We start from the raw sequence: 56,695 nt of genomic DNA, 5'->3' as shown, positions 1-56,695 counted from the left end.
TATACATCCTACAATTTTCCTACGCTTTATTTTCTCCACTCTCTCTATTGCCGCGCTCTCTCTTCCTTTAATAAAATTGATTTCAACATGTTATCAATGCGTTTTTGACGCTACGCTAAAGAATCTGAAAGGTATTTTTTCGTTACAAACCAGTTCACATTTATATTCATGTTCATAATCCAAAACATAAGTACTAATTTTATGCTTAAGTATCCAAAAGAAATTCTAGATGTTTTACTTTTATCCATGCGCAAATGGATTTACTATAAAAGTCCTACAACAAGGATAAGTCTTCCTACATTTCCGGGAGTACGTCGGAGCTGCCTGTTATTCCTCGACGTCTACCGGTTCACCGCTATCAGGTTATGAAGGGGGCGATACATCAAAAACTATGGTAGATATTTTGCAAAACAATAAACATGTTACACGTATTAACAATAAAAAAACATGTTACACGTATCTTTTATTTTTTATTTTTTCCAATAAAAATGTTGCAGCTATCATTTAATAAAATATATCAGCCTATAAATTACTTTTTCTTCTTGTTGGAGGCATAAATTACTTGAATATGAAGAAAGAAAATATGATAATAAATTAGTCAACTCAGACTCCTTAGACTGTACTATATAAATAATGAGAAAGACATAAAACAAAGTTTGATTCAACAGCTCAGTTTAGAGCATCCTCAATGGGGGCTTTATCCTCCATAAGGCTACTACATTTTTAGCCTTAGTGAGAAATTTCATCCCCAATGAGCCGGAAAATGGGGCTACCACTGGTGCTAGTAACTTCCTTTTTGGGGTAGCATAAAATCGGGTTACATCTAGTCCCAAAAAACAGTGGGTCCCACAAAAAATAGCAACCCATGTGAGCAAAATTCTATCACTCTCCCTCCACTTGCGAATACACGTATACTCTCCTTTTATTATTTTTAATTCTTTTTTCTTACTTATTTTTCTTGCAATTTGGCTAATTAATGATTGTTTTAAATTCCATAAGAATTAAATTTTCAAATTGATTTAACGTTTATGGGCATTGATGGGTGAAATTTTCAAATAATTTGTTTCAAAATTATATGATACTAAATTACCAATTGGTGCTAGGTAAATTGTTGTGTTATACGTGAAAATCAAATTATTTCAGAGCATGAAGTGGGGGTTTGTTTCTTTCAATGTATGAGATTGAGATAAGGGAATCTAATCCAACAAACGATTTATAAGTAATGAAATCTAACTTTGCCACAATTTGAACTTTTTAGGTTGAAGGGTTCACAACAACAACGAAGCATTTTCCCACTAAGTGGGGTTGGCTATATAAATCTTAGAACGCGTACTCTAAGTCTTTTCATAGGGTCTCTTCCAAAGTTTTCTCAATTCTTCCTCTACCCCTTCGGCCCTGAACCTCTGTCCTGTAGTCACATCTTCGAACCGGAGTGTCAGCAACTTAAGAAAAACTAACACAAAATAAAAAATAAAAAATCATCACTTAATCAAATTACTACATAAATAAATACATATAGCCCCATATAGAGCCCAAAAGATATAACCCCTCATTGTGAGAGATTCTTTTATAAAGCCCCAAAGATTATTCGAAGCTCTAAATTGGGCTATATCCATCACTTTTCCAGCCCCATATAGAGCAATTCTATATAAAACAATTTCATCACCACATGATTTTTATTTAATTAATATACTATTACCTTTTGTTATTATGGACACTACAAATTTTTTACTACGGACTCTAAATCTTTTATTTAAAAAAGCAGACATATTCGTGGCATCACTTTTTTTACACAATTTTTACACGTTTTTGTGAGGTTCACTTAGTAATATATTTCAACAATTCTAACTGTTTAATTTTTTGGATATTTGCTCAAAGTTTATGTCTATCAAAAATCATCCAAATCTAAAACCATATGACTGTTGGATTAAGGGTTTTAGTTGTTTTGTAGAACCGTATCCGTCCATGTTATTCACTACAAATGCCCGTTTGGTGGGCTGGATGAGACTGGGTTTTAGGGACATGATTGGATTGATAGGGATTTGTAAGACAGTACTTGTAACTCATGTATAAGGATGAGTTGGTAAAATCCATTCCATATATAATTTGTTGGATTATTAAGCAGTCCCTGTGAAGGCTATAGCTACAGAAATCCGGGTCTCTGTCATTGTCTGTGTCCCTTGATTAGAATTTGGAAGACCTGAAACATTCAACAATTCCACTTGATTGAAAAGTTTGACCATCTTCTTTCTTCAGCTTTTCCTTGCAATTCCAGGCTACTTTTCTCAAACCCTTTCCCAAGTTACCTTCTTTATCACATTCTCACCAAATCCTCATCTGGGTTCTCTCTCCCTTGCCTGTCTGATCCAGAACTCTTTTGCTTCTCTCTCTCCTCTGCAATTCCAGCGTAAAAGGTATTACTTGAGCAAAAACAACAAATGGGCAAGTGTCTAAGCAAAAGCAAAGATTCAGAGCGACAACATAATGGCTACAGATCAGTAGGAGGCGGAGAAGGAGGAGGTGGGGTCCACCACCAGAAACCCCATAGCCATGAAGCTGCTGCTGTTCATCAACAACGACCCGAAAGACGCGGTCTGCCAGTCAACCAAGAACCCCAACCAGCATGGAAGCCGACAGTCCCGGCTAAAACCCCCAAACCAGTAGCTCCAAGGCCGGCAGACAACACAATCCTCGGAAAGCCGTTTGAGGATGTCAGGGTGCACTACACCATTGGGAAAGAACTGGGCAGAGGCCAATTCGGCGTGACCTATCTCTGCACCGAGATTTCGACCGGCAAGAAGTACGCCTGCAAGTCGATTTCGAAGCGGAAGCTTGTAACCAAGAACGACAAGGAGGACATCAAGAGGGAGATTCAGATTATGCAGGATTTGAGCGGGCAGCCCAACGTTGTGGAGTTCAAAGGTTGTTACGAGGACAAGCAGTCTGTCCATGTTTGTATGGAGCTGTGTGCAGGTGGAGAGCTGTTTGATAGGATCATTGCCAAGGGACATTACAGTGAGAGAGCGGCTTCTTCGATATGCCGGGCGATTGTTAATGTTGTCCACATATGTCATTTTATGGGAGTGATGCATCGGGACCTGAAACCGGAGAATTTCTTGCTGTCTAGCAAGGATGAGAATGCCCTTCTCAAGGCTACCGATTTCGGGTTGTCCGTCTTCATTGAAGAAGGTAAATTTAGATATCATTTTCCATAGTTACTTGCTTGGAAATTCAGTATCCTTCACAATTGATATGAGAGATATAAGGTATTAGGTGAATTGTGCGCATATGCTTCGATCGCGGAATTGTTTTTATCTGGAAATGATGTTTCTAGTGATAATGGTACTAAATTCATGCCAAAGTCAATGCAGAACCTAGCTGGATTTCATAATATATTGTAAGTTGATAGAAGACAAAGCCATTTTGTTTTAGAAAATAAGTAAGGGTAACCAGGACATGTTAGCTGGCAATTCAGATGGTAGATAAGCACTTTATCAAAACCGAATTATAAATGTTGAATTTATTACCTTTAGCACTGGTAGATAAACTGAGCCTCATGTTAGGGAACGAAGACGAATTGAATTTCATCAGTTTAGAAATCACTGCTTTGGTAATTTCATTTATTTTGCCATGTTTGATAGATGATGATACACGCTACACCAAACATGTTTCGCTGTCGTATTTCCATAATGGCCTCCATTCTTTTCATGGAAGTGAGATGGAAGGAAAAGAAAAGAGCTGTACTGTAAATTTCTGATGCAGTTGTATTAATGACAAGTTAACAACATCTTTAATTGCATGGGGGGTGGGGAGAGATGGTCTTCAATTATGCAGCTTCATTATTTTTTAAACTCTGGTAGTAAGGTCACATCTCTGTCAAGCAATGTCACACGAAGACCGAGAACAGCAACGGAACACTCTCTTACCCTCAGTGACCCACAGTAAAAAAAAGGCATATTATGTTTGCATCCTATTTTCGCATATCTCTGTGAGATGGAGTCCAGACCTGTAATTTGCCAGCATTAAAGTTTCCCACAACTATAAATTGTGTTTACTTTTAGCAACATAGTTAGAAACATGTATTTTAACACTTTTGTCAAACTTGGTTTATCTGGAACAGGCCAAATATATTGTTTGTTGTCTTTTGGACCTTCTTAATATGTTCTCTACTTTCATGGGTTTCACAGTTATCCTTAAGATGACATCATAACGTCACTAGATTGTTTGCTTAAGATTTTCTTTTGTCAAATTTGCTTATGATTTTGGTGTTTACCTTGTCTTTTAAAACTATAGATGAGTAGATTCTGTATTTTCTTTGTAATTTACTAATTTACTGCAGATATATGTACTATGTTTGACAACTGTTAGCATTTGATGAATATTTTTCTTTATTGCGTATGATATGCTTCCACTTGTAGCATAGCTATTCATTATCTTTCATGGTAAACTCTTGTCAGGAAAAGTGTATCGTGATATAGTTGGGAGTGCTTACTATGTTGCTCCAGAAGTACTGCGACGCAGATATGGGAAGGAAATAGACATTTGGAGTGCAGGAGTTATATTGTATATTTTACTAAGTGGAGTGCCTCCATTTTGGGCAGGTAAAGACACAGTATATTTGTTTTGCTTAACATAATATCTTTGTGTACTAGTTACAGGTTCTGTATTTTTCATGTTGGTTTAAACGATTAATAGTTTCCAATGACCGATTTAGAAACGGAGAAGGGGATATTTGATGCCATAATGGAGGGAGAGATTGACTTTTCAAGTTCACCGTGGCCATCTATATCAAACAGTGCCAAGGACCTAGTCCGTAGGATGCTAACACAGGACCCCAAAAAACGTATCACTTCGACTCAGGTTCTAGGTATAGATCTCTTCCTTTTACTTGATACTTGGCTTATTGTGTCTAGCAGATTTATCTTGCAACTAAAACTTTTGAATTTGGGTGGCCAACCAGAACATCCATGGATCAGAGATGGCGGAGAAGCTTCAGACAAACCCATAGACAGTGCAGTGCTTTCTAGGATGAAGCAGTTCAGAGCTATGAACAAACTGAAAAAACTTGCATTGAAGGTACGTTTGTCAAGAGGTTTTCGGACACAGACTACTTTGAATTTTGAATAGCGCTGTGATGGTACTATATACTCTGTAGATTGGATCTGATTGTGCTTCGATTCTAACGGTGTATAATTTATGAATATGGTTATAGGTTATTGCCGAAAATCTTTCTGAAGAAGAAATACATGGGCTGAAGGCAATGTTTACAAACTTGGACACTGACAATAGCGGAACCATCACTTATGATGAACTCAAGTCAGGATTGGCTCGACTTGGTTCTAAGCTCACAGAGGCTGAAGTCAAGCAGCTAATGGAAGCTGTACATTATCATTCAATTTAAAATATCCCAGTTTTCTTTTACCTTTCGCATCCCACCCAACTCATGGTCTGCATTTGCATTTCAGGCTGATGTGGATGGGAGTGGATCAATTGACTACATTGAATTCATCACTGCTACAATGCATAGACACAGGCTAGAGAGGGACGAACATCTTTACAAAGCCTTTCAATATTTTGACAAAGATAATAGCGGGTAAGCTTTTTCTTCCAATCTCTAAGAATTGCGCATGCTTTCTTGGACGTTCATTTTCAAAGAACTAGAAAGTTGTAGGATGCTGCAGTTAATTACAATTCTGTGAAAACTGACCTCAGCTCCTATTCGCTCTGGATCCAGTTCTCATATTCTCAACCGCTAAATTAGATAAGATTAGGCTTATGGGTAAGCATGAATGATTGATTACCTAATGTTTTTCTTTTTTTGTGTGTGTTTATTACAGGTTTATCACAAGAGACGAGCTAGAATCTGCAATGAAAGAGTATGGAATGGGTGACGAAGCTACAATTAGGGAAATAATATCGGAAGTTGATACAGATAATGTAAGTCGACATCCTCACAACTTTATTGAATTTCTCCATTATCATGCACATTAGCACTCAATTCCACTGGGATTACAGGATGGTCGGATCAACTATGAAGAATTCTCCACGATGATGAAAAGTGGAATGCAACCGCAGGCCAAGCTATTCTAAAGTTTCTTTTTGTTGCCATTCTCCGACTGTTGCAAGCCATAAGTTCCCCTCGTAGAATATACATGTGTAAACCGAGGGAGGACCGTGAGTCGCATGAGTGGTACTTCATGTTTGCTGCCGATTGCTTGCCGGAGAAATGAACGTTTTCGTTTGGATTGGTTCTGAGTTACAAGTGCAACAGTTTGTGCTGCACAAATTGCGCATAACAAGTCAGCATCTCTTTTTTATCTTGTATTTATCTTTGTTGTCTTGTTTTTATCATGTTTGGCTCCGTACATTCTTTTTCACATTAATAAATGAAGAGATAATTTTTGCACGTCTTTTTTCACCTCTACACACTCGTTATTTTGGATTAAACAAATCGATGGAGAATCAAGTGTTAGAATTGAGAAGGCTGTGAAAAAAGTGAAAATGACCATGTATAAATCACTTTCCTAAATGAAGGCTTCCTTGTAGAAGGATTTGTAGGAAGGGAGGTGGTTTTACGCAATTATTTTTAGCTTCTCGCACATCTATTTTATTTTCAACTTCTGAATAATTAACAAGATTAAACAAGGACGTGTAAATTTCTCTTGTAAGCAATGCTATAGTTTTAATGTTGGCAGCTCAACCGTCGAAATAATTTGCACCATCAGATCTATGTCTCTCGTCACGTAGTGAGTTTATTAGTTGGTTTAGCCAATCTATCTCTCTCGTCACGAGGTGGAGTCCTCGACTTATTATTAGCTAGTCTAACCAGTCTATCTCTCTCGTCGCAAGGTGGAGTCCACCTATTATTAGCTAGTCTAGCCAGTCTATCTCTCTCGTCGCAAGGTGGAATCATCCACCTAATGACAAATAACAGACGACATTTAGAAATCCCAAACAAACCATTAATATTTACAGAAAAAACATTAGAGTTGTTTAACAATGAAATCCCATAAAATTGAACTGAAATCCTCATCAACCAACAAAAACGGAAGCAAATTAACAAAGACCAGCATCATGCATCAGAAGTCCATAAATTCCACATTGTATAGACAATTCTGTTATTACAAACCCAGAACATCCAGACAAGCCAGGAGGTTCTGGGAGGTAGTAGCAAACTTAATACAACGGTAACAAACTCGACTACAACTCCAAGTCCTCAGAAGCCATGAATCTTGATCTGATCCTTCTTGACAATCTTGGCCTGAACGAGAAACTGCAGCACTTTCTTGCGCTGATCGCCTTGGAGCTGAATTATCTTGCCGAGCTCTTTGTCCTGAACAACATTCCCGTTGCAGCAGAACTCTTTCTTAAGGTCCTTGAGGATCTTGTCGTAGTTGAAGTCCTTCTTCAGCCCTTGAACTGTCGTCAAGCACTTCTTTCCATTTCTCTGCTGCACCCGGACATGCACATACTCCTTGGCTCCGGGGGCATCCGCGTCTTTGGCTTCGGCAAAGGGGTCAAAAGCAGTTGGGATCTGATCGTCGTCTTGTTCAACCATATATGTACTTTGCCTTGACTTGAGAAATCTACTGCAAATTCAGCTGCACACACACAACAAACAAAACATTGTTAGCCCTCCTGCCATGCCCTGCCCTCCACAAATATTGCTTCAATACCAAGTTACCAACAATCATCCAACTAACCCGGATTATGGACACACGAAATTCAATTTATAAACGATTAGCTCCATCTATGCCATGAATTACAATGACAGTTTTTGTTTATTTATCAATTCGTAAAATCGAAAAATTATTGGCCAGAAGAGGTGTATACACCACCCTTCTTCCAATATGCAATGAACTTCGTAGAAAAAAAGAAACTTGTTATTAGCACTTCAATCAATAAATGCATCAACCCACAACAAAGCTCATGGCTGCGTTTAAATCCTCCAAAAACCAAACGAGTGAGCGTAAAGAAAATGATTTTTGCACACCCACCGTGTAGACATATGATTCTGTCCTTGATTCTCCAATCATTCATTCAATCCAAACGCCAGAATAAAGAAAAAAGGTGTGCATAAATCACATCCCAAACATGAAGAGCATAACTTAATTTGTTCATGCATGAACTTACAACATTTGGTTCAATCAAAGATGTACCAAAAACCAGAAGGTAACAAAACCCCATATGATATGACAGATTCACAGAAGCATCAATATTTACAAAGACACAACATAGCATGATATGATATCCTAAAAAATCACACGACAAAGAATAAAAACACATAACTTTAAATTTCTTTGTATACAAATACAAAAAAATCAAAGAAAGAAAAACAAATAATTGGAATTGGATCGTACCAAAATAATAGAAAGATTCTCTATTTGTCGGGAAACCTTACTCGACGAACAAGCTTTGGAGGAGACGAGGATGAAGAAATTTGGAGTCTTGGGGTCCTGATATATAGGCCTCGAGAGCGGTTGGCTGTAGCACCTGCGCCACAAATTCAACAAACCATGGTTAAGCTGAGGTCGGATTCATTAGTTGTACAACTGGACGGACGAGATCGAGTGTCTGTTAACTTGAGCGGTGTGATCAAGCTGACGTGTGTGATTACTGATTAGTGGATTAAAATATATTTTTTAATTAGTTAACCTTTCCGGGGAACGCGTACAATGAACGCACCCAGGCTGGCAAAATCCATGCAACTATGCAAGTGCAAGGAAAGCAACTTTAGAGCATCTTCAAAGAAAATATCGAAAAGTTCATATCTGTAATAACGATAATAAAAGATATTCTTAATCTTTTTCAACTGAAATGTCAATTCCTATGTGCCATGATATGAAAAGGCAGCAGAGGAAGTTGCTGTCAAATTTGATAGCGGCTTCAAATCTATTTTTAGTAATTAATAAATATTTTTCATAATTTTTATACTTGTCTTTTGTTTCAAAATACTAATTATAACTATAAAAAGTAAATAATAGTTTAAATAATAGTTTAAATTTGACATATCGGTTGTAGAATAAAATTTATAAAAAAATCAATGTGCCATTTATAAAAAAAAAAAATCAATGTGCCACATAAGCTTTCAAATTTAAATTTTATGTTTAAACTTTGACATCTTCTTCGGAAAAGGTCTTATAGGCAACATGTTTCTATGTTATTATGGCATCCGGTCAACAACATACTGTTATTTGAAATTGGAATATCATGTGACTATTTCATATAAGTTGTTCTTAATAAAAAGAGAAATTTATTCACTATTGTCTTAGCGTTCTATTTAATAATATATTATTATTTAAAATTCAAATATCAGTAATCGTTTCACGTAAATTGTTCTCAAGAGAAAAAGGAGACATTCGGTGGGAAGAAAGAAAGGAGGGTAAAGCGAGTTGGGGGCCACGACGAAGAATCCAGAACATTTGAGTGGATATAATAAAATGGGAACAAGAGGGTTTATCCAATTGGCAGATCAAGATACGTGTGAATAATTGAACTTAATGGTTTGGTGGTACCTACACAATTGGATAAGAAGTAAAGACTGTTTAAATCCTTTTTTTTTGGTCAACTAAATGCCGGAACCTTTATTAAACACACAACATAAATTTACTACTGACTCACGTACTAAATATACAAATAAAAAAGGACCAAGAACAACCTAGATCTCTGCTACAGCCACTTCCACACCAGAAAATCCCATTCAGCAACCAGCTTCCACGCTTCAGACAAAGCATCCCCACTTCGATCGCTTTTATTAGTTGAGAACAGCTCTTCAATCACAACCACAACCTGGAAAAAAACCAGCCATGAAGCATGTGGAGATCGACATGCAACGCTGCCAAAGGCAGAGAGAGAAGGTGGTGGTGTAGATAACACTCGAACCAGTAAGAACACCGGAATTCGATACACCGACTCGATAAATCGCGACGAATCGCGATGAAAAGTGGCTACAAATTGAATTGGAAATGACCCAGAAAAAGGGATGACAAAGAATTGTGGAGAACAGACTAGGAAAGGGAAAACACAGTAGAAAATCACAAGGGGAAAAACAGAAGGTGTTTGGGATAAAATCTGAACTTTGGGCCAGAGAGAAAGCCGGCCCAAACCCAAGGCCCAGAGGAAAACTTAGGAGGCAGGAAAGAGGCTTTCGGCTGGGCACAAGTTACAAAGGCCACCTGCTTACCTGCTCAAAGACCACAGGGGGTGGGTCATTCAGTCACTGCACAGCCCAATAAAGTACTTTATTGGTGGCATTCATGTAAAAAAGCTAGTGAGTCATCACCAAACCGCATTCGGGCAACCGCTATTGCTACAGGAACCCAAGCTGAAGTCGTCTATAAAAGGAGGAAGAGAAGACAGAATTAAGGACACTCAAACAAACAAACAAAAGCCAAAACTCCGCTCAAGCCAGATTTGCCTTCAACGAAGCTGTAGTCAGCACAAGCCTTCATCCCATTCGGGATAAACCTTCCCAAACCCCTGTAATAGCTCTGCTACCTTGTTCATGGTGGTATCGATTCATTTTGTATCCTCTTCTCCCCCGTCAACCCCTCTAAAAGCTTTCAGACCTCTGACAGAGCCACAAAGATAGATTTTGTAAGAAGTTCAGCCTTGGCCGATAAGGTTCAAACTTACCCGACTATCTTTGCTCTGTCTTTGTCTTTTCTTTCTTTTAAAAGCACAATAACATGTTATATATTCCCAGTTATATACAAGTTATTTCTAGCAAAGTCATAATGAAAATGAGTCTTCAGCACTTGGATCCGATCTGAATCGTGTCAGAGTTCAAATCAGATCTAAGTCTTAAGCCCGGCGGGCGTGTAATTTAAAGATCAGTTTAAAAGTCCTTGACCTCAAGGCATAAAAAAGAACTCTATGTGGACTCAACCCATCCACGACAATCCTTGATAAGCGAGAAGTCCGAAGTTACTTGGGGCGCAAGTAATTAATCTATTTCTCCGTTTTGTTGCTATTATATCTTGATTCGTAGAAAAGGCTTAGGCAGGGAGTGAATTCTGATAGAAAGCCTCAAGGCCTACACCTAAGGCCCCACGAAGGCATCTATTTAGCTTCATTTCATGTTGTGGTCTAGTTGGTCCGAGTATAAGGATTAACTCTGATGGGAAGCCTCAAGGCCTATACCTAAGGCCCTACAAAGGCACTCATTTGGGTTCGTCCTACCTCTTGGATTCAGATAATCAAAAGTATAATAGTGATAAGACTCTGGCAACCATAAAAGACCAAATATGATACATCCAAGCGCTGGTTTAGTTTGACAGGAAGCCTCAAGGCCTATACCTAAGGCCTCACAAAGGCACCTGTTATATCTAACCTGGTTTCTCGGGCGTATACATATTCAATCAAAGCTTAACACCCATTCAACATCTGCCATACTGAAGATGGCAGTGGCACGCCTGAGCACGACAAAGTTAATCTTGATTGTGAGCCTTAAGGCCTACATCTAAGGCCCCACAAGGCACCCTTTCAAATTAACTCTGTCATTCTCTTTCAGAACTGTCCGACGAGCCTTGCCCGAAGTGTGTCTTGCCCGACCAAGATCTGCCCGACAAAGGCTTGCCCGAGCGAGCCCGAGAAGAAAGCAGAAGTACGACAGATACCCTCAACCGACGCCATTTTCCCAGGGGAGCTGTGTGCTCGTCCGCCAGGAGATTCCTGCGACGAACATAGTTTTGGCACGCCCGGTGGGATAAGAAACAGCTGCACTTCTAAGATCTTACATGTCCAAAAAGAGAAGCTATAAACTTGCCAAAAAAGAAGCCAAGAAGGATCTTTTCCAGATGACAGAACAATCAGAAAATCCTTTATCCCCATCCGGACAGGTGGTCTCAGGTAGTTCGACTACATCTGAGAAATCACAGGGGAAAGGGATTAATGAAGAACTGCAAGTTACAATGATCCAAGTGTTGAAAAGCATGGAAAGAATTTCCTTGGAGACTAAGGGAGAAGTAAGCAGACTCTGTATGCTTACAGGAAATCTACAAAGAAGGCTGGATTTGGAGTTATCTACTCCAAAGGGTGCTCAAGGAAGTGGAATGAGTCCAGTTGTTATAAGAAGTGAGCCAATCATTCCTTTGTTTCCACTACTAGAAGAAGAAAATGATAGGGGAAAGAAGAAGGTGATACCTGAAGGAAGTCAAGCAGTGATGGAGTCAGCTTCAGAAAAGGAGTTTCCCAGCTTCCCATTATTATCATTTAATAATAGGAGGCAGAGTGAACAAGAAAGAATGAAGTTTGGACTGCCAGCCACGGCTGGAGAAACTAGCGGGAAAGAAACAACCATTACTACGTCAGATAAACCTCTACCTTATAGGCCACCCCCGATGGTCAACAAAGGTGGAGGATCTAACTGGAGAAAATCTGAAACCATGAGGGAAGCAAACGCGGGCAATGACCGGAGTCCGAAGATTGAGTCAGCTATCCATGGCCAGAATGATAATTTAGCTACTTAGCAACTAAGAGAAGAATTGGCTGAGTTAAGAAGAACGGTGATTCAAAACGTCCAGCCTCGAGTTCGTCCAGTATTCAGGGTTACCTACCAGAAGCCATATCCTGAATATATCGACGAGTTAAATCCATTCCCTCTTAATTTCAAGATGCCCGCATTCCCGATTTTCACAGGGGAAGATAGCAGTGTGTCCTCCAGAGATCATATTTTCAAATTTTCTAATCACTGTGTGGCGTATGAGGACAATCCAAACTACAAATTGAGGTTGTTTGGAAATTCACTAGCAGGATTGGCATCTCAATGGTATTCTCTATTACCCCCCAATTCCATTGCTAACTGGGGGCAAATGGAGATGGCTTTCCATGAACAGTTCTACAGGATAGAGCCAGAGCTCACCATTAATGATCTGGTAGAAGTGAAACAATATGATCATGAGTCCACCGAAGATTTTATGATGAGGTTCAGAAGGACAAGGATGAGATGTCAGTTCCCTGTCAACCAAGCACAGCTCATATCCATTGCTCAAAGGGCTTTAAAATTACCTTTGAGAAAAAGGTTCTATGATGCACAGTTCAATGAGCTACAAGAGTTGGTGATTGCTGCTACTAAGTATGAGAGGCTGTTACAGGAGGAACAGCAGGTAAAACATACTTCCAAAACTCCTCCGTTCTACAAAAATAAAGCTACTATTCACCATGTAGAGGTAGGGGAAGCCGGACCCGAATGCAAAGATGATCATGAGGAGAAGAGTATAGATGTGTGTGCTGCTGAGATGACCACACCCTTTAAGCCATTGACGATCAAAGGGTTAGTCCAACCAGTCAAGGACCAGAAGATCGTGATGAATGATGGTGGGTTCGTACCCATGAAACCCCCAAAGTATCAAAGTTATTCTTTCGATCTAACCAAGGCACCAGAAATCTATGAAGAACTTGTGCGGGCAAGAGTCATTTTGCCCGACAACACCAAAAAGATGCCCAAGCCCGAGGAACTCAGGGGGAAGAAGTATTGTAAGTTGCATTATACCTTCAACCACTCTATAGTCAATTGTGTCCAGTTTAGGGACTGGGTACAGGATCTGATAGTAAAGGGGAAGTTACTACTCGATTCACCTCAGGCTAGTATGATGGTGGATACTGACCTTTTCCCCGAAGCTCCTATTAGCATGATCGACCTCGTTTTCAAGGAGTCGGGGTTATCAACAGAGTAAAATACCATTGAAAGGACCCGGGGGCAGGGGCTAAGATTGCCAACAATAAAGATGGAGGAGAAAAGCAGGCAGGCAAGAGGGCATAGATTTGCCTGAGGCCTATCCAAAGGGAGCAGAACAGGAGGAATGTTACATATCCATTCTAAAACAAAAAGAGATTACAAAGTAATTCTATTCCAAAAACTTTACATCTTCACATAAGGTGATTATTCTAGAATGGTATGTTCGCATGATGGTAAAAATCCTATTTGGTTCAGCCAAAACAGTATGGCTGTTTACAAGTTCAGACTTGGTTTGCTCTAACTCTAAAGTCGCTTTTTCCACCCCTTCGATCTGTTGCTCAAGGTTATCCAGAAGAGTTGTTTGCTCCGCCTTAAGGATCATCAGTTGTCTCTCCAACTTCTGAATTTCAGAAGAAACAACTTCAATCCGTTCTTTGGTCTGCATACTCTCTTCCATCAGCCGACTAACTTGGGTAGAGGAGCTCGATTCTCTCTCTATGAAGCATTTTGCCCGGTTAGCCAGCCGGTCTGCTCTCTGATGTTGCTCCCTGAAGGCCCTCAAGTTTTCAAAGAAAGAAAGGAAAGAATCATACTGAGGCTTGGATAAGCGATCGTTTTTTAAAAACTCAGTAATGACTCTCTCGAGGTCACAGAGAGCCTTGAGGCTAAATGATGCAGTGAATTCTTTCTTTGCCCATGTTTGAAAGATTTGTTGCTGCTCCGAAGACATAGATTTTGTTGAAGCCTGCTTTGAAGACTTCAACCGCGTCTCAAGTCGCCCGAGTGCTTCGAAGAGTTTGGGTAACTTGGCAGGATCAAAGAAGGAAGGAGAAGGGTCCGGCATAACAGTTTCTTCTGGTGAGATAATGCCTATGGAGGGGGCAATTTCTGTTTGTTCAATCGGTTCATCTCTAGACAGGGAGGTGTCAACATATCCAGAGGAAGAAGGAGGTTGAAAGCACCTTGGGTTACGGGCCATTGGAGGAGGGGAAGTTTCTTTTGGGGAAGCTCGCTACAAAACTTCAGGATCAGGACAAGATGAACTATGCACAAGTCGAAGCAAAAGAGGCTTTGGAGAGAAGAAAGTTACCTGACTTAACCCCGGGGTTTCACCAGAGAATGCACTAACTCCTTGTCGAGGTGAAGATTTTTCACCACCAGCGACAGATGGGAAAGTTGTGCCTGAACCTGTGCCTACATCCTGGTTGTATCCGAAGAAAGTAGTGATGATCAGCAAAAGGTCACCAGAGGAAGAAACAAGAAGAAAATATTCCAGCACCTGAGGTTGATTTTGAGGAGAAGAAGGAGGTTCATCGACCGTCTGGCGAGTAAGCATTTGCGAAATAGTTGTGTCTAAAGCTACAGGGATCTCAGGAACTATGGGTTCTTTATCCAAGACCACTGACGGGGGAAGGGGTTCATATCCCGAGGATGGCTGCAAAGAACATGGATAGGAGTTACTTGGGTAGCAATGTGCAAAGTTGAAATAAAAAAAAAAAAAAAAAAAGAGTAACTTACCAAAGTATCATCCTCATCCACAAAATGCAATATGATTCCTGTGGAAGGATCAAATTGAGAAGAAGGGGTTGCATCTAGGGTAGGTTGCGGAGAAAGACTTTCTTTCCTTGTAGCCTAAGCCAAATTATTCAAAATTCAGGAAGGTTTGAAAATAAGAAAGTATAAAGATAGAAGTCATACCTCTTTAGGCGTAGCAGCCCTTCGTGATTCCTTCTTAGAAGCAAGGGTTGACCTTTTAGAAGCTTGAGGTCCTGTTGAGTGATAAAGGGATAATCAGATAAGGGAAAAAGGTAGCCATTTGATCCAGAAGAGGAGAGACTCACTGGAAGATTGTTCTGTCTCTTTACCCGCTTCAGAAACAGGAGCAGATGAGGCTGCTGGTTTAGGAGGAACGGTGACTCTTGCCCGCTTACTCTTTCGGGTAAGAATTGGTCGTGTGGTTGCTGAAGGAAGTGCCGGATCAGAGATTATGGTTTTAGTTATGGCCACCCTCTTTCGTTTAGATGCTTTGATCGTATCCTTGGCTATTTCTTTAATTGTTTCTTCGGCTCCTGAATCCCCAAGAGATTCTGAGACGTCTGTCCCTTCCCCGGCTTCCCGCCTTTCAGCTTCTGCTGCAGCACCATGAAGAACTGCGGCATCAGCAGAATCATTCTCTGATTCGATGGCTTCGGATTCAGTATCAACTGAAGCTGCAGAAACAGGTAAGAGTGAGGAGAGTAAACAACAAGGAAAGCAAAATCGGATGGGAAGAAAGTCACCTATTAGGAGTAATCGGTTTTTCTCTTGGATCATATCTTTCCAATTTGCAAGCTCGCCCGAGCTAGGATATGATTTAAGAGAAAGCTGGCTAAAAATGCGATCGTGGTTCACTTTCAAATCTCCTCCGTATTTTCGAGTCCACATTTCCTCCCACCAAGAGGAAAACAGCGAGGTACATTCGAAATTAAGAACAACGGAATGTCGGGCTGCTTGTCTCATCACGTCCAAACTACGGCGGGCAGCTCGAAATATCGCTTCAGAATGAGTCTGTAACCGAAATGAAGTGCCACAATGGATGGAGTCGAAGAATGGGACAGGTATGGATTGCCTAAATCCTAATTGCCTGCTGCAGAAGTTAGGATGATACACCTCCAGGCCTCGATCATACCGATTTCCCCTGACCCCCCAGGCCAAGTCTCTTGGCTGAATACAGCTGATAAACTTTTCCCTGCAGAAGGGAGCAGCATCCTCACCAGGGGCATCTTGGAAGGCTTGGTCAGAAAACCAAGGATATCTCCTCAAGACCGATGCACCCCATTCCAAGTCTGATCGAGTCCTGCAGACTCGGAAAAAGTAGAAGCATGCAAAGGTGGAATGATCTACAGGAGGAGCTTCAGCCAGGATTCGGGCAGGAGCCACACCCTCTGGAAACTCTAGATTAATAGCCCGAAATTCTGGAAAATACCATTGTAGCCAAATCTGTATCATCCAGATGGGGCCGTTCAAATTGGTTTCAAAGGGCTCATCCCGGGTCATGTCAAAAAGAAGGTGATAGAGATGGGAGAGAAGGAATGGACCTGTGGCAACGTCATCAAAATTGTGAAGAACCTCTACCAAGGGGATCCATTCTACCCGTACCCCCTTGGATTTGTTGGGGAAGACGTGTTTGTTAAGCCAGTAAAGAAGAAAGTACATATGCTCTTGATCTTTGTCGGCTTGAGGAGAGCCTGCCCCGAAGTTCTTCTTGACAAAAGGGATGAATCCTTTAAAGGAGGTCCCATAACTTTTGAAAGTAACTGAGTTATAGCTGAGAGGAAGGAAGTAGGTGGAAGAACTTGAGCCCCCGGTGGTAGAAGATGGAATCCAATCTTGAGTAACATCTATCACCCTGCCCGATGGCCTCAACCTGAAGACTTGGGCCATATCAAGAATGGTGGGAGACATGGGACCCATACGGAAATCGAAGGTGTTTGTGCCCGTATTCCAAAAGAGGAGGGCAGAAGCAAGCAATTCGGGCTTAGGGGTAATTGAAATCTTCGAAAGCATAATCAGTTCGTAGATGCCGTTACTCATCCATTTCTGCTTGAAGGAAGGTTCCAATTCGTCAATCCACTGGGCCCAGGCAAGATCATTCATCAAGGGAAAGCCTCGACGATGAAGAGACCACTTAGAAGAAGAAATGCCCGAGTCGGCCAAATAAGGATTTGGGGTAAACCAGTTTCCCCTAGGCATATTACTTTCTACTACTGAAGGAACCCGAGAAATCCAGGCAGGACCCAAAGATTGAACCCCATGCATCTCAAAGAAGAGTTCAGAATGCAGACCTGCCCGCGGACGATGCAGCCCGTTGAGCAGACGGCGTAGAGTGGCAATTCCTTCACCAGACTCGTAGGATGGTAGGGTTTGGCCGGATCCTGAGGCCATTTAATGAAGGCCGTGGGGAAGAAAAACAAGGAGAACGGTAAAGATGCAACCTCGTCGGACAACGAGAAAGAAATGATGGAAGAATTGGGGAAGTTTTGTTGTATCAGAGAAGGTTTTCTTTTTACGAGACACAGAGAACGGAGAAGCTCACTCACAAGGGTTTTAAGAATTCTAAGGGTTTAGAACAGGGGTCTCTTTCAATTAATGTTGGCGCTTGGGATCCCAACCTTAACATCAATTGAAGGGGGCACTGTTTGGGATAAAATCTGAACTTTGGGCCAGAGAGAAAGCCGGCCCAAACCCAAGGCCCAGAGGAAAACTTAGGAGGCAGGAAAGAGGCTTTCGGCTGGGCACAAGTTACAAAGGCCACCTGCTTACCTGCTCAAAGACCACAGGGGGTGGGTCATTCAGTCACTGCACAGCCCAATAAAGTACTTTATTGGTGGCATTCATGTAAAAAAGCTAGTGAGTCATCACCAAACCGCATTCGGGCAACCGCTATTGCTACAGGAACCCAAGCTGAAGTCGTCTATAAAAGGAGGAAGAGAAGACAGAATTAAGGACACTCAAATAAACAAACAAAAGCCAAAACTCCGCTCAAGCCAGATTTGCCTTCAACGAAGCTGTAGTCAGCACAAGCCTTCATCCCATTCGGGATAAACCTTCCCAAACCCCTGTAATAGCTCTGCTACCTTGTTCATGGTGGTATCGATTCATTTTGTATCCTCTTCTCCCCCGTCAACCCCTCTAAAAGCTTTCAGACCTCTGACAGAGCCACAAAGATAGATTTTGTAAGAAGTTCAGCCTTGGCCGATAAGGTTCAAACTTACCCGACTATCTTTGCTCTGTCTTTGTCTTTTCTTTCTTTTAAAAGCACAATAACATGTTATATATTCCCAGTTATATACAAGTTATTTCTAGCAAAGTCATAATGAAAATGAGTCTTCAGCACTTGGATCCGATCTGAATCGTGTCAGAGTTCAAATCAGATCTAAGTCTTAAGCCCGGCGGGCGTGTAATTTAAAGATCAGTTTAAAAGTCCTTGACCTCAAGGCATAAAAAAGAACTCTATGTGGACTCAACCCATCCACGACAATCCTTGATAAGCGAGAAGTCCGAAGTTACTTGGGGCTCAAGTAATTAATCTATTTCTCCGTTTTGTTGCTATTATATCTTGATTCGTAGAAAAGGCTTAGGCAGGGAGTGAATTCTGATAGAAAGCCTCAAGGCCTACACCTAAGGCCCCACGAAGGCATCTATTTAGCTTCATTTCATGTTGTGGTCTAGTTGGTCCGAGTATAAGGATTAACTCTGATGGGAAGCCTCAAGGCCTATACCTAAGGCCCTACAAAGGCACTCATTTGGGTTCGTCCTACCTCTTGGATTTAGATAATCAAAAGTATAATAGTGATAAGACTCTGGCAACCATAAAAGACCAAATATGATACATCCAAGCGCTGGTTTAGTTTGACAGGAAGCCTCAAGGCCTATACCTAAGGCCTCACAAAGGCACCTGTTATATCTAACCTGGTTTCTCGGGCGTATACATATTCAATCAAAGCTTAACACCCATTCAACATCTGCCATACTGAAGATGGCAGTGGCACGCCTGAGCACGACAAAGTTAATCTTGATTGTGAGCCTTAAGGCCTACATCTAAGGCCCCACAAGGCACCCTTTCAAATTAACTCTGTCCTTCTCTTTCAGAACTGTCCGACGAGCCTTACCCGAAGTGTGTCTTGCCCGACCAAGATCTGCCCGACAAAGGCTTGCCCGAGCGAGCCCGAGAAGAAAGCAGAAGTACGACAGATACCCTCAACCGACGCCATTTTCCCAGGGGAGCTGTGTGCTCGTCCGCCAGGAGATTCCTGCGACGAACAGAAGGAACAGAAAAGAAACTGCCACCGACTACAGCCAGAGCTAGGATCGATGACAACGTAAAGTGATGAAATTTCAAACACTCACACGAGACAGTGAGAAAGGCTCTCAAGCATAGAGAAAGGAAAGCAGCGTGTAAATCTTTCTAGCCGGCTAGTTAGATAGCCATCAATTTCTATGATCTAAATCGGGCATATTTTGCCTAATGGGATTCATGTGACTAATCTTGGAATGTTGTTCTTTAAAACTCGAGAAATTTAGTATCATCGAAATAACATGAATCAAATTAGGAGGATCTTTCTGCACCACAATTGATAAAATTATTCTAACGCTATTATGAAAGGGGGTAATTTTGTGAGGATGTGAAACTTTTTTATCTTTACATCCTCATAAATTTGAGACAAAAAGTAATTTTTTTGGATAAATACTTGCTAAATGCATGGGTAAAATTGTACTTTGACGTGGCCTAGCGTGCCCATATTGTCACGCCCCGATCCCAACGTACGTCCAGAATAGACACGTGACGTCACCAAATACCTGTATCTAACATTCTCCGCCTTCGGAATATGGCAAATCACAACTCGAGAATCGAATCGCATAGTAATTTTGCGTATTCTTTGTGGCTGCATCTAATCTCCTTTTTAGACTGCCTACGTACCCTCATTAGGGATCAAGCCATTTGTAATTCGTTATTCTACTTCAATCGAACAATCAACACGTAGACCACTATGTCTCAACATAATACCACAATTCAATCATGTAGCACCTCAAGGAACATTTAACAAAGCCCAATAATAATTTTTTTAGTCATCTAGTCATTCATCCACCCATAAGCGTTCCAACACCATCCAATTATCACATAAATCAATAATCAATAGAACTTGACAAACATAAAATTCCTAGACTCAAGGTAACATAACAAACCCACATGAAAAAAAATCATGATTTCCTTTCCATCCTTCATATAAATCATTAGGACTCAACATAATATCTCAATTCACAACATACATCATATTTAAGAACCGACAACGCACAAAATCATTCTCTAGCCACATTAATTACCTAATATGGTCAACATAATAACAATCATTCCCATATTTTCTAAATTCATAAACTATGAAACCATAATTGAATCGTAGAAAATCTCGAAGGAATCCCATGGACGTACAATTGCTTTTATAATTCAATTCACAATATTCTCAAAACCATTATTCACAATATACTAAAACGAAGGCTAGAGTGACACGGTTAAGCCAAACCTACTCCTCCGAAGAATGGGATTTCGGACCACTCAATGATATCCAACCCAAGATACGATTCCGGACCATCACTCAATGGAATTGTGGAGTATAAGGGATTCCAGACCATCACTCAACGGAATCCGAGTGGATACGATTTTAGACCATTACTCAACGAAATCGTGGAGTAGAAGGGATTCCAGACCATCACTTAACGGAATCCGAGTGGATACGATTCCGGACCATCACTCAACGGAATCGCGGAAGGCCAACACCATAATGTACGACGGCTCAAAGAAATGAGACAAGCACATGCTACTTAATTTACCAAAGCTCAACAAAGGGAAATTAGGCACAATTACTAAATTTAGAACTAATAAACGAAGTGGAAATGAAACAATATCGAAGCAACAAAATCCCATCACAATGGTTAACGGTCCACTCCTAGCCTTACATTTCATCACAACATACCAATCATACAAACCAACCCATATTTCAATTATACACGTCAAATCTCACTTCTTGAACATAAATTGATGGCTAAGTATTAAAAATAACAATTCAATAAAAAGAAACATATTTATAAAACCAAGACATATCCTCACAGGATAATAATTATGAAAACATGGGTAATCACCAATATAACATATATTAAAGTCACTCACATTTCTTCACATCACACTAATCCCTATGAATTACAACGTAGTCTCCCACACCATCAACTTCTCATGGCCACCAACTAATATATCACACAAACATATAAGTTCTACAGAATATTTCAAATAGGATTCTAAGATCACATAGCCATAAATTTATCATACTTATCATTCACATTACTAGAAATAATTAAACATCCATATATCATCATTATCATCAATACACAAGCCAAATCATGTTTAATAAACATAAGTCTATGGCTAAATATATGAAAAATCACATTTCAATAGAAATCATATTTATAAGTCCAATGCACATTTACAAATGATATTAATATAAGAAATTAAGGTAATAACCGTATCACAATATTCAAGTCACTCTCCAACCAATGTAGGTCCACTAGACTTCACGTAAGTCTCCCGTAGTACTAAATTTTGTATTGGGAATGTTTCGAGACATGTTGACCAAAAGTCAACTCTCGGTTAAAGGTAGGGTCCACAATTCAGTCCGGAAGATCCACACATTGGATTTTGGATCCGTAATTTCCCAAAGTTCAAATTATGCTTCTAGAACAACATACTAAATTTCCATCGCGATCTGACGGTCAGATCTCCACCAATTACTAGAATTAAGTGGCGGTCAACAATTTATTTTGCCAACTTAGAAATCCAATTAGGGAAGATCCGTACGTTGGATTCTCGATCCGTAAGTTTTTATGATGCAAAAATATTATGTTCTATCACGCATTAAGGTTTGGTGACGATCCAACGGTCGGATCGTTGATTCATATTTTGACCAAGTAAGGTATCGTAATGAAATTAAGTCCAAACAATCAAATTACGTCATACGGATATCAATTATGAAACCAAGACATTTATTTGAACTTAAAAGAATATCGTCAGCCCACTGGCCAGGCCACCATCGCATGCGCCGCCGCGGGTGGCGGTCGACCATCCCGACTTACCGGAAAAATTCAACTATTTTTTAAAATTATCAAAAATTACAAAAATGAAGATCTCTAAGAGTAGAGCAAAATTTATACCTGTGGCCAAGTCCAATTTGGCTGGGAAAAGCTCCAATTTCACTCAAATCCGCCGGAAACCCTAGAAATGGGTGTGTCTTGATTCGTCCTCAAATCGACTTCGACGCTCTAACCAATGATTGGTCATTGTTCCTGAGCTCCATATAAGTACATTAGTGGTAGAAATCGAAATAAATCATTGCAAAAGTGACGGATTCACCGCTGTGGTGTCCCCGGAACCCACGGTTCCATTCTTCGTGATAAAAGCCCAAAACCCAGTCGATCTTTAGTGTAACTTGAAGAGGAAGGTCCGGGATGATGAATGGTGGTGATAAATGGACGCAATTCGCCAGAAAAAGGGCCAAAATCGCATCGAAAAATGAAAAGGGACGTGGACTGAAGTCAGGTAAGGAATCGGGTCGAAAATGGGATCCGGTTGGGTGCCTTTCTTTCCCCTCATTTCCCATCCTTTCCTCCCTCTCTGATTCGTCACTTCCTTCCTCTTTCCTCTTCTGATTCGTCCCCCTCTTCCCTCATTTCTCTCCCGCACCTCTTTTTGTTTTCTTCTTCCTCCTCCATCCAGCCACTCCCCGTGGCTTTTTCTTTAATTTTTTTTTCTTTCTCCTTAATTAATTTAAGGGAAACTTTTTAATTGTAGCTTTTTCACCTTGATATCTTTTGAATACACAATCTCAACACTCTACCATTAGTATAAATTCCAAAAAAAAATATATAATAATTCCTTAATACACATACGTAGTTTGCAATAGTGAAAACCAGGAATGAGATTTCGCACATATCACCTCACGTGATAGACTCACGTAAAACAATCTGATAAGCCACCCCACTTGGCAGAGTTGGGGGCCAAGTAAAGGGCCTAAATGGACTCATGTCTCTCGTATTTATCCATTGTTGGCTAAATGAGCAGAATAACGTGGCGTTAAAACCAACCATTTAGAAAGCTCCATATGTGCCCTAATGAGTCACCTTCAAATTCATGCCTGAATCTATTTAAAGGCATGCATACACAGAAGAAAATTAGTGCTTGAGAATCATTCTCCTACAATTAAATCTAACTTAAGTATCATATAGCATTTGGATATAGCATTTGGCTCACACACACGGGTATGGATGTTATAAGGCCTCACTTATCTTTTCTTTCTTGGTTGCAAAGACATTAAAGTAGTTTTATGCTTGTGTAGAATTTGTTCTCTACAATAGCGACCATGAAATAAATTTTAAACTTTGGATATCCAATGAGGTGATGGAGCTTTGTTTATGCGTATATGAGTGGGTTCAAAAAAATATAAACTAAACAGTTTATAAGGCCTTTTATAGTAGGTCGGAAAAGTGAGTCTGACACCAATATATTAGATTCATATAGGAATCACTCCTATAGTGGGTAGGAAAATTTGAGTGTGATATCAATATATTGAATTGATGAATTTAATACGAACTCAGTCTAGGGGGTAAATTGTAATTTTAGCCCCTAAACTATCACCCAATTGGATACTCTTTTGTTCTCTCTCCCAGTCTTCGTCACACCTATCCTTCACTCATTGGTTTTGGCCAGCAACTTGGAGCCGTTGCCGGCGAGTGGCGGTGGAGTGGTGGGCTGGGTAGACGGGTTGAGGAGATCGGTAGGCGTTTATGGCCAGTTAGGGGTGGGCACGGTTTGGTTTTGAGTGAAACCAAAATCGAAACCGAATTTTTTTGCGGTTCGGTTTGGTGCGGTTTCAAACGGTTTCGGTTTGGTTTTTAGGAAAAAAATGTACAATTTGCAATTTAACATATTAATAAGCATTTCCCAGTAGCAATAGGAAAAAGACATTTGTTATATAAACAATTAGCATGTTGCATGCAGTTGTGATGTTAAAACATGTTTGTGCAACAAAAGGGTGTCCCGTACAAGGTATAACATAATACAAGTTGAATAACTTTGAATTCATTGAACGTGAGCAAAACTTTCATACTAGAATATGTGATATCATGCTTCAAATGAGTGGACTTCATTAGATCATTGTTCGACTCTTGATAACAAGATCAGTCCACCCTTGTACATATATGTGTGTGATGGTATAAAATGACAAAGGTCCTTCAAGTTAATGAACGAAAGAAAGTGATGAATGATGATATTCCAGTGTGGTTGAGTCCAGACTAAGTGCATGGATTCTAACAAACAACCAATTAAAATATGAAATTTAATATGGACATTTAATTAAAAGTTTATTAATATTTGCGGTGAGGTTCGGTTTCGGTGCAGTTTTCAAAAGCCAAAACCAAAACCAAACCGTTTTCTATGTTGCGGTTCGGTTTCAAAACCGAAACCGTTCCAAAACTGCAAAACCAAATCGTTCGGTGCGGTTCGATTTGGTTCGTGTTTCGATTTCGATTTTCGGTTCTAAGTGCCCACCCCTACGGCCAATTTTTCTGTGGGTGAACTTAAAACTAAAGGGTAAATTTGGAAGTTTAGATGAATAAAAATTTAGCTGGGTGTATTGGGTGTACTCATTTAAAAGTTGGGTGCCAATAAAGGCAACCAAAGTTAAACGACAAAGTGTACTTCCCAACGCTTTGCGGGTTTACATTTGGAGTTGCAGAGTCGTCTTCATAACGGTGAGCGTGATTCAGTTGAGGTGGTTGTTTCTTCTCGTTTGCCAATATGCAGGTAACTACATATGAACTTTAATTTCTCATCTCAAATTGCGATATTATGGTCCAGTTCTTGCCTAAGTAGTTGGTTAAAACCCTAATTTTCTGTTAGTTTCCTGATAGAGAAGAGAAAGAAAATCAGCATAAAACCCTAATTTCATCACATAGAACTCTAATTTTCAGTATTAAGTATCTCCAAGAGCCTATTCATTTTTTTGTTAAATTGGCTGCTCTGTTGAAAAACTATTTTAGCTTTAACTTAACTCTCCAACTCTCCAATCTTAAACCCCTAGTTTTGCAAGTGGTGGGTTGTCATGTGGTTAGGTTAGGGCATTCCTCTTTTAACCCGCTGCGTCCTGGGCTCGAACACTCCCCCTCCTCCTTAGAGTAGTTTGTGCTTGTGCTAAAAAAAAACCAAGGGGTTGTTTGATACCCTTCTTGGACTTGTTTTTGAAACTGATGAATTTTAAGTAATTTAGCTACATTCGTCATTTTTTAAAACAAAAAATGGGATCCAAGAAGGATACCAAACAAGCCCTAATATTTTGTTACTTTTCAAGAGAGAGAGTTGAAAGGTTTGAGAGTTTTAAAAGTTTTTTGATGTTTAGCTAAAATTCTTTCTATTTCTCTTATGGAGTGAGAAGACGTGACACAGAACCCAGCACAATGGCGTTCTAGGATTCATATAGCCGACCCCACTTAGTGGGAAAAGGCTTTGTTATTGTTGTTCTGTTATGGAGTGACTATTCACTATGTTAGAGTGCCATTTAAAGAATCTCTTGAAGTAAGGTTTTGTTGGGTTTTTGCTATAGTTAGCTAATGTTGTTTTAAAAGAATCTCTTGGATATGCTCTAATACTTGAAAGTAGTAATGAGCATGCTAATTGTTTGTTTTTCTTGTATTGGGCTCAGGCCAGTGATAGGTTCAACATCAATTCCCAGCTTGAACATCTTCAAGCTAAATATGTTGGGACTGGGCATGCCGATATGAATAGATAGTGAGTATATCTTTCCTCTTTTAAAAAAATTGCAATAATCTTTTGTATTTCTGATTGGGTTATGTGTTAATTTTGAAATTCTTTTTCCTTTGGAATGTCTAGTGAATGGGCCGTGAATATCCAACGTGATAGCTACGCATCCTATGTTGGCCATTATCCAATGCTTGCTTACTTTGCTCTTGCCGAGAATGAGTCCATTGGAAGAGAACGCTACAACTTTATGCAGGTTCTCTCTTGCTTTGCCGCTTTTATGACTTTGAGGACATACATTGGGTGTTTCTCTGTACTTATTTTTACCCTGTTAGTCTGGTTATGTTTTATTGGATTGTTACTTCTTCCTTGTATTAATATCCCATGTCTGCTTTGCCTCTGTAATCTGTATGCATGTGACATTGTCATTGTTGAATACTTTCTTGTATGTGCTTATCGAGTGAGGATTTTTATTCGAGGGTTGTCCTTCACTGATTTCATGGCAGAAGTGATTGCAACCTATTATTGAATCATGTGTTATCTGCTAGATCATGATATAGAACTCTTGAAGGAGTGGAGTGCTATTAGTTCTTTGGAATGAACATATAAAATTAAATTATGTCAAAAATTGGTGCCTGATATGCCTTCTAAGGTTTGAGGACCCGTCAGCAACCAAATGCTTGCCAAGAAAATCATGAGGCAAGGCCCTCAAAGTAAGGGTTTCACCTTTGATGGAATTTTCTTTTAGCAGCTTGTGGAGGCCTACCTAACTCTATGGCGAAGCAGCGAGGGTTGTCCGGAGGCGTCAAAAGTGGCCTCGGAGCGCAGTGTTAAGGTTTTAGTTGTTGAACGCGCAACCAGAGAGGAGAGCTATAGGAGCAAGACTGTGTTTGGACTGGACGCTGTTTAAGGTGAAGGTTCAATTGATCTTGCCTTGTAGGTAGGCAGCGCCTCGAGAAAGACCATAAACATAAAAAAGAGGAACTCAAATGGAGATTCTCAAGACTATCGAACTGAACTAGATACCAATAACTCTAAAAGTTAAAGTTTCTCTTGACCTGAAGCTGCTTTTGATGTATGCCTGAGTTAATGAATTGGACCTTGTTAGTTTGTGTTAACAAGAAGCCAAGTTGATCCCACTCAACTATTTGGTTTATGTGGCACATGCGCGTGCGTTTTGTTGTAACTTTTCGAACCGTTATACTTGTCTTTATGATTTTTGAATTGATTTTTTTTCTTTGTTGTGCAGAAAATGCTTTTGCCATGTGGTCCTCCTCCGGAAAGAGAAGACGATTGATTCTATATTGTCATAAGAACTCACCGCTTTATAATGATTATCGAGAAAGACTTATATGGAACGGGTGCACTACCATTGTGATGTCCCATTCCAATGAAACAATGGCATGCGTAAGGTTTTCAACACGACAATGTTTTATTGGATCGGGATCCCACGTGACAGCGAACCTGTTCTATCCCGTTTGTTGAAAAAAGAGATCATATATGACTGATTGTATGTACTTGATCTTTTCAATTCATGAATCTAATGCCTTCTTGTGGCCCTTATACTTATCCGTATTCGTTCATGTTAATTTTTTTATCATTGCCATAATTCATTCATCTAATTCACTAAAGCTGTTTATAAGCCCAAAAAAGGTTCGAGTTGGAGGGATCTATGGGTGAAAATATAATTATTTGGGGAAAAAAACCCCGAGTACTAGTTACTTTTGTACGCCAATCAGGCATTGGATTGGAAAAAAACAAAAATTTGGATCAGACAATGTTTATTCGAACACATTGGGTTTGAACCGATGTGAACAAATAGTAAAATTCAAGTCAATAAAACCGGGAAAGAAACATGCCGGTTCTAGGCGTTCGGATGATCCGGGAGGCGTTTCAGGTCCATTTCAACTTGGTGGATCGTCCAATTCATGTTTTCCAGTTTCTGTATGGCAATGTTGTTCTCAGAGATTTCATCAGAGGAACCAGATAAATGTACAACTCAGAGCATTGCTATTTTTTACCTTTACAATATCACGGTACCGCCTTGCAATTTGATCGAAGTGAGGATCGACACCCTGATACTCATGAAGGCGTGTAACCTGGTAAAAAAAACGATGAAACATCAGTTCATGATCAAGAACCACGTCGGAGGATGATACGAAAGAGAAACAGATGAGAATTAGAAGAACAGACCGCTTTATTATATGTAACCGAAGCTTCTTCCGTAGCATCAGTAAGATACTTCCTGTAATGAACAAAATGATTCAAAGAAACTTGAACTATTAAGCTGCACATACTTTCTACAACGTAATCGATAAGTACCTAATTTTATGCAGGGCTGGTACAGATTCCTTAGTATACGTTTGACCAACGATAGCATACTCCAGTTTCCTGAAATATGATCGGGAATATTATACTCATCATGTAGATCGACTAATATATCCAGCCAGCAGTCACTACTTTAGTTTCTCTGTTTGAAAACCATATACAGAAAACCACGAACCTCAGTTTTGCGCTCATGGTCACACACCTTTTGCACAGCCATGTTTTTTGTAGTTCATCCTATAAAGCGTTGTTTACAATAAACGTTGCAGAATGCTCAATAACAAGAAAAGCAGAATCGTACGTAAAGGATGCTTACAAAAATGTTAGTGCGTATCCGGAAATCTAATTGCTGAAATCACATTAACCATCACAAACGTTAGAAGCTTACATAATTGTGTTGATGGTGCAATTTCAAATCTTTGATCAACTTGACGAGAACTCCCAGTATCTGCTCTAAGACCTAGTGCGCGCAAAAACACTTTGTCACAAAACCTCACAGACAAAATTAGCCAGTATAGATTTCGGGAACGAAAACATATATATTTTATTTTCATACGTTATAGTATTCAGAAAATTTTCTATCTGCAGAATATAGATCTTCCTGCAAAGCTTCTTCCTCCCTTTCTATCTCCTCAGTTATCAACTTTACCCTGATACAATCATGAGAAGTTGAATTAACATTAGATCACAGCGTCACATAATCATTTAGAACAGTAGTTCTAGAAATTTATATAAGCACCAAAAAGCAGTGGTTTATGGGTGCACTACACTTGAGAGCGGTGCAGAAAATAATTGAAAATTCTAATCACTTGCAATAATTAGAGTTAGTGGTGTCAAAAATGAGGCTGTCAATGATCTTAAGAAATGGAAAATCCTTCATGTTTGATGACAGCTAGTCACTGTTATATACTAGATTACATGTCAAATAAAACTGCCAAACATCGGTAGAAAGAATCTTGCTCCATGTGAAAGGGGATTGTATCAAGATAAAACTTGCTTAAGGAGAGTAATCCAAACCTTTCTGGAAGCTGAGAACTTGAAGTTTCATGCAGGGGTGATGAATCTGCAGCAACCAAGCAGTGGTATGAATTCTGTGTATAACCATTGTGTACTATATATGAATTGCATAATGGTTATAGCATTTGTCTTAATTACGGGCTAAGTATATCAGTATGCATTATCCACTTCGACAAAAATTGTTCAGGGCTCGTTTACTGACTAGGATTGGATTGGAGTGGATAACTCATAAAAATTCACGGTATGTTGGAGGTAGAGGTGAATGGTTTTTCATTTTGAGGGGATTAGACATAAAGGGAACTTATCCCTTCCAATCCCGACAAAATGGTAAAATTAGAGTGGATAAGTTTCCTTCATGTCTATTCCCGCTTCTAATGCCCTCCAAAATAAAAGAAATCATTTACCTCCACCTTCAATGTACCATGAATTTTATGAGTTATCCACTCCAATGCAATCCTAGTTACCAAATGAGCCTTAGTGTATTATATTTTCAAGATAATCGTAAGCTTGATCAGCCCATGGACCCCTATCATATGATCAAAGATTGCATTGGTAAGATTCAATGTGGGTATCCTTTTCCATAATGAATAAGGTGGAAATGAAAATGACTTGGAACTTGGAACAACATATTGACAAAATTACATTTGAGAGAGAGAGCGAGAGAGAGAGAGAGAGAGAGAGAGACCAATGTCATCAATTACTAATGCATCAGCTAACTTGTCACATTTTTCTTCCAACCGAGCCTCAATCTCACGGGAAAGACACAACTGGTATTCTTTCATATCCTGGAGTTGAGACATCACAGATGTATCTCAATGATTCCATTAATAAGGGGCAGATCTACCAAGGTTATTTCTTCATATTAACGAATTATATATAGCAAAATTAACAGATTCAACAAGAAAAGATGTTCAGATGCAGCCATAGAAAGAAAAGCGTAGATATAAATGAATAATGAAAATAGAACGACAACTGTTTGCATGCTAGAACCATAGTGACATCATACCAAACAAAAGGGAGATTGCTGGAGCTGTGTCTGCCATAAATAAGCAGGTGTAATTCCAAGAAAGCGATTGGGTACACCACCAAGTCCAGGTTCCACAATATCAGTAGCACTACAAGAAAGACTGTTGCTTGCTGTATAATTTGTGGAGTTGGAACTTGAGCTGATTGTAACACCGGTACAAGTACTGTCAAGGGAACTCCGTGACATTATACTGCATTTTTCAATCTCTTCCTCATGAACTTCACCATCTTTTGAGACAAGAGGAAGCCTAGACCTTTGGGCCGCTTCTGCAACAATCATACGATGCTCTAATGTCTCGTACAGCTGATACATCATGAAGATCCTACACTCATCAGTTTCAGACTACTTAAATGGCTCATGTGCAGAACAAAATACCAAGGGCACACTACATTTGAGCATCATCGTTGTATGTATCTGTTCTGTTCAGATAATCCATAAATAAAAGAACGAACACCTTCCACAGAATACTAATTCTTAACCGGTAACATTTCATAGTTACTTAAATATTGTTTAACATTCCCATATAATATTAACGACGCTTTTATATTCTACCAGTTTCTTCTTCAAATGGAACAAGTAGAAGAGAAACATAAAACTCCTAATTCCGATGCAAGGTGTCAAATTGGCAACCGTATTATCCACCCTTTGATTCTACACACCAAACATTGTAGTGTGGAGTCCCCAGCAAGTTAACCGAACGCTTAAGATATCGATGCTTCGGTTTTGAGGGCCTCTCATATTTGAAAACCAATAAACTTAACATATAAAGATAATTCAAAGTGTGAAATAAAGAACCTCAGCCTCAGAAGAATGCTTCAATCCCTGTTGATACTCCTCCACCATTGCAATTGCCTCGCCATAAATTGCCTACATCAGAGCTCTTAAATTTAAATTCACTGTCAAATAAGAATAACCAGTTGAATTTCGACAATTCGAAAAGAAAACAAACCCCGAAATAAGCAGAATTCAATTACCATGGCTTCCAAGTAACGGATTCTTTCCCCGCACATTGCCTCCCTGGCCTGCAAAATTCGACATTTTCTCAGAATCCAAAAAGGGCAGGGAAATGCAGAGAGAGAGAGAGAGTACGAGTTGGAGGTCGTAATATGCGGATTTGGAGCCGAGGGAACCATCGGGAGCCAAGCAGTGGCGTTCCAGCTGATCGACAACATGGGCCACATCCGGTGGCAGGTTTTGTCCCTGTAGTTGTTGCAGGCCCTTCGCCATTTCTGCTCTCTCGATCACCAAAACGCCGTCGTCTTCCTCCTTCTTCCTTCTTCCTTCTTCCTTCTTCCTTCCTAACGATAAAAATGCCGCATTGCCACTCTCACGCGGGAATTTACCACCAAAATTGATGACGGATTCAGCTTGGTTTACCGTACCCTTGTTCGGTTTGGTTTTGACCAAGAAAAAGTCAAAGATTTTAAAAGTCAACTAAACTTATTTTATGTTGGTTTACCGTACCCTTGTTCGGATCAGAACACGCATATCTTAAAAGCATTTCTAGCGAGCGGCTCTATATAGAGTTGCAAAATAATGGATATAGTCTATTCTAGAGCTTCGACAAGATTTTAGGGCTTTATAAAAAAAATCTCTCACAATGAAGGATTATTTCTTTCAGACCTTATGTGGGCTATATATATTTATTTATGTAGTAATTTGATTATATGATAATTTTTTTTGTGCTAACTTTTCTTAAGTTGATTTTTGGACGTGATATCTTAAATATTTTGTTATGAACCTTTGAATCTAAAAAAGTTCAAGTTGTGACAAAGTTAGATTTCATCACATATGAACCACCGTTGAATTAGATTCTCTTATTCGAATCTTATCCGTTGAAAAAAAAAACAAAATTGCACTTCGCCCTCTAAAATAATTTCATTTTCATGTACAACACAACAATTTACCTAGAACCAACTGGTAAATTAGTAAATTTATTTGAAATTTTCACCCACCAATGCTCATGAACGTAAAATCAATTTGAAATTTTAATTCTTTTGGAATTTAAAACAATCATTAATTAGCCAAATTGCAAGAAAAATATGTAATAAAAAAGAATTAAAAAAAAGAATAAAAGGAGATTATAAGATTATTCGTAAGTGGAGAGAATGATAAAATTTTACTCATATGGGTTGCTACTTTTTTTGTGGGATCCACTATTTTTTTAGGCTAGATGTAGCCCAATTTTATACTACTCAAGAAAGGAAGTTGTTAGCCCCAACCAGTGGTGGATCTAACCCCATTTTTTGGCTCAATAGAGATGAAATTTCTCACTAAGGCTTGAAATGTGGTAGTCTCATTCATAGAGGATAAAGCCGCTATTGGGGATGCTTTTAGAAGTCTAGTCATGGACTCATTAGCTTCCACTACATAGCTGAATAAATAAAGTAACGATGCCACCATCATCCTCTTCTGGAATCAATGGTCGAAGATTGACCATGCTTGTTTCGCAAGATACGAAAATCTAATCTAATAAGGAATCATCATGTTTCCTATAATCTTGGAGTCATTACTATCAAAGGATTGACGTGCGCTGCTAGTAATCATAGGAGGAAACAATATCTACTTCCTAGATATTCTCTAGAATTCTTCCAGTTTAATAAGGATTCTACTATCTTAAAATGTCTCTACTCCACTGAAGTAAATACATCCTTCTAGCTTTATCTCTGGTAACGCAATTCTTGTATACTTATTCTCTTACATATTGCTTGAATCTTATATTGTTTACTAACTTGATGATCATATAGTCTTTGACCGGCACACTCCCAGTCTTAGGCTTACTCACGATTGTTGGTTTTTTTACAAGTACTTGGATTTGTGCATCCCCACCTCTTGCGGTGGTGCGCAAATTTGATACCAACGACACATATTAATATATTATAGGTGATTTGAATGTCTAACTATATGGGCCTTATTAAAAGTTAAAGCTATTCCATGTCCAAATCCGAAGCCCATATAGTTTCTCTCTCAACTTCGTCTTCTCAAACTTCTTCGTCTGCTACCGTTCATTGGTCCAGACGAGGATCTCACAGATCAGGTTCCTCTGCCTCTCCGTTCAGTCCGTACAGGTATGCCCCTCTCTCACCCCATTACATATATACATACATATATATATATATACATACATATATATATATATATATATATATATATATATATATATATATATATACTTATGTCTATATGTTGTTTCAAATCGGAATTTTGGTGTATCGGACGAGAATTTTGATTTGTATAAGGTGTTCGATATGCGACAAATCAGTGGTTATTCAATTTTTGGGTGATTTTAATCTGAGATTCGGTCTGATTCGTTACTGATTACGATTTTAAGTGAAAATTGAATTCGATGATGTGATCAGTTGTTAATGTGATTAAGCAAGTAGTATCCATGTAATATGCTTAAGTAGATCTAGTTCAGCTAATTATCCAAGTAATTTGTACTTTCATTCTCCAATTCCGTAGATTACGATGAGATGTCGAAAATTCCGTGTTTAAATCTGCTTGTGGTAGGACTTGATTATGTTCATGTATGATTAACTTGTAAATGTAATTTAGTGGGAATATTAGTGTGGCATTGATGGCAATTGATGATTGTTCATTTTTCATGACATTAAGGGTTACTCAATTGCCATTACAAATATCGGTGAACTTGAAACTTAAAATGAAGAAAAGGGTGCAGGTGGGTTTTACTTAAAAAATCATTTGGATATTTGGAAATCGAATTTCATTTCACGCTAATCAAAATGAAATGGAGCTAAGGCCGACCGAACCGTTTTCACTAACTCTTGCTGAATGTTCTGTTTTCAGTTGATTTGTTTAGTGGATCGTTCAGTAGAATTGAATTTGTTGCTTCTATATGCATCTATTCTCATGTTTAGCTGCAGTCTATTATGCATGGACACGGTGGTATCCTTCGATCCCTGTGTCGTGTTGTATTCCCTTATGGTCATACAACAATTCTTCTTGTTAATTTGACGTATCCCCATCTTCATGTCCATGCATCGTAGGCTGCAGTTAGGGATATGGTTTTTCTAATGGAAGTTTCTTTTTCGGATGCTCATAGGATAGATTAGTTTCGTTCACAATGCCTTCAGCCCAAGATCCGTTCTATGTTGTGAAAGAGGAGATTCAAGAATCTGTAAGTTGTCAAATCACTTCAATCATTTGGAAGCTTCTGGAATGGTGTATAGTTTATATATTACGTTTGATACATGTTATCAGTTCAATGTGCCCCTTTAGTTGGCTCTTATACTTTCTTTGGAGTATTACCTTTCTGCTTTTGACTCACTCTCTCTTTTGCTCACACACGCACACACACAAACCCGGATGAATTTGGTACTCATTATATGTGCGGAATTTGTTTTCATGGCATTATGCTTGGGAGTGGAAATTAATCCAGCCTATGACATTTCCTGCTTGAATAGATTGAAAAGTTACAGTCTTCTTTTCACCAATGGGAGCGTCTTTCATCTGATAATGGAGAGCAAGTACATCTCACAAAGGAGCTGCTTGCTTCTTGTGGAAGCATTGAATGGCAGGTGCGCCAATATTACCACATTTGATTTAATTTTATCTGTGTGTCTTTATTATAAAGATTAGATTGTAGGTGTTTGTCATGGTATAATTATTAGAAAGTTGTGATGCAGGAGTTGGGATTGTGACCACATGAATGTCTGAATGAACCAATAGAAATAGCTGGTAACACAAAAGTTTTGGTGGTATTTGTTGAATTTCCATAAACATGTCAATAACAACTGAAATGTTGCAACTGAGTTTCAGTGTGCTAAAAATTTCTTCTCAATGTGTGTGGCCTGTTGTAGATTGGTGATGACAATAGTTTCTTTTCTTTTTTTTTTTTTTTTTTGTAACGGCCATAGGTCATGGTTTTGATTTACATACTCGCTAAAAAACTGGTTATCTTGAGCTATAGAAGATTGGAAGTTGATGTGGGTGTGGGTGTCAAAAGGATCATTTGCTCTTTAATGGGCTGGTGCTCTTGAAACTATGATCAGTTAAACAAAAGAAAGGATGCTTTACTTCTTTGAAATAGGCTGGCTTACGACCATCTAATATGGGTTTGTCAGCAAGATAGCTTCTCAAAATAATTAAAGAAATGATGTAGTTTTCAATTTCCATATCTCAAATGAAAATATCTGTTATTGTAGAAAATTGCCCTTGAACACCTCAGACCTGAACAGCATTGGGATTTTATGGTATTGAGCCCAAGAATTGATCATGTTTTACTTTGTTAACAAGGTTGCAAATACTCATTTAAAAAGAAAAAACGGAAAAGATAGAAGATGAGGATATATTAGCAGCTAATGGTTATTTTACTGTATCGATCGATTAATCAAATATGTTAGAGTAAATCGTAGTTATGGTCTCTTAACTTTAACTCAATTGGAGCAATAGTCCCTCAGCTAAAAATCCATTACCATTGGTCCCTCAACTTTAATTCAACTGGAGAAATGGTCCCTTAACTTTAACCCAATTGTAGCAATGGTCTTTCCAACATAACTCGTTTTGACAAAATTTTTGACGTAGTTGACGAAAAGGACCATAATTACACACTTTGATGAGTTGAGGGACCCTAATTATATAAATGGTTATTCTAACATAACTTATTTTGACAAAATTTTGACGAAATTGATGAAAAGGACTATAGCTACACATTTTGATAAGTTGAGGGACCAATGGTAATGGATTTTTAGTTGAGGGACCATTGCTCCAATTTGATTAAAGTTGAGGGGCCATTGCTACAATTTACGCAATATGTTAAAATAAAAATAATTTCCATGGTTGGTGCACAAAGGGACGAAACATCCAATGCATGCTTTATGTTTGTATGTGCTAAATATTGAGGACTAAATGACTTAAGATAGTTTATACATTGTAGTAGAAGCATTAGGTTCATACTGGTTAGTTGTGCGTGCTAAGTTAACCTTACATGTCATATACTCGATGCATCAAAGATTGGTTTAGCAAATCTCCAAGTTTCCTTTAAATTTTCATGTTTTTAAGAAAAAAGTTTTATTCTGTCAATTTTTATTGATCTCTATGCATTCATTAAAAACTCTGTAAACCAATAATAGTTTTGCAGACCAATATTTTTTCTTGTTTTTGTATTTTCATTCCTTTCTTTTATCACATAACCTGAAACTTTGAGAATAATTTGAAATTCAACTTCTGTTTGCAACTACTAAAAGGATGTTTTCTTGATAGGAAGGTAGATGAGTTGGACAAAGCGATTTCCGTAGCAGCTAGAGATCCTACATGGTATGGCATTGATGAAGTAGAACTTGAAAAACGAAGGAGATGGACAAGCACTGCTCGTGCTCAGGTATAAATGTATAATCTGTTAAGCTGTACTCTTTTAGAACATTTTATTGACAGTGAAGATCTCATATCTGGTAATCCTTGTCACCTGTGGTGTTGTCATAAGTTCATAACAAACCTTGTCTTTATGATTTACAATGATTACCTACATCTTTTACATGACGGCAGTCTGAGTGTGCGGTTTTGTGACAGAAATATAGTTTCAGTTTTTCTTTGTTTTTTGGATATTTTGTTGCATAATGATCCTTTATTTGGTATTTCCTGCTATGTATTTGTACAGCATATTACATGGTTGCTTTTTGCCTTTGGATGACTGTATAGCAGCTCCTCACTTAATCAAATAGTTAATCAGGTGGGCTCTTTAAAGAAAGCAGTCGAAGCTGGAAAGGATTCTTCTGGAACTAGTGTAAATGGGATGCGTCGAGAACTAATGAGGGTGGCGAATTCTCAGGAGACAGAAAGATCCAACCCGTATGGTGCGCACCATAACGACGACTTCATAACCTCAGAATCAGATAGACAATTGCTTCTCATAAAGTGAGATTTTTACTTCTATTTATTGTTTTTTGCAAACTCACACACACAACACGCATCCAATTGACACTTATGCTGAAAACATACATGGTAACAAATTATCATTCTATTCTTAGGGAAGTCTCAGTTAAAATTCAATGTTTGGCAGGTGCTTCTTCATTCTTTATAGAAGCTGGAATGAATTGTCTTGTTGAATCGAATAACTGAAATTATGGAACACTTTTATATTCTAAAAGGAAAGAATAAAGATTCTCTCTGGGTCAAACCATCTGAGCTTGTAATTTTATTGTAAACCTTTTTTGTTGCCGTTATATGGAGTTCTATGCACGTATTATGAAATGTTGCTAAGTGAAATCCGAATTCCCCATGTTCCTTTTTCTCCCTTTCACTGGGTTGTGAAAAAATGCTTACATCTACGGGCTTAATTTTTTTCTTTCCTGAATCCTTTGGCCAGTTTTCTGTATAACTCTCTTTCTTTTAATCTTATGTCTATCATTTGATGCTTGTAGGCAACAGGATGAGGAGTTGGACGAACTTAGTGCAAGTGTGGAGAGAATTGGCGGTGTTGGACTTACTATTCATGAAGAGCTCCTTGCACAGGTAAGAATTTTGTGCGTCGCTGTACTTCCTGGTATTGTGACTACTGCATATGAACTTAGGATAGTATGATGGAAAGGGGGCAAGGGAAAACAGATTTTGATTCATTTTTCTTGAACCTGTATCTATTATTTACAAATGAGCTCTTTCTGCCCCGCCCCCCCCGGTGAACTTCTGGGTTATTCTTGCTTCGTTCATTTGCTAAATTGGAAGCCTGTTGGTGCTTCAGGAGAAGATTATAGAAGAATTGGGCACAGAAATGGACGGTACATCAAATCGTCTTGATTTTGTTCAGGTGAGTTTGTGTTTCCTTGATAGATTGTCCTACCAAAGAGATTCCGTCCGCTGGAATGAGTTTAGCTTTTGTTTTCTTCAGCTTGCTAATTGACTGGAATATATAATTAATGATCCCACATGAGATGAAAAGATTTTTCCTTTTTTTGATTTTTGCAGAAGAAGGTGGCTGCAGTGATGAAGAAGGCTGGTGTGAAAGGCCAGTGTATGATGATACTATTTTTGCTGGTTCTGTTCATCATCCTTTTTGTATTGGTCTTCCTCACCTAGTCTGAAGAATGGAACGCGTCTTCCGTCATCGACCATGGCAGGAGGAGGGATCTGCGTTCCAGATACAACTGTAGAACTCTCAAGTACAGATTATTTTTACTGGATATATCTAGGTTTCTTCGTAAAAGCTTTTCCCCGGAAATTCTGAACCGAAAGAGTCTGCACTCTTTTAAGGTTGTTTAGAAGTTTTGAGGCTGATCAGAAGTTGATGTTCAACAACCTGGAGTGTGAAACACAGGAGCTTTATGTTCGTTACATTTGTTTCTTACTTGGGACTTGTTTTACGTCAAAACTCTCGTCTCGTTCTTGTGTACTTGTGTTTCATCACAAAATTTTCTCTGTTTTGTCCACATCTCGTGTAACCAATTCACCACGTGGCAAGCGTCTGACAAAAAATTGTCGGTTTTCAGACGTGCTTCTGAAAGCACCCTAAACTTGAAAAAAAAAAAAAAAAATTAACAGTGCTAATGACCAATTGACATTTCTGGCCTTCATTAATAATGCATAAATATTCATACATTCTGTTAACATGGCATCCACCAAAAAAGAAAAAACCGAAGTTGAACTGAGACAAGTTCATAGGCGAGAGAGGGCTGCAGATCCAAAAGCTCAAAAGCTTGCTATTTAATCATGTTTCGAATGACGTATGGTCAAAATATGCTTAACTCAACCTGCACAACACAACCAGAGACATCAAACCTCAAACACCGCTCAAACGACGACCGACTGAACCTTAAGGTCGGCCCTCTACAATTGTTCTATAGCCGATGGCACGGATACATGACTCTCAGTGGGATTATACATGAACTGGATTCACAGAAGCGTGTGAAGTACTTTTGTGTCGAAGCGGAGTGTGCATGTAAACGATTTTGCATTGTCAGTTGTGACCTTAACATCCTGGCCAGGCTTTATCTCACTAATGTCACGGGGAAGCTCTATTGTGTAGCGCTCGTGGCCGGTTAGACCAAGCGTGCCTGCATCCTCACCTGGCTTGAAAGAAAGCGGAATGATTTCCATCCCTACCAAATTACTACGATGAATTCTTTCAAAGCTTTTCGCAATGACTGCTTTCACTCCCTGATGCAGAACAAGTCCTTGTAAATACAGCATTCAGAGGGAGGGCAGAGAAACTCACCTGTAGCATTGGACCCTTGGCAGCCCAATCTCGAGCGCTGCCGCTTCCATAATCTGCTCCAGCCAACACAATGGTGCTCTGCTCAGCTGCCTTGTACTTCTGCATATGAATGCCGATCTCAGTCTTCGGCAATAAGAAAAGATAAAAATAAAAAGATGTAGAGAATTCAAAACATCATGGAGCTCACCATTGCTGCATCGTAAACATCAAGTTTCTCCCCCGTTGGAATGTGGATTGTCTTTGGACCGACTTCACCATTCAAAAGTTTGTTCACAATGCGGATGTTGGCAAACGTTCCTCGTGTCGCTACCTCATCATTGCCTCGGTGACTCCCGTAGGAATTGAAATCTTTGCGTTCCACCCCAACCTTAAGGAGATACTTTGCAGCAGGGCTGTCCTTGTGGATGTTCCCACATGGAGAAATATGGTCCGTGGTTATACTGTCACCGAGGTTTAGCAAACAATAGGCTTCCTTTACGCCATGAGGACAAGGCAGGTCCTTGCTCATGTCCTTGAAGTATGGGGGTTCATGAATGTAGGTCGAGTTCATATCCCAAGGATAAAGAGTCGAAGAAGGGACGGAGAGCTGGTTCCACAAACGATTGCCCTTCGTACGTGCTCTTGAACATGTCAGGTAAGACACTAGATTGAACGATCTACATATGCACATACGTCAACATTTCAACCGGATAGAACAGCTACAGCAACAATGTCTGCTGAAGGCAACCATGCAGTGAAAATCAGGGGGGGAAAATGAAAACAGGACTCTAAAAGGGGAAATCAAGGGCCTCAAATTTCTCTGGAACCTGAGGAATCAAATCCCATCCTCGACAAAATCACGGAAAGAAACAAAAGATCAAAAATAGTACATCAATACGATTTATTGGAGGAAAACATGGGGTTGAAAATCTGCTTAGATCATAAAATACTTTGTCAAAACATTATTATATATGCCAACATATAATTAAAATTCACTAGCTCCTTGCAGACTACTTGCAGTAATAGTCACTAAATAAGTGAAACTTTAAGCGTAAGTTAAGATTCTTAATACCATTCTCAGAAATTGCTGAAGCAACGGATTCATCAAGTTCTCCCAAATTCCCAATACATGTTGTGCAGCCGTAGCCAACAACATTAAAACCCAGCTGGTTCAAGTACTTCAGCAGGCCACTGCAAGCAGACACAACGTTTAGGCTTTCATACACTATTAGGCAACCAAACGATGGACCATTTTATGGCATACCTCTGAAGCAGATATTCTGTCACAACCCTAGAACCAGGAGCAAGACTTGTTTTAATCCATGGCTGTACCTGGTATAAAATCGCATCATCGTATTACTGTGTTAGAAATCCATATGTATAATGCACCACACCCTTAACACTTAAGGGCGAAAGTAAGATAAAATTACTCGTCCTGCATCAAGATTTTGTAATTCTACCATTGGCATCAAATGAAAGGACATATCAAAGTCAAAACCAACCTCCAAACCTAGTTCACTAGCTTTCTTTGCTACAAGTCCAGCCCCAACCATGACAGTGGGATTGGATGTGATTGTGCAACTTGTAATTGCTGCAATGACGAAGCTACCATGCCTGAGCTCAGCAGGTTGTCCGTGAAATGAAAACTTTTCCACTTTACCTTGTTCTTCCTTTGGTACAGCAAACCCCTGCAATGGACAGGAAGAACACAAACAACAGCGTGGATCAGTAAACAGCCAAGCTAAGCTATATATTTAGAACCTAAGGTAGTATATTTTAGATTCAAGGACCAGAACTACGAACTTGAAACTAATTAGCTATATTAAAGTGGATAGACTGAACTACAAGGCCAACTTTTGTACGAACCAACTGTTTGATTGGGTATATATAAACCACAATGATCAAATAATCAGCCTACTTGAAGATAGAAAGAGAATCTGACTCGAAACCCAAAAAAGTCAGATTATGTTACATGATACGTTGCCAGGACTCACCTTGAATCCAACTTTTTTATCTAAACATGCATGCCAGTCTGCCTTCACGTCTTTCAAAGGTACTCGGTCATGAGGTCTATATATAAGTGGAATGGATTAAAATTACAGAATACAAGGTCTCATTTCATGGAACACATGTGAAATGCAATAGATACCGCTTTGATCAGGAAACACAGGGTTCAACATCTGCAAGGTCCAACTGCAGATAGGATGTGTATGCTCTTTCTTGTCGAGGCTGGCTACAAATCCCCTAGAAGTTAGATCCAAGCAGCCATCTCAAATCGGATTCATGGTGACAACTGAGGAAACAGAAACTTTACCTCATTGTAGTCTACAAACATTTTGTTTGCGCGCAAAAATGCTTCTATCATTGCTATCTAATACATAAGAGTACCATTGCCGAGGGTCACATTATATCATACTAGTTCAATCCAAAAACAAACTACTTCCATCACTTTTGCACTAAAAAACGAATGAAAATAAATATACAAAAATAATAAACAGAAGAAACATGAAGGAGCTTCACCGTCTTATTACTTCTCCCGGTTAATTCAAGATACTGCAATGTAACATTATCTACTGGGAAGAAGCCCATGGTTGCTCCATATTCAGGAGACATGTTTGCAATAGTGGCCCTATCAGCAAGTGATAACTCAACCATCCCTTCGCCCAAGGAGGTGGGACAAAATTTACAATTATACAATGATTAAATACTCGGTCAGCCCTAACTTGAATGGCAGTTTTGTTCCCGGTGTGTTCATAAGTAAAAGTGCTGTTCACAAAAACGTTATGGCACGATAGCCCGGCAACTACCGTCACCAATTTTCTTCCCTTTGAAAATATAGTTGTACACGTCGAATGCATACCTTATGTTGAAATGTTTTTTGCACTCAACCACGGCCGGCGAGTCATCCAAATGCGCCAATGTTGGAAGTGTGCAACTAGCCAAAAGCAAAATGACCACAATTGTAAACATGTTTAGTTCGGCCATAATGGTGGAAAGAATGCGTAACTTTTGATTTTCTCAGAAAAAGATCCTTAGATGCTGTTCAACTTTGACGCAAGGAGTTCTACACTTATAATGGATGAGGCAAAGGTGCGAGTCATTCGTAACATGAATAACACATTTTCCTTTAAAACTATTTTAGCAACGTATTTATTGGTGTGAGGCATCAAATACGAGAGTTTCTAAATTTGAGATTTATTTGGTACAATAAATGCAACTTAAAAGATCCCATAAATTGTTTAAATAACAACAATCACATAGCTATTTATTATTTCGTTCACATATTACAAATTGGCAATTTAATTGATTGACTAGTTTATTACAATAGAGTTGCGAAAATTGTAAACTGTAAACTGAACTTACACGCTTGTCGAGTTAGTGACTATCATTGTGAGTAAAAGATACGACATGCAGGAAAAAGAATGCGACTAGCCTTAATTGTTCTGCCGTAAATAGACAAACACATTTCTCAAGCATTATTATATCTACCATAGCAAAATGAAAATGTGATGTATGAGATTAAATTTGTTTAGAAGCGAAGAATCGTTGAAGTACAATAGATTAAGAAAATGAGCCCCTCTTTCTTTGTAAATTCATTTTGGGACAAATATAATATCGCAACCGAGTGCATATGGCACAACACTCATGTCCCACATGCCTGAATGTAACGTTAACAAGCTGCAGTTGTGTCTATGATAAGTGTTGAATCATTCAACAAATATTTTAGTTTTGGTTATTCAGACAAAAAAGAAGAAGATGCGGAGGTGTGTAAAGTGAACACACTTCTACAAACCGTAGTACGTGCATAACAACTTGAATAAAAATTCCAATAAAAGACAATCAAGAGTCTTTCATAAATCTATTTCAACATCATTTTGTAAGAATGTTGAGCAATACGATATGGTGAAGTTTCCATCTTTCTCAACTTAGATCCGGAAACAATAAAGAAGGCACGTATGACTGTTACAAGGAAGATTGCGATCATACGAGTAGCCATATACTCGTCAACAGTTTCGCATTTGCCTGAATTTGGTGGAGCAAAATAATTTTCTAAAAAGATAAGCGTGACATATCAATACGCAATGTAGCTGCAATAGCGAAACGTAATTGTAAACACGAATATTCCTGCGATGAATGAGACAAGAACACGTGTACAAAATAATTGCCTGCTAAAACGGTGGGGACTATACAGCTGAACGATGCATTAGTCTTCTTGCTGCAGAGAAACATAAAACTGATTTGTATTACTTACGATATTACCTGAAGTTATCTGAATTAGCGTGGTAGTTGTTTTATTGCTATTGTTCATTCCTCATTCATGAAGAAAATACTTTACAAGTCAAAGCAATAAAGTGAAGTCGTAATAAGGCATCAAATCAAATATATCAAAATTTTATTCTAACTCATGAAACATCTCACAAATTTATTAGCCATAGAGAAGTTCAATTCTCTCTTTAAGATACAGAAGAAGGAGGTGGGACGGAATTTACAATTATACAATGATTAAATACTCGGTCAGCCCTGACTTGAATGACAGTTCTGTTCCCGGTGTGTTCATAAGTAAAAGTGCTGTTCACGAAAACATTATGGCAAGATTTTCCCAATGCCACAAGAGCACGGCAACTACCGTCACCAATTTTTTTCCCATTGAAAATATAGTTGTACACGTCGAATGCATACTTTATGCTGAAATGTTTTTTGCACTCAACCACGGCCGGCGAGTCATCCAAATGCGCAAACGTTGGAAGTGTGCAACTCACCAAAAGCAAAATGACCACTATTGGAAACATGTTTAGGTTGGCCATAATGGTCGAAAGAATGCGTAACTTTTGATTTTCTAAAAAAATGATCCTTAGATGCTGTTCAACTTTGACGCAAGGAATTCTACACTTATAATGGATGAGACAAAGGTGCGAGTCATTCGTAACATGAAAAACGCATTTTCCGTTAAAACTACTTTAGCAACGTATTTATTGGTGTGATGTATCAAATACGAGAGTTTCTGAATTCGGGATTTATTTGGTACGATAAACGCAACTTACAAGTTCTCATAAATTGTTTAAATATCAACAATCATGTAGCTATTTATTATTTCGCACAAATTTTACTTATTTGCAATTTAATTGATTGACTTGTTTATTACAATAGAGTTGCGAAAATTGTGAACTGAACTTGCGCTCTTGTCGTGTTAGTGACTATCATTGCGTGTAAAAGATACGACTAACAGGAAAGAGAACGCGACAAGCCTTAACTGTTTTGCCGTAAAGATACAACCACATTTCTCGAGCAATATTATTCCTACTATAGCAAAATGAAAATGTGATGTATGAGATTAAATTTGTTATAAGCAAAGAATCGTTGAAGTACAATAAAATAAGAAAATGAGCCTCTTTTTCTTGGTAAACTCATTTTTGCACAAATATAATATCGCAACCTAGTGCATATGGCACAATACTCGTGTCTCACACGTCTGAATGTAACATTAACGAGCTGTAGTTGTGTCCATGATAAGTGTCGAATTATTCAACAAATATTTTAGTTTTGGTTATTCAAAACAAAAACGAAGATGTGGAGGTGTGTAAAATGAACACACTTCTACAAACTGTAGTATGTGCAAAACCACTTGAATCAAAATTCTATTAAGAGTCAATCAAGAGTCTTTCATAAATCTATTTCAACATCGTTTTGCAAGAATGTTGAGCAATGCGATATGGCGAAGTTTCCATCTTTCTCAACCTAGATCCAGAAACAATAAAGATGATTGTTACAAGGAAGATTGTGATCATACCAGAAGCAAATTACTCGTCAAAAGTTTCGCACTTGCCTGAATTTGGTGGAGCAAAATAATTTTCTAAAAAGATAAGCATGACATATCAATACGCAATTTATCTGCAATAGCGAAACGTAATTGTAAACACAAATATTCATGCGATGAATGAGACAAGAACACATGGACAAAATAATTGCCTGCTAAAACGATGGGGACAATACGGCTGAACGATGCATCAGTCTTCTTGCTGCAGGGAAACATACCTCGAGCGAAGACTTATAAGATAAGACAAGTCTGAGAAGCGAAGATGCGAATCGTCCATGATGAGTCGCCGCACCGAGCCCACTCCCGCCAGATGATCAAAATTTTCAAGGCCTAATTTTGAATATATTATTCAGATTAATTAAATCATTTATGTCAGGTGTTGACACGTGTGTTTATTTGATGACTTTTCCGATTTATTTTGAATTTTCTTTTAGTCACACGCTACGTGTAAAATTTATGTGACACGTGAGCGTTGAAATTGTAATTATCAGTCAACATTTATTTCATCGAAATTTCGATGTCTACAGTAATGTACATGTAAAGGCTGAACAAATATAAAACTGATCTGTATTACTTACGATATTACCTGAAGTTTTATGAATAAGCGTGCTAGTTGTTTTGTTGCTATTGTTCATTCCTCATTCATGAAGAAAATGCTTTACAAGTCAAAGCAATAAAGAGAAGTCGTAATAAGGCATCAAATCAAATATATGAAAATTTTATTCTAACTCATGAAACATCCCACAAATTTATTAGCCCTAGTGAAGTTCAATTCTTTCTTTAAGATACAGAAGAAGGAGGTGGGACGGAATTTACAATTATACAATGATTAAATACTCGATCAGCCCTGGCTTGAATGACAGTTCTGTTCCCGGTGTGTTCATAAGTAAAAGTGCTGTTCACGAAAACATTATGGCACAGTTTTCCCAAAGCCACAAGAGCACGGCAACTACCGTCACCAATTTTTTTCCCTTTGAAAATGTAGTTGTACACGTCGAATGCATACTTTATGCTGAAATGTTTTTTGCACTCAACCACGGCCGGCGAGTCATCCAAATGAGCAAACGTTGGAAGTGTGCAACTTGCCAAAAGCAAAATGACCACTATTGGAAACATGTTTAGGTTGGCCATAATGGTCGAAAGAATGCGTAATTTTTGATTTTCTAAAAAAATGATCCTTAGATGCTGTTCAACTTTGACGCAAGGAGTTCTATACTTATAATGGATGAGGCAAAGGTGCGAGTCATTCGTAACATGAAAAATGCATTTTCTGTTAAAACTACATTAGCAACGTATTTATTGGTGTGATGTATCAAATACGAGAGTTTCTGAATTCGGGATTTATTTGGTACGATAAACGCAACCTACAAGTTCTCATAAATTGTTTAAATATCAAGAATCACGTAGTTATTTATTATTTCGCAAAAAATTTACTTATTTGCAATTTAATTGATTGACTTGTTTATTACAATAGAGTTGCGAAAACTGTGAACTGAACTTGCACGCTTGTCGTGTTAGTGACTATCATTGCGTGTAAAAGATACGACTAGCAGGAAAGAGAACGCGACAAGCCTTAACTGTTTTGCCGTAAAGATACAAACGCATTTCTCGAGCAATATTATTCCTACTATAGCAAAATGAAAATGTGATGTATGAGATTAAATTTGTTATGAACAAAGAATCGTTGAAGTACAATAGAATAAGAAAATGAGCCTCTTTTTCTTGGTAAACTCATTTTAGCACAAATATAATATCGCAACCTAGTGCATATGGCACAATACTCGTGTCTCACACGTCTGAATGTAACGTTAACGAGCTGCAGTTGTGTCCATGATAAGTGTCGAATTATTCAACAAATATTTTAGTTTTGGTTATTCAAACAAAAACGAAGATGCGGAGGTGTGTAAAATGAACACACTTCTACAAACTGTAGTATGTGCATAACCACTTGAATCAAAATTCTATTAAGAGTCAATCAAGAGTCTTTCATAAATCTATTTCAAAATCGTTTTGTAAGAATGTTGAGCAATACGATATGGCGAAGTTTCCATCTTTCTCAACTTAGATACGGAAACAATAAAGAAGGCACGTATGATTGTTACAAGGAAGATTGCGATCATACGAGAAGCCATATACTCGTCAACAGTTTCGCACTTGCCTGAATTTGGTGGAGCAAAATAATTTTCTAAAAAGATAAGTATGACATATCAATACGCAATGTAGCTGCAATAGCGAAACGTAATTGTAAACACAAATATTCCTGCGATGAATGAGACAAGAACACGTGGACAAAATAATTGCCTGCTAAAACGATGGGGACGATACGACTGAACGATGCATCGGTCTTCTTGCTGCAAAGAAACATACCCTGAGCGAAGACTTATAAGATAAGACAAGTCCGAGAAGCGAAGATGGGAATCGTCCATGATGACTCGCCGCACCGAGCCCACTCTCGCCAGTTGATCGAATTTTTCAAGACCTAATTTTGAATATATTATTCAGATGAATTAAATCATTTATGCCAGGTAATGACACGTGTCTTTATTTGATGACTTTTCCGATTTATTTTGATTTTTCTTTTAGTCACACGCTACGTGTAAAATTTATGTGAAACGTGAGCGTTGAAATTATAATTATTGGTCAACATTTATTTCATCGAAATTTCGATGTTTACAGTAAGGTACATGTAAAGATCGAACAAATATAAAACTGATATGTATTACTTATGATATTACCTGAAGTTTTCTGAATTAGCGTGGTAGTTGTTTTATTGCTATTGTTCATTCCTCATTCATGAAGAAAATGCTTTACAAGTCAAAGCAATAAAGTGAAGTCGTATTAAGGCATCAAATCAAATATATGAAAATTTTATTCTAAATCATGAAACATCCCACAAATTTATTAGCCATAGTGAAGTTCAATTCTTTCTTTAAGATACAAAAGAAGGAGGTGGGACAGAAGTTACAATTATACAATGATTAAATACTCGGTCAGCCCTGGCTTGAATGGCAGTTCTGTTCCCGGTGTGTTCATAAGTAAAAGTGCTGTTCACGAAAACATTATGGCACGGTTTTCCCAATGCCATAAGAGCACGGCAACTACCGTCACCAATTTTTTTCCCTTTGAAAATGTAGTTGTACACGTCGAATGCATATTTTATGCTGAAATGTTTTTTGCACTAAACCACGGCCGGCGAGTCATCCAAATGAGCAAACGTTGGAAGTGTGCAACTCGCCAAAAGCAAAATGACCACTATTGGAAACATATTTAGGTTGGCCATAATGGTCGAAAGAATGCGTAATTTTTGATTTTCTAAAAAAATGATCCTTAGATGCTGTTCAACTTTGACGCAAGGAGTTCTACATTTATAATGGATGAGGCAAAGGTGCGAGTCATTCGTAACATGCAAAACGCATTTTCCGTTAAAACTACTTTAGCAACGTATTTATTGGTGTGAAATATCAAATACGAGAGTTTCTAAATTCGGGTTTTATTTGGTACGATAAACGCAACTTACAAGTTCTCATAAATTGTTTAAATATCAAGAATCACGTAGCTATTTATTATTTCGCACAAATTTTACTTATTTGCAATTTAATTGATTGACTTGTTTATTACAATAGAGTTGCGAAAACTGTGAACTGAATTTGCATGCTTGTCGTGTTAGTGACTATCATTGCGTGTAAAAGATACGACTAGCAGGAAAGAGAACGCGACAAGCCTTAACTGTTTTGCCGTAAAGATACAAACGCATTTCTCGAGCAATATTATTCCTACTATAGCAAAATGAAAATGATGTATGAGATTAAATTTGTTATAAGCAAAGAATCATTGAAGTACAAGAAAATAAGAAAATGAGCCTCTTTTTCTTGGTAAACTCATTTTAGCACAAATATAATATCGCAACCTAGTGCATATGGCACAATACTCGTGTCTCACACGTCTGAATCTACCGTTAACGAGCTGCAGTTGTGTCCATGATAAGTGTCGAATTATTCAACAAATATTTTAGTTTTGGTTATTCAAACAAAAATGAAGATGCGGAGGTGTGTAAAATGAACACACTTCTACAAACTGTAGCATGTGCATAACCACTTGAATCAAAATTCTAGTAAGAGTCAATCAAGAGTCTTTCATAAATCTATTTCAAAATCGTTTTGTAAGAATGTTGAGCAATATGATATGGCGAAGTTTCTATCTTTCTCAACTTAGATCCGGAAACAATAAAGAAGGCACGTATGATTGTTACAAGGAAGATTGCGATCATACGAGAAGCCATATACTCGTCAACAGTTTCGCACTTGCTTGAATTTGGTGGAGCAAAATAATTTTCTAAAAAGATAAGTATGACATATCAATACGCAATTTAGCTGCAATAGCGAAACGTAATTGTAAACACAAATATTCATGCGATGAATGAGACAAGAACACGTGGACAAAATAATTGCCTGCTAAAACGATGGGGAATATACGGCTGAACGATGCATCGATCTTCTTTCTGCAAAGAAACATACCCTGAGCGAAGACTTATAAGATAAGACAAGTCCGAGAAGCGAAGATGCGAATCGTCCATGATGACTCACCGTACCGAGCCCACTCTCGCCATATGATCGAATTTTTCAAGGCCTAATTTTGAATATATTATTCAGATGAATTAAATCATTTATGCCAGGTGTTGACACGTGTCTTTATTTGATGACTTTTCCGATTTATTTTGAATTTTCTTTTAGTCACATGCTACGTGTAAAATTTATGTGAAACGTGAGCGTTGAAATTGTAATTATTGGTCAACATTTATTTTATCGAAATTTTGATATTTACAGTAATGTACATGTAAAGACCGAACAAATATAAAACTGATCTGTATTACTTACGATATTACCTGAAGTTTTCTGAATTAGCGTGGTAGTTGTTTTATTGCTATTGTTTATTCCTCATGAATGAAGAAAATGCTTTACAAGTCAAAGCAATAAAGTGTAGTCGTAATAAGGCATCAAATCAAAGATATGAAAATTTTATTCTAACTCATGAAACATCCCACAAATTTATTAGCCCTAGAGAAGTTCAATTCTCTCTTTAAGATACAGAAGAAGGAGGTGGGACGGAATTTACAATTATACAATGATTAAATACTCGGTTAGCCCTGGCTTGAATGACAGTTCTGTTCCTGGTGTGTTCATAAGTAAATGTGCTATTCACGAAAACATTATGGCACGGTTTTCCCAATGCCACAAGAGCACGGCAACTACCGTCACCAATTGTTTTCCCTTTGAAAATATAGTTGTACACGTCGAAAGCATAATTTATGCTGAAATGTTTTTTGCACTCAACCACGGCTGGCGAGTCATCCAAATGTGCAAACGTTGGAAGTGTGCAACTCGCCAAAAGCAAAATGACCACTATTGGAAACATGTTTATGTTGGCCATAATGGTCGAAAGAATGCGTAACTTTTGATTTTCTAAAAAAATGATCCTTAGATGCTGTTCAACTTTGACGCAAGGAGTTCTACAGTTATAATGGATGACGCAAAGGTGCGAGTCATTCGTAACATGAAAAACGCATTTTCTGTTAAAACTACTTTAGCAACGTATTTATTGGTGTGATGTATCAAATACGAGAGTTTCTGAATTCGGGATTTATTTGGTACGATAAACGCAACTTACAAGTTCTCATAAATTGTTTAAATATCAAGAATCACGTAGCTATTTATTATTTCGCACAAATTTTACTTATTTGCAATTTAATTGATTGACTTGTTTATTACAATAGAGTTGCGAAAACTGTGAACTGAACTTGCGCGCTTGTCCTGTTAGTGACTATCATTGCGTGTAAAAGATACGACTAGCAGGAAAGAGAACGCGACAAGCCTTAACTGTTTTGCCGTAAAGGTACAACCGCATTTCTCGAGCAATATTATTCCTACTATAGCTAAATGAAAATGTGATGTATGAGATTAAATTTGTTATAAACAAAGAATCGTTGAAGTACAATAGAATAAGAAAATGAGCCATTTTTTCTTGGTAAACTCTTTTTAGCACAAATATAATATCGCAACCTAGTGCATATGGCACAATACTCGTGTTTCACATGCCTGAATGTAACATTAACGAGCTGCAGTTGTGTCCATGATAAGTGTCGAATTATTCAACAAATATTTTAGTTTTGGTTATTCAAACGAAAACGAAGATGCGGAGCTGTGTAAAATGAACACACATCTACAAACTGTAGTATGTGCAAAACCAATTGAATCAAAATTCTATTAAGAGTCAATCAAGAGTCTTTTATAAATCCATTTCAACATCGTTTTGGAAGAATGTTGAGCAATGCGATATGGCGAAGTTTCCATCTCTCTCAACCTAGATCCGGAAACAATAAAGAAGGCACGTATGATTGTTACAAGGAAGATTGTGATCATACGAGAAGCCATATACTCGTCAACAGTTTCGCACGTGCTTGAATTTGGTGGAGCAAAATAATTTTCTAAAAAGATAAGCATGACATATGAATACGCAATTTATCTGTAATAACGAAACGTATTTGTAAACACAAATATTCATGCGATGAATGAGACAAGAACACGTGGACAAAATAATTGCCTGCTAAAACGATGAGGACTATATGGCCAGTGGCGAAGCCACGTGAGGGCAAGAAGTGGTGGTTGCCCTTCCTCTCGTCGGAAAAACACGCCTGGAATGCGGTCCAGCCGGTCCCCTCGCTGGAAAACCCGACTGGTTCTGTTGTTGCTGTTGTTCGGTTCTGTTTCTGCTGCTGCTGCTGTCTATCTTCCAGAATCTTCTGGTTGACTAAAATTGACGAGATTGACGCCACCAAGGCACCCACTGACGACCAAGATACCTGATCTAAGGAGGCTAGGTCATGGCGATGTGGGGTGGTTGCCGCTGATGTGTTGGATTGGGGCTAAGGAGGTCGTGGTATTGGAGAGGAGGAAGAAAGTCATGACTCTCCAGGTGGTGGGGTTTTATTTTATTGTTGATGTTTTTATTTTATTTTTATATATTAAATTTAACAGTGTTAAATTCTGGCTAAGTTGATGGACATAATTAGAGATAAGACATGTACTTAGGGGATAGCAGATCCACGGCCCTCTCTGTGACCTTTTGCTTTTCAACCTCCAGTCAGAGTAAAGGTGCAACGCATCCCTAAGTAAAATAGTAAAAAAAAAAAGCTGCAAAAATAAACAACTTATTATTATTTAGGCATTATTGTGCTAAATTTTTCTTTTTATTCCTCTCTCCTTTTTGTTTCTTTTAATCTGGACTTTTTTATTAATCAGTTCTTATCATGAAATTCATGAATTTATGATCTTAAACCATATAAGATTTGGGAGCAATCTGGTATTTAAAAGAACTATATATAGGACTAATACATATAGAATTTGGTTTGTACAACAAACTATACAAGGAATTCAAATAAGTGAATGAGCAAGTATAACAAGTGCTTCTCTTTATAAACTGGAACTAAAAAACAAAAGGCGTAGTAGCTTGCTCCTGATCATTCTTGAAATGTGCAATAGAGAGTCAATGATTATCAAATATGACAACATTTTATCATTTTGCTCTTCCCAAAAGTCACAACTCAACCTATATTTATTCAAGACACCATCACCAGGGGTATTTTGGTCATTTGTTAGGTACGGATTATAACAAACATTAATATTGTCAACTATTTGGTTGTCTAAAATTTTTAGAACCTTTTACCCTTTGAAATCCCGCCCATTCCCTCTAAAATTTCTAGCTTCGCAACTGTATACGGCTGAACGATGCATCGGTCTTCTTGCTGCAGAGAAACATACCTCGAGCGAAGACTTATAAGATAAGACAAGTCCGAGAAGCGAAGATGCGAATCGTCCATGTTTAGTCGCCGCATCGAGCCCACTCCCGCCAGATGATCGAATTTTTCAAGGCCTAATTTTGAATATATTATTCAGATGAATTAAATCATTTATGTCAGGTGTTGACACGTGTGTTTATTTGATGACTTTTCCGTTTTATTTTGATTTTTCTTTTAGTCACACGCTACGTGTAAAATTTATGTGACACGTGAGCATTGAAATTGTAATTATTGGTCAACATTATTTTATCGAAATTTCGATGTCTACAGTAATGTACATGTAAAGACCGAACAAATATAAAACTGATCTGTATTACTTACAATATTACCTGAAGTTTTCTGAATTAGCATGGTAGTTGTTTTATTGCTATTGTTCATTCCTCCTTAATGAAGAAAATGCTTTACAAGTCAAAGCAATAAAATGTAGTCGTAATAAGGCATCAAATCAAATATATCAAAATTTTATTCTAACTCATGAAACATCCCACAAATTTATTAGCCCTAGAGAAGTTCAACTCTCCCTTTAAGATACAGAAGAAGGAGGTGGGACGGAATTTACAATTATACAATGATGAAATACTCGGTCAGCCCTGGCTTGAATGGCAGTTCTGTTCCCGGTGTGTTCATAAGTAAATGTGCTATTCACGAAAACATTATGGCACGGTTTTCCCAATGCCACAAGAGCACGGCAACTACCGTCACCAATTTTTTTCTATTTGAAAATATAGTTGTACACGTCGAATGCATACTTTATGCGGAAATGTTTTTTGCACTCAACCACGGCCGGTGAGTCATCCAAATGCGCAAACGTTGGAAGTGTGCAACTCGCCAAAAGCAAAATGACCACTATTGGAAACATGTTTAGGTTGGCCATAATGGTCGAAATAATGCGTAATTTTTGATTTTCTGAAAAAATGATCCTTAGATGCTGTTCAACTTTGACGCAAGGAGTTCTACACTTATAATGGATGAGGCAAAGGTGCGAGTCATTCGTAACATGAAAAACGCATTTTCCGTTAAAACTACTTTAGCAACGTATTTATTGGTGTGATGTATCATATACAAGAGTTTCTGAATTCGGCATTTATTTGGTACGATAAACACAACTTACAAGTTCTCATAAATTGTTTAAATATCAAGAATCACGTAACTATTTATTATTTCCCATAAATTTTACTTATTTGCAATTTAATTGATTGACTTGTTTATTACAATAGAGTTGCGAAAACTGTGAACTGAACTTGCACGCTTGTCGTGTTAGTAACTATCATTGCGTGTAAAAGATACGACTAGCAGGAAAGAGAACACGACAAGCCTTAACCGTTTTGCCATAAAGATACAAACGTATTTCTAGAGCAATATTATTCCTACTATAGCAAAATGAAAATGTTATGTATGAGATTAAATTTTTTATAAGCAAAGAATCGTTGAAGTACAATAGAATAAGAAAATGAGCCCCTTTTTCTTGGTAAACTCATTTTAGCACAAATATAATATCGCAACCTAGTGCATATGGCACAATATTCGTGTCCCACACGTCTGAATGTAACGTTAACGAGCTGCAGTTGTATCCATGATAAGTATCGAATTATTCAACAAATATTTTAGTTTTGGTTATTCAAACAAAAACGAAGATGCGGAGGTGTATAAAATGAACACACTTCTACAAACTGTAGTATGTGCATAGCCACTTGAATCAAAATTCTATTAAGAGTCAATCAAGAGTCTTTCATAAATCTATTTCAAAATCGTTTTGTAAGAATGTTGAGCAATACGATTTGGCGAAGTTTCCATCTTTCTCAACTTAGATCCGGAAACAATAAAGAAGGCACGTATGATTGTTACAAGGAAGATTGCGATCATACGAGAAGCCATATACTCGTCAACAGTTTCGCACTTGCCTTAATTTGGTGGACCAAAATAATTTTCTAAAAAGATAAGCATGACATATCAATACGCAATTTAGCTCCAATGGCGAAACGAAATCGTAAACACAAATATTCATGCGATGAATGAGACAAGAAAACGTGGACAAAATAATTGCCTGCTAAAACGATGGGGACTATACGGCTGAACGATGCATCAGTCTTCTTGCGCAGAGAAACATATCCCAAGCGAAGACTTATAAGCTAAGACAAGTCCGAGAAGTGAAGCTGCGAATCGTCCATGATGAGTCGCCGCACCGAGCCCACTCTCGCCAGATGATCGAATTTTTCAAGGCCTAATTTTGAATATATTATTCAGATGAATTAAATCATTTATGCCAGGTGTTGACACGTGTCTTTATTTGATGACTTTTTCGATTTATTTTAATTTTTCTTTTAGTCACATGCTACGTGTAAAACTTATGTGACACGTGAGCGTTGAAATTGTAATTATTGGTCAACATTTATTTCATCGAAATTTCAATGTCTACAGTAATGTACATGTAAAGACCGAACAAATATAAAACTAATCTGTATTACTTACGATATTACCTGAAGTTTTCTGAATTAGCGTGGTAGTTGTTTTATTGCTATTGTTCATTCCTCATTCATGAAGAAAATGCTTTACAAGTCAAAGCAATAAAGTGAAGTCGTAATAAGACATCAAATCAAATATATCAAAATTTTATTCTAACTCAAGAAACATCTGACAAATTTATTAGCTCTAGAGACGTTCAATTCTCTCTTTAAGATACATAAGAAGGAGGTGAGGCGGAATTTACAATTATACAATGATTAAATACTCGGTCAGCCCTGGCTTGAATGGCAGTTCTGTTCCCGGTGTGTTCATAAGTAAAAGTGTTGTTAACGAAAACATTATGGCACGGTTTTCCCAATGCCACAAGAGCACGGCAACTACCGTCACCAATTTTTTTCCCTTTGAAAATATAGTTGTACACGTCGAATGCATACTTTATGCTGAAATGTTTTTTGCACTCAACTACGGCTGGCGAGTCATACAAATTCGCAAACGCTGGAAGTGTGCAAGTCACCAAAAGCAAAATGACCACTATTGGAAACATGTTTAGGTTGGCCATAATGGTCGAAATAATGCGTAAATTTTGATTTTCTAAGAAAATGATCCTTAGATGCTATTCAACTTTGACGCAAGGAGTTCTACACTTATAATGGATGAGGCAAAGGTGCGAGTCATTCGTAACATGAAAAACGCATTTTCTGTTAAAACTACTTTAGCAACGTATTTATTGGTGTGATGTATCAAATACGAGAGTTTCTGAATTCGGGATTTATTTGGTACGATAAACGCAACTTACAAGTTCTCATAAATTGTTTAAATATCAAGAATCACGTAGCTACTTATTATTTCGCACAAATTTTACTGATTTGCAATTTAATTGATTGACTTGTTTATTACAATAGAGTTGCGAAAACTGTGAACTGAACTTGCGCGCTTGTCGTGTTAGTGACTATCATTGCGTGTAAAAGATATGACTAGCAGGAAAGAGAACGCGACAAGCCTTAACTATTTTGCCGTAAAGATACAAGCGCATTTC

The 56,695-nt window shown here is 38.2% G+C and overlaps 7 protein-coding genes and 1 long non-coding RNA gene across 14 annotated transcripts; 4 read left to right on the top strand and 4 right to left on the bottom strand.

Annotated features, from left to right (window-relative positions):
• The first annotated feature begins 2,078 nt into the window (after positions 1–2,078).
• Positions 2,079–6,406, top strand: LOC103428709 (calcium-dependent protein kinase 2). The gene is made up of 8 exons (XM_008366838.4): positions 2,079–3,189; positions 4,458–4,601; positions 4,715–4,867; positions 4,961–5,076; positions 5,213–5,380; positions 5,466–5,593; positions 5,838–5,937; positions 6,016–6,406. Exons 1-8 carry the CDS (start codon positions 2,439–2,441, stop codon positions 6,088–6,090), a joined length of 1,635 nt encoding a protein of 544 aa, XP_008365060.3. The 5' UTR covers positions 2,079–2,438; the 3' UTR covers positions 6,091–6,406.
• A 680-nt stretch (positions 6,407–7,086) lies between these two features.
• On the bottom strand, positions 7,087–7,558 carry LOC103428699 (protein translation factor SUI1 homolog). The gene has a single exon (XM_008366828.4). It carries the CDS (start codon positions 7,556–7,558, stop codon positions 7,217–7,219), a length of 342 nt encoding a protein of 113 aa, XP_008365050.3. The 3' UTR covers positions 7,087–7,216.
• Positions 7,559–9,838: 2,280 nt separating this feature from the next.
• LOC139194497 (uncharacterized) lies at positions 9,839–19,752 on the top strand. The gene is made up of 2 exons (XR_011579398.1): positions 9,839–10,055; positions 19,487–19,752. It is a non-coding gene; the product is annotated as an uncharacterized lncRNA (long non-coding RNA).
• Positions 11,225–18,210, bottom strand: LOC114820215 (uncharacterized). Of its 2 annotated transcripts, XM_070819215.1 has the most exons (5): positions 15,520–18,210; positions 15,377–15,447; positions 15,197–15,310; positions 14,958–15,113; positions 11,225–14,879 (listed from the first exon to the last, which is right to left on the bottom strand). In XM_070819215.1, exons 1-5 carry the CDS (start codon positions 17,600–17,602, stop codon positions 14,691–14,693), a joined length of 2,613 nt encoding a protein of 870 aa, XP_070675316.1. In that variant the 5' UTR covers positions 17,603–18,210; the 3' UTR covers positions 11,225–14,690. The 2 variants fall into 2 exon arrangements, with proteins under 2 accessions (XP_070675316.1, XP_070675315.1); XM_070819214.1 differs by having other exon boundaries at positions 11,225–15,113.
• Positions 19,753–24,894: 5,142 nt separating the features above from the next.
• Positions 24,895–27,584, top strand: LOC103428661 (uncharacterized protein At4g14342). Of its 2 annotated transcripts, XM_070819213.1 has the most exons (5): positions 24,925–25,064; positions 25,960–26,045; positions 26,148–26,271; positions 26,767–26,926; positions 27,265–27,584. In XM_070819213.1, exons 1-4 carry the CDS (start codon positions 25,059–25,061, stop codon positions 26,923–26,925), a joined length of 375 nt encoding a protein of 124 aa, XP_070675314.1. In that variant the 5' UTR covers positions 24,925–25,058; the 3' UTR covers position 26,926; positions 27,265–27,584. The 2 variants fall into 2 exon arrangements, with proteins under 2 accessions (XP_008365020.1, XP_070675314.1); XM_008366798.3 differs by lacking the exon at positions 26,767–26,926 and having other exon boundaries at positions 24,895–25,064.
• Positions 27,585–27,688: 104 nt separating this feature from the next.
• Positions 27,689–31,813, bottom strand: LOC103428653 (AUGMIN subunit 4-like). Of its 2 annotated transcripts, XM_008366783.4 has the most exons (13): positions 31,474–31,813; positions 31,359–31,406; positions 31,180–31,251; positions 30,364–30,687; positions 30,043–30,142; positions 29,358–29,403; positions 28,897–28,990; positions 28,729–28,800; positions 28,519–28,577; positions 28,338–28,406; positions 28,209–28,260; positions 28,037–28,114; positions 27,689–27,957 (listed from the first exon to the last, which is right to left on the bottom strand). In XM_008366783.4, the coding sequence occupies exons 1-13, from the start codon at positions 31,609–31,611 to the stop codon at positions 27,880–27,882; spliced, it is 1,230 nt and encodes a 409-aa protein (XP_008365005.3). In that variant the 5' UTR covers positions 31,612–31,813; the 3' UTR covers positions 27,689–27,879. The 2 variants fall into 2 exon arrangements, with proteins under 2 accessions (XP_008365005.3, XP_028955977.2); XM_029100144.2 differs by having other exon boundaries at positions 31,359–31,759.
• A 1,344-nt stretch (positions 31,814–33,157) lies between these two features.
• LOC103418997 (syntaxin-61-like) lies at positions 33,158–38,707 on the top strand. 4 transcript variants are annotated; one of them, XM_029100147.2, is made up of 8 exons: positions 33,158–33,452; positions 34,453–34,522; positions 34,809–34,922; positions 36,611–36,724; positions 37,073–37,257; positions 37,764–37,854; positions 38,081–38,146; positions 38,305–38,707. In XM_029100147.2, the coding sequence occupies exons 1-8, from the start codon at positions 33,319–33,321 to the stop codon at positions 38,413–38,415; spliced, it is 885 nt and encodes a 294-aa protein (XP_028955980.2). In that variant the 5' UTR covers positions 33,158–33,318; the 3' UTR covers positions 38,416–38,707. The 4 variants fall into 4 exon arrangements, with proteins under 4 accessions (XP_028955980.2, XP_028955981.2, XP_028955982.2 ...); XM_029100148.2 differs by having other exon boundaries at positions 33,305–33,452; positions 34,448–34,522; XM_029100149.2 differs by having other exon boundaries at positions 33,317–33,452; positions 34,448–34,522; positions 36,607–36,724.
• Positions 38,708–39,065: 358 nt separating this feature from the next.
• On the bottom strand, positions 39,066–42,184 carry LOC103418996 (aconitate hydratase, cytoplasmic-like). The gene is made up of 9 exons (XM_070819681.1): positions 42,084–42,184; positions 41,524–41,599; positions 40,960–41,217; positions 40,794–40,861; positions 40,544–40,720; positions 39,738–40,206; positions 39,551–39,673; positions 39,250–39,492; positions 39,066–39,086 (listed from the first exon to the last, which is right to left on the bottom strand). Exons 1-9 carry the CDS (start codon positions 42,182–42,184, stop codon positions 39,066–39,068), a joined length of 1,536 nt encoding a protein of 511 aa, XP_070675782.1.
• Between the last annotated feature and the right edge of the window lie 14,511 nt (positions 42,185–56,695).

Source organism: Malus domestica, chromosome 03 (genome assembly GCF_042453785.1).
Source record: "Malus domestica chromosome 03, GDT2T_hap1".
Lineage (NCBI taxonomy): Eukaryota > Viridiplantae > Streptophyta > Magnoliopsida > Rosales > Rosaceae > Malus > Malus domestica.
Note: the sequence above shows the minus strand (reverse complement) of the source record. Positions and strands in the feature narration are given on the sequence as shown.

What these genes read in the sequence shown, in the direction of transcription:
- LOC103428653 (XM_029100144.2), bottom strand. Translation starts at nt 31,565, where the DNA reads ATGTGGCCCATGTTGTCGATCAGCTGGAACGCCACTGCTTGGCTCCCG. An exon ending in AGCAATCTCCCTTTTGTTTG is followed by an intron (nt 30,143 to 30,363) that starts GTATGATGTCAC and finishes TCTCAACTCCAG; the next exon opens with GATATGAAAGAATACCAGTT. An exon ending in GGTACCGTGATATTGTAAAG is followed by an intron (nt 27,958 to 28,036) that starts GTAAAAAATAGC and finishes ATTGCCATACAG; the next exon opens with AAACTGGAAAACATGAATTG.
- LOC103418996 (XM_070819681.1), bottom strand. Translation starts at nt 42,184, where the DNA reads ATGGTTGAGTTATCACTTGCTGATAGGGCCACTATTGCAAACATGTCT. An exon ending in AAAATCTTGATGCAGGACGA is followed by an intron (nt 40,862 to 40,959) that starts GTAATTTTATCT and finishes ATTTTATACCAG; the next exon opens with GTACAGCCATGGATTAAAAC. An exon ending in CCAAGGGTCCAATGCTACAG is followed by an intron (nt 39,493 to 39,550) that starts GTGAGTTTCTCT and finishes GTTCTGCATCAG; the next exon opens with GGAGTGAAAGCAGTCATTGC.
- LOC103428699 (XM_008366828.4), bottom strand. Translation starts at nt 7,558, where the DNA reads ATGGTTGAACAAGACGACGATCAGATCCCAACTGCTTTTGACCCCTTT.
- LOC103418997 (XM_029100147.2), top strand. Translation starts at nt 33,319, where the DNA reads ATGTCCAAATCCGAAGCCCATATAGTTTCTCTCTCAACTTCGTCTTCT. An exon ending in TCTCCGTTCAGTCCGTACAG is followed by an intron (nt 33,453 to 34,452) that starts GTATGCCCCTCT and finishes CTCATAGGATAG; the next exon opens with ATTAGTTTCGTTCACAATGC. An exon ending in GTGGAAGCATTGAATGGCAG is followed by an intron (nt 34,923 to 36,610) that starts GTGCGCCAATAT and finishes CTTGATAGGAAG; the next exon opens with GTAGATGAGTTGGACAAAGC.
- LOC103428709 (XM_008366838.4), top strand. Translation starts at nt 2,439, where the DNA reads ATGGGCAAGTGTCTAAGCAAAAGCAAAGATTCAGAGCGACAACATAAT. An exon ending in CACTTCGACTCAGGTTCTAG is followed by an intron (nt 4,868 to 4,960) that starts GTATAGATCTCT and finishes GTGGCCAACCAG; the next exon opens with AACATCCATGGATCAGAGAT. An exon ending in TCAAGCAGCTAATGGAAGCT is followed by an intron (nt 5,381 to 5,465) that starts GTACATTATCAT and finishes TTTGCATTTCAG; the next exon opens with GCTGATGTGGATGGGAGTGG.
- LOC114820215 (XM_070819214.1), bottom strand. Translation starts at nt 17,602, where the DNA reads ATGGCCTCAGGATCCGGCCAAACCCTACCATCCTACGAGTCTGGTGAA. An exon ending in AGAGACAGAACAATCTTCCA is followed by an intron (nt 15,448 to 15,519) that starts GTGAGTCTCTCC and finishes ATCACTCAACAG; the next exon opens with GACCTCAAGCTTCTAAAAGG. An exon ending in TGGATGAGGATGATACTTTG is followed by an intron (nt 15,114 to 15,196) that starts GTAAGTTACTCT and finishes TGTTCTTTGCAG; the next exon opens with CCATCCTCGGGATATGAACC.
- LOC103428661 (XM_070819213.1), top strand. An exon ending in CATGCCGATATGAATAGATA is followed by an intron (nt 26,046 to 26,147) that starts GTGAGTATATCT and finishes TGGAATGTCTAG; the next exon opens with TGAATGGGCCGTGAATATCC. An exon ending in AACGCTACAACTTTATGCAG is followed by an intron (nt 26,272 to 26,766) that starts GTTCTCTCTTGC and finishes TTCTTTTAGCAG; the next exon opens with CTTGTGGAGGCCTACCTAAC.